We start from the raw sequence: 72,089 nt of genomic DNA, 5'->3' as shown, positions 1-72,089 counted from the left end.
GTAGCAATAATGATAGGAGAAGTACATGAAAACATTGAGGAGCTTACAAATTCTCATAATCAGTAAGTAGTTTAAGGGGGTTCAAGTCTAGGCAGTCTTCTGTTACTTTCTCATCCTCTCCACTGGGACATACTACTGACAAATATCATGCTACATGATAGCTCACGATCTTCTTCACTTAAGGGGAGATGGTTATGGTCAACTGCTGTGTTCACTATCATGTAGCATGAATTCTAGTTGATCTTAATAATACAATCCTGGAGTCAGATATAGGGATAAAAGCTGAAAGAACAGAAAGATAAAAGAACAAGCCACAGCCTCCACCTCTAACCTCACCAATTCCTCAGCCTGAAAGAGGCCTGAGCTCCTGTCTCCTCCCTTCTTATATTCCTCTCTCTTCCCAGCCATATCAGTTTCTGTCTCTACCTCCCTAGTGCTGGGATTAAGGGGGTGAGATCCCATGTGCTGGGATTAAAGGTGTGTGCCACCACTCCCTGGCCTCTATGGCTAACAAGTGGTTTAGCTCCACACTCTGATCTTCAGGCAAGCTTTCATTGTTAGATCACAAACAAAATATCACTACACTATTAGAAGTGTCAAAGACATTAATTGTGTTATACAAAGCACTACAAAGTATTTGTTTAATAACTAGAGACATTTTGTTCTAGGAAAGACTTAACTGTTGGATGAGATAAATGTGAGTATCTAATGACAGTATATTTTCACTTCCATGCTTTCTTCTTTCTTTCTCTGTCTCCTTTTCATTACCCACTGCCTCCCTTCCATTTTTCTAACCTAATTCATTTTCTTTTAGTAAGATTTATTGGTGCTTTTAACAATCTTTGAGATATGTTTAAAATGATATTAATGTAGATAAATAACATTATCCATAGTTTCATTTCTTAAATTCATTAAACTAGAGGTTTTCTGCAACAGTGTGTGTGTGTATGTGTGAACATACATGTAACATATTTATTTTATGGAATAAATTTGCAAGCCACTGAAACTCACCTAAAAGTTACTCCAGTTTAAAAGACACACAGTATCAATAGTTTGTTTGGTTCTAGTCTGAGCTTGGCTCTACAATTCTTTCCACAGCCTTGATATAATTTATTTTGTAATTTCCTCATTCATAGGAAGATCAATTTAATTTCATTTATATTCTGAGTCACTTTGTGCTCTCTCTCTCTCTCTCTCTCTCTCTCTCTCTCTCTCTCTCTCTGAGTGTGTGTATGTGTGTGTGTGTGTGTGTGTGTGTGTGTGTGTGTGTCCACATTCCCTTAAATTGAAGGAACTGAATCTTATCTAAGGATTACCATACATAAAGTGACTATCCAGATGACAACCCAATTTGGAGTTTATGATTGGATGCACTGAAATCCTAGCTTTTAATTAAGGCACCAAGCTTCTCTTCTCACTTCATTGTTTCTCGTTGCAAGCAAGGTTACGATTAGCACTCTGTCGATATCTTTAGACTATCAGTCATAAAGATGAGATGAAACAAATTATATTTAAAAAGAAATCACTTTAAAATGCAATTCTTCATCTCTTTGCCTGTTGCTGATGAGATGTTACCCAAATCTTTCCTACCAGATTGATTCTTCCACGCAGAGGTACAGCGAAGACATGGGGAAAAAAGGCCTACTGACAGGGCCGAGACATTTGATCCATGGGAGCTATGCTTCGCATGGCCTTGTGATTTAGAAAATCAATGGCGAATCAGCTTAGTAGTCACTGATCCATGAGGTAATTGCAACTTCTAATATTTTCGGTGTAAAGCCTCTGAAATGGGTGAAACCAGTGACCACGGGGTAAAGCCTTTTTTAGTTCTGTAATGAAAGTGAGAAATTCATGTCTGCTTATATTTCTGAAGGAAAAAAAATGGTATTTGCCTTAGAGAAATGAAGCTAATATGAAACATACTTTGTCATAGGAAGACAATTCTTATTTTAAAAGAGTCTTTTTTATTTTTTTACAATGTTACCAACTATAGTTGCAAGCAAATCTTGTATGTAAGTTATAAAGTAATTAATTAAAAGGCACTCTAGATTTCAATGTGGAGAACTGGGCACTTAGTGTTGTTATTAAATATGATGGGGAGTTTTCTGACTTGCTTTTGTTGTGCCGTTTGGAGACATCTTAAGTAACTAGATAAGAATTCCTCTTTAGGAAGGAGATGTGGCTTAAGTAAATACTGAACAAATCGAGTATTAACACACGGGGAGAAAGTAAGATTGATGATCTGACAAATTGTTAATTAACAAAAGGAACATTGCCAAGATTTTCTTGTATAATTCAATCCCACATAATTCAAAGGCAAAATTAATTTACTGTTTCTTATTTGACAACAAAGAACGAGCTTTGTATTGATTTTTTTTTTTTTTGACGTGTGCACACATAACATGGTAAAGCTCTATAATCGGAAACACAGTTGTTTAACCTCCGTGGTTTGCATTTAAATTCCAGAAATCCACAGAGAGGAGAGAATTTCTTTGAAATGAAATGAGTTTGCACTTATTTCTCTAGATTTCTAGGCATATACAAACATCAAATACCAATTTCTGCATTAATTAAAGGAAATAACCCTAAAACATTTGGCAGTTTTTTACTTTGAGCTGTTGCCAGTTACTACAGCCCAACATATGCTGAATATTTTACATACAAGTGATTTATTACAGAAGTCACCAGTGATGGCTGATACTATTCCTTTTTTTTAGTTTACTTTCTTATATATCAGCAGTTTTGGATATTTAATGTTATTATGCCTTATAATATGGAGTATATTTACCAATTAAATTTTGAAAGGCATTTTTAAATAATTGTTCCATATAGTCATTTCAAAGTGTAGTTACCAAATAACGTTCCCCTTGCTTCTTTTCTGTAATTACAATGCACATTTTTTTAAAATTTTATTTTGACACTGACAAGAAAGACAAACTTTTGTTCCAAATGAGTGATTATAGATAAAGTCTTATAATAATGCCAAAATGAATCCTATTTTAACTCCTTAATTTACACAAACCTGTGTGCATCTGCCAACCCGGTTTTCAACAATAATCAGTTCTGACGCATTGAATGTGTATCAGCAATGTAGCTTTCTGAAACACTGGCTTTACTGCAGTGATGTAGCTTATAAGATAAAATATCACGGCATATTTCTGATATTTTAAACCTGGTTTTGTGTTAGTAAAGAAAATATTACATTGAAGAAAGGATGCTGATGTTTGCTTAGTGTGGTCCACCAGAAATCAAGCTGAGACATGAATTTAGAAGGTCTTACTTTAGGGAGCATAATTAATAAGTAAATGAAATATAAATAAAGGGGAGTAAAAAGATGTAGTGAAGCAAAGAATCTGATGGATGGACAGGCATGATACTGAACTTTTAATGACACCTGGAGCCAAGTGCAAAGGCAGATGCTCCTGGGATAGAGTCTTCTGCAATTGTGAAGAAGAATGGGAAGTTCAAAGTGAGGCAAGCCAGGAAGAGGTTTGTGATTCAAGAAGAAATTTGGGTCCCCCTAGGATGTTTACTCCAAAGCACTCTTGCTCTCACAGACATACTGAGAAGACTCACATCTCTATGATAAAGAAAAGGCTTAAGGCACAACTCTGTATATAAAGGAAGTACCATGCACTCAGGCAAGGTATAGGTGTGCCATGCCTATGTTGAGTCAGACTGTGAGGATTTTAGTGCTCCTGGAATACAAAAGTACAGAGGCATAATACAAAAGATGGAAAAAGAATCTGACATCATGAATGAATGAGAAGTGTTTGAAACAAACAAACAAACAAACAAACATCTTTATTTACATCCAAATCAATGTATCTTTTTATAATCAGTGTTGATTCCTTAAGCTAAGCATCTATTCAAACATTTATGTTTAGCTATGTATGACTCACATCTAGTGTAATACCTTAAGCTAAAACTAAAAGCAACTACACACATTGAATTTGGTGTTCTTAATGGCATGACTATGTGCACATGAAATGAAGGTAAAAAGTAACCTCTTAAAGTATATCTACACCTCCTTCTGGTAGTTTTTGATGTCTTAAGATAGAAAGAATACTGGACTTCACAATGAGCCTAAGTGCTATACAATATTTAAAATCAGTATGAAATATACAGGTGAAAAACATTAAGTCATATTTTATTTTTCTTCTTTTTTTTCTCCACCATGGTATGTTTATTGATTGTATGAGAGTTTCACATAACACATCCCAATCACATTCGCTTCCAAGTCTCCCAGGTCCACCCCCCCTACCCTTGTGACCTCCCCCCAAAAAAGAAGAAAAAAAGTAAAAATTTCAGTTTGTGTTGCCCATATACTCAATGGAACATGCTCAAGCTCCCAGTGGTGAGCCCCTTAAAGAAAATGAGTCCTTCCCCACACCTATTATGGGTGTCCACCTGGCTTCTGGCAGTAGCACTGGCTATAGGCACCAACATGGTCTCCAGTGGCTGCACAGACCTTGGATAGCCACATGGATCTTGAGCATCAACAGTGCTGGAGCAGCTACGCTGACCACAGACACCAGCAACATCTGGTAGTAGCATGGATCACCAATATCAACGTGGCCTCTGGGATACAGCATGGACCCTGGAGTTCTTTCAAGGAATTCCTAATCCAAGCAATGAACTGTTCTTCATCTGTTATTCAGAACTAGGGCGAGCATACATGTGGGCAGCATGTTCAAGGACAGGGCCTGCAAGAGCTCCAGGCTGTTGCTTACAACCCTGCCAGCCGTACTTAGCAACAACATACCCAAACAGCTATACGTGCAATCACTTATTTCAAGAAGTCATTGAGGGCAGGGATGGGGGTTGAGGTGGGAGAGGGTGGATTCTGTCTCTGCCTCTAGCCCACCGCAATAGCCATGCTAGCCTCCGCCATCTTGATTCCCTCCCTCTGTTTTTACTTTTATATGAAGCATCTCTCTCCGTTGGTTGCAGGATCTTGAAGACAGCCTTCGTTTGTAGTCTAAATCAGTCTCTGCCATGGCTGTGAGCTGACCTCCAAAGGCGCATTTCGAAATGTTGCTTAAACCCAAATGTAACGTGAATAAAGAGTTCCATAAATATGAAATATGGCATTGGAAATATACGTTGAAGTTTAATTTTGAAAGTCATCTTTTTCAAGTCACAGTCAATAAAAGCAGAGTGAAGGATAACAAATTAAAAAAAAAAATATATATATATATATATATATATGTTTCCTTATTGATCATTTCAAATGGGCTCCTTTCTGATTCATCGTGAAAACTAGAACTTAACATATGTTTCAAACAATTCAAAATAAAAAACAGTGTAAAAATTGTCAATACTTTTCAATCCTCTTAGTGTTCACTGATTCTTTTAGCCGTTCACAATTTCTGAGTCTCTATTTGTGATAGTTTTTTTTTTTTCTTTTGTTTGTTTTTCGAGACAGGGTTTCTCTGTGCAGTTTTGGTGCCTGTCCTGGATCTCGCTCTGTAGAACAGGCTGGCCTCGAACTCATAGAGACCCGCCTGCCTCTGCCTCCCGAGTTCTGGGATTAAAGATGTGTGGCACACTGCCTGGCAGATAGTTTTTTTTTATAATCTTCTGAAAAATAAATACCCTTTCCCCTATGGATTCGTGCTAGTTAATTAGAAGCTTGGGGAAGAGTCAGTTATGGTATTAAAGTACAAGCATTCTTGGGTAAAATAATTTAATTTAAAGAAATTTAGGAACTCTGAAAAGGCATTAAATGTTATCAACATAAGTAATTCAAATAATTTAAAATTCATCAGATAAATAAATTTGGAGAGAACAAACAAGTTAAGTTTGGAATAGATTTCTACAAGAAAACACAAACAAATGTCACTCTGACTTTAGTTAATAGTTTATTTTTATCTTTGGATAGTCTGATAAGAAAATTAAAAAATACTTTTTTGTAACTATATTTTAATATTCTAAATATGTTTTCAACCTCTGCCAAAATACATTTCTTTGAACTCCAGAAATAATATTAAATTTAAAAAGGTATTGTTTTATTTAATGTTAATTTATATTACATAAAGTTCACGTCTCTGTTTTGAAGACAAAGATTTTTTTCAAAATTCATATCATTCATATACTTCAAAAATTGTCTAATATTACTGAAACAAATATTACTGAAACAAATTATTAAAGCTGATAAAATTCTATTCATTAAGCTTTTGATTTTGTGTAATCTACCTTCAACAGATACATTTTAATGTGCTCTCCAAACTTGCTTTGAAGTGTCATATTGGGTGAAGATTATACAAAGCTCATTAGTGCTGTTCAGGCAACAAATCACAAAATGTCAATCTATAGCCTTCCTATAATTAGGGTTCTAAGCTAGTTTCCTCAAAGAGAGCAATGAGTATGATTAATTATTAATTTCATTTTACTTTACAATTTGGTAAAGTTTTACTATACTTTGAAGACTTTATGTCTAAAGATTTTATGTCCTTTCTCTTAACAAACTGAAATGATAAAGTAAATTTGTTAATCAGTAATAAGAACTAGCCAAATGTTAAATTTCAACCTGCTAAAATGTAAACAAGAATTATTAACCTGGCAGAAATGAATCACATTATTGGTTTACTGTGATAATGTAAGCAGTTAGAGCTACAGCAAAGAGTAGAGTCTAGTTCTGCTATTTACTATCTAACAAGTAAGAAAATCCCATTTCAAAGCTGAACCTTATTGTGGCACTAACAGCCACAGTGCATGCCAAATCATCCAAACTTGAGAATTTTCTCTGAAGAGTACAGGTTTATTTGTTTTCATAAAATGGGTATGAACAAACACATTCCTGGATCTGTTGGAAATCTGAAGTGTAAGCATGCAAAATATGTTAAGCAGCTTCAATTACAACTTGTTTCATAAAGCTTATAGTGCTTAAGGGAAAGAACAACCTGGATCCACAGCTAACATGAGATCTGCAATACAAAACACGTTAACAAGGAGAGAGCTGACATGAGCCCTAGGGCCGTGCTACTTGCTGGGATAAAAGCTCACAATGCAGCAACTCAGGAGAAAGCTCTGAACGACGCAGAGAATAGACAGAAAAGAAAACGGAGACTTATAGCAATCTTGACGTTTCATGGGAAAAATCACCAGTTTGGCATATTTCTGGATTCATAGCAGTAATTTTTAAGAAGCCACTATTCAAAAGACAACTGCTCTTCCACTTAAACATACAAGAGCTAAATTGGCTTAAAATTGTCCACTAGCGCCGGGCGGTGGTGGTGCACACCTTTAATCCCAGCACTCAGGGAGCAGAGACAGGCGGATCTCTGTGAGTTCGATGCCAACCTGGTCTACAGAATGAGTTCCAGGACAGGGTCCAGAGCTACAGAGAAACCCTGTCTTGAAAAACAAAACAAAACAAACAAACAAACAAACAACAAACAAGCAAACAGACAAAACAACAACAACAAAAATGTCTACTAGCACTGTGATTTCCTGCCCCTAAGATATAACTCACAGGAACTTGGTTTTATTATAAGCACTCCTCAAGTTATAGTGTTTAATAGCTGAGAAATGAATCCCAGCAAATCAGTAGAAGTCAATTATATTTTTGTATGTTTGTATATGTATATGTATATGTTCATGTTTGTGTGTGTATGCCATTTCAAGTTCATGGCAGAGGTCAACCTCTCGTGCTAATCTCCGAAAGGCCAGCTACACCTCTTGAGACAAATTTTTCATTGGCCTGGAGAACACCGATTCTAAACTAGTTGGCCAGATATCCTCCTGTGTCTGCCTCCCCTATGCTGGGGTCACAACTGTTTATTTACCACCATGCTTATCAATCGATATTGAGTTCTGAGGATCAAATCGAGGTCCCCAAATTAAGAAGGCAATCACACTGCAATAACCAGTTCCAGTTCCAGCCCCTTTAGTCAAAGATATTTTATCTTTTATCAGGAACGGGCTTTTTATATTTCTGTCAAATACCTTTTTTAAACATGTGCTTTGAATTTCAAAGTGCAATAATCTGGTAATAAAATATTTTGCATGTCATCTATTCCTTGGTTATGTGATAATTCTATTTACATTTCCAAGAATATAATACTTAGGCTAGTAAATGATGTACAATCAAATATATACATACATGCATATCAATCCACATTGTAATTTTCAAAATAATATTAGAAACATTAAATGGGACTCAAACACAATGTTTATGTGGAGCTGGTGATGTGGAAAATAAATCTAGTAGAAGTAAGGGTGAATATGATCAAAATACATCATATAAAACTTATTAAAAATATTTTTAAAATTCTTTTATACATTTTTCCTAGAGCTGCTCAATGGCATTATTTATCAACTTAAATAATAAAACATAAGTTCATTATAAAATTTAAGAATTGATTTTATAATTAGAGTATTTTAATTATAAATATCTTTATTCATTTTTGTGACCAATTCATTGTTTCAGCAACATTCTATATAATAATGGTAGAAAAAGATATATTAAATTTATTCATTACTTTATTAAAATAAAATATTGAATATTTTATTATATTATTTTATTTTGTAAGTGTGTATGGTTGTGCATACCCATGCCACAGCACGGGTGTGGAGGTCAGATGATAATTTTCAGGAGTCAATTCTCTCCTTCAATGATCTGTGATCCAAGAATTGATGTGTAGTGAACATTGTCCTTGTGTAGTTAACTAAACTGTGGGCAGCATACAAGAATAGTTTCTTATGAGTTCTTGACCAGATGAGAGAATAAATGTTAGTATATGAAATTTTTTTCAATAAAAGATATTTTGAAAAATCAAAACTGGGTTCATTAAAAAGTTGAACGTGGAAGGGACTGAAGAGGAAGGAAGGGGGATGAAGAAAGGAGTTAAGTAAGATAAAGTGAAAAAGAAGACAGAACGGAAGAAAAGAGAGAAAGAAGGAAGCTCAAACTCCAATTAGCATTAGCTCTTCGGGCTTCTTGTGTGTGTTTTAAACTTCCTCAGAAACAAGATTCTAGCTCAAATTCATCAGCCTATCGGGGTCTAAATGTGTTGGGAGCCATGTGAGCTAGTTTTGGATCAGCATATAAGTGCTTGTCCAATGGGTCTGCACAAGGCAAGACCCATGGAGACAGTCTAATACTCAGCAAAAATCAGTAGACCTCCAGACAGTGTAGAATATTTCTGGGACCTCAAGGCCTGCACAATCTCCTCCCTATCATAATGTTGGTAGTTTTTAGTTTCATTTATTTACCCTTTATAGGGAGGCGTAGGTATGTAGGACTCTTTTATAGAACAAGAGAATACTTAGAGTAATACAAGCTAACTGTATGTATGCAGGTTATGGCAAATCACTCTCATTTTTGTAAATATGCTTTTTAAGTTTTGAACAATATTGTTGTTCTTGAGAATGTGTGCATATCGTCTTTTAGCTTTGTAAAGACAGGATGTGCTTGGCTTGATATGTAGCCAAACTAGCAAAACACCCAGTGTTATTTTTTCTTTAAAAGTTGTTTTGATGTAAAACTTGTGAAAAAAAAAACCTTATTTGACATATTTGTTTTTGCTAGAGGTTAACTTTGGAGGATGGCAAAAGCTTGTTTGTTAGTATGGAAAAACATGCTTGTTTTTGAAGTATAAATAAAGACAGCTTGAGCTATTACCAGGGCAAACCACTTGTGTGAAAGTTATCTGGTGGTTGTACAGTTCTTCTTCCACCCATCGGCCTTTCCAATCAATCTCAGGACCTGAACCTGGGATGTGGTGGGACTGAGGCATAAATGTCTTCCTAACAAATATGCATCCTGATGTTTCCCAAATATACAAGTATTATATTTACTAGCCAAGAAAACTTGAGGAACCTCCAAGGCTTCTTGTAAATCAGGTAAAGAGTCAAATGTTCTCAGTTGCTGAATTCACAAGATAAAAGCAAAACAGAACAAACAACTATAAACCACAGAGACATCAAGGCATCATGAGCAAGAGGCAGCTGAATGACATCTAGAAAGACATTTTACATCTAAATGAAGAGGCTTTAAGAACAAAATTTGTGGCTAAATATGATTAAGTAAAAATAAATAAATGAAAATACCTTTTAAATTAGAATGAAGTAATTTGTAGTAGGACAACATTTTGGCTGAGAATCATTTTAAATGTTGTGTGGAACTGAGAAGATCACAAATCAATGGAGACAACACTAAGAGAGAAATAAGGAAAAAAGAGAGAAATAAGGAAAACTGAGATTGAGCACAAGGTCTCTATGTTGCAGCTCCTAGGAGAAGGTCTCAGTGCTGTTCAAAGAGGCAAGATATATGGAGAGCAGAATAGGCATCCAAATAGGAAAGTGGTGTTCATATAAAATATCCTATGAACAGATACATCACTAACACTCTTGAGGAGAAATAGACAATGACATTAACTGATATACATATTTAAAAAATTAGTTTATTTATCACCTCACAAAACCAGAAGAAGACAATTCAGAGATGAAATTTTAAAAACAATATTGGTCATTTAACAGGAGCTAGTGAAAAACCCTTCATGGCAGCCAGAAATACAACAAACTAAAGTCTGGCTTTGAAATGTCAATGACCCCTTTGGTCCTTCTTTGCCATGTTTGGACAAACTGAGAAGCCCTGTCCCTGTTTTTTGCTGTGGAAGGTAAGTTAAGCCATGCACACCTCTGCATCACGGCTCTGTAAAGCCTCTTTGTGGTCTGGACCTCAACATTCTCTTACTGGAGCGCTCAAGCTATTCTTCATAAGGCTTGAAAGCCTCGCCACATCACCCCAGAAGGCCTCAATATTTAGATAATCTTTTCATTCTCCCATTTCCTCTGTTTGGCATCAGCAGTCAGTCAGAGCAGATGAGTTATATTAAAAATTTCCAGGCTATTATCAACACGAAGAACAATACACCAAGCAAAACTGAAACTTCTCTTTTAAACACATCTTTTTGTAAAAATTTAGTTTTATTATTTTTAATTACACTTATGTGTGCATATGCCCGTGTGTGGTTATGTGAATATGAATGCAGGTATCCACAGATTCAGAGTCCAGAGGTATCAGGAGTCTCTCTGAGAGCTGAGGTTATAGGTGGTTGTGAACACACTAATATGGATGCTGGGAACAAGAGAAGCCAGTCTTCTGCAAGACTAGTAAGCCCTGCTGAGCTACCTCTTCAGCCCTTAAAAGACTTCTGAAAGAATGGACGTAGACAAAGTATTTCCTAGGAAAACACTTCACTTGTGATATACTTGATAAAGGAAAACTATTCATAAGCATAAACACATTCAAATCACAGAAACACAGAAAATAACATCCCCCAAGTGATAAATGAGTAGAGATTCAGCTAGATATTTCATAGAAGAGAAAACATGAGAAGCTACAAAACATAAGAACAGAAACTGGATTTCATGAGGAACCACAGAAACACTGTTTAAAAGCTGCATTATGTTGTACAGTTTTACATACAATTTTGCACACAAAAACCAGCTATGAGTTTCAGGTGCTATGTGGATGCACATCTGTACCATTATCTCTAGGAGTACAAATTAGCAAGTCTTCTATCAAATTAAATTTGTACCATTTTTGAAATTTGAATATAATCATAGTTAAGGCCCAGGAATTTAACTCCAGATTCTAGATTATAGTGGTGTGCTTTTATTCATTTTGGAGAATGTCACCTTAAAAAAAAAATCTCCATGTATGTTCTTTCCCAGCTGTTTGTAGTCTTTTCACATATTTTGTCCTGTATGCCCATTGAATGTTAAAATTATGTATTTCTTTGTCTGCTTTCATTTTCAAGTTATATACAGTCATTAGTTTAAAACTCATAGCATTATTAAACGTTGTTTGCCCTATATCTGGCATAAAATATTTGATAAATAAATAGCTTTGTTTGCAAGAAATCAATGTAAATGAGTTAGCTCCCTCTAGTTAGTTAGTGGTCTGGAAGTTGCTTTTACTTCTCATGTAGGATACAATTATTTGATGGAGAGTTGTTAAAACTTATTGAGAAAATATACACAAAGCTGCATCATTCACTGAAACATACCTTGCTCGCACAGGAGCTGTTTCCAAACGGAAGTTTGCTCTAAGCTTGTATGTTTCATTTCATCATGGTAGACAGAAACACTGTTATTTTCTACAGTTTTCATTTTGTTCCCCTGCCAGTCTTTGAAAACCAATATAAATTGCCTTGTGTACCATATATTAGGCAGATATTTATAGCTTCTTATTTTTGAAAAAGAGCATAACGATTCCAAAGAATTATTATTAATACATATTTTACCTGAATTTGTTTGCAATGAATTTTGCATTGTGTCATGAATAATAGTATTAGAAGTAAAGAAATAAATGTCCTAACTATATAATGAACCAAATTTTGTCTATTGGGACATGAGAAGTCCATTCAACAGATACTGGTTTTCTATTTACATATATTTACAGTGCAGTGTACCCACATAGTAAATATTCTCACCAAGTGTTTATGTTATTAACCTGTACCACTGATGAAACATGAAATAGTTACCTGAAGTTAATGTAAGATTTTAATCCCATAAAACCAACTTCAAAACAATTCCAAAATTACATATATATATCTTTATAATTTCTCTTGGTAAACAAGTTTACATTAGTTTTTTCTGCTTTCCAACAACATGAGGTTAAAATTACCATAATCTCTGTTGAATTTATCAGACTTTGAATGACACATTATTCCTCTCAACTGCTTATATATGTGACTCACTTTTCACAATCTGGAAAAAAGAAGATAATGTCAAAACAATCACCCCAAAGAAGAGGTCTAATTAGTTTATATTTGCTTGAATGATGTTATACTTTCAAAGTCTGTTTCAGAAAGTTATCTCATATGTAAAATTAAATTAAATTATAAAATAAAATAAAAAAATAAAAATAAAAATAAAAGAAATAATTTTAAAAAAATTATCAAAATAAATTTTATACTGAGTTTTGCTGTGAGATAATGCTTTTGCACACTGGTTTAATAAAATACTGATTGGCAGTAGCCAGGCAGGAAGTATAGGCAGGGCAAGCAGAGAGGTGAATTCTGGGAAGAGGAAGGCTGAGTCAAGAGAAGCCTTCCCACCATCCAGGGAACAGCATGTAATGGCACACAGGTAAAGCCATGGAACACATGGCAATACATAGGTTAACAGAAATGGGTTGAGTTTAAGTGTAAGAGCTAGTCAGTAAGGAGCCTGAGCTAATGGCTGAGTAGTTATAAATAATATAAACCTCTGTGTATTTACTTGGGTCTGAGCTGCTGCAGACTGGGTGGGACACAGGAAATCTTCAGCTACAGACTTTGCTTGTACTTACTTTTTCTTGGATTTATATCTAGACAATTTTTGGAGATCACCTATTTGTCAATTCTTTGAATAATGTTAATGGGTTGTTAATATAGTCTGTTCCAGAATGTAAAATTATTGGTTCAAAGATGACACTATCAAAAATTTCTGAGCTTTAGAAAAAGATGAACTTAACTGTTTTGTATAGTTCTGTTCATCTGTAGTGTGTTGACTAGTTTTATGCCAACTTGACATAAGCCAAAGTCGTTGGAGAGGAGGAATCCTAGATTGAGAAATACCTCCACAATATCAGATTGTAGGCAGCCCACAGGGCAGTTTCATAAATACTGATTGATGGTGGAGGGCCTAGAACTTTTTGGGTGGGGCCATCCCTCAGCTGGTGGTCTTAGGTTCTATAAGAAAGCAGGCTAAGCCATGATGAGCAAGCCTATAGTCAGAATTCTTCCATGGCCTCTGAATCTATCCAAGCCTCCAGATTGAGTTCCAACCCAGACTTCCCTGAACGATGAATAGTGATTGGAAAGTGTAAGCCATATAAACATTTTCTTCCTGAGGTTTCTTTGTTCATGGTCTTTCAGCACAGCCGTGTAACCCTCACTTGGTCAATGAGTTACAGGTACTTCCAAACATCCAGTATATGGAACTAACTAGAAAAATCAGTACATTTCAGCAGTGAGTTCTAGTGATACAATTTATTAGCTGAATAAATCCACGTTCTGTGTTAACATTCCATAGTAATTCCTTAGAAATTTCTGCAGTCTTTTGTCAAGTTTGGTTCCTTTTCATGTACTTGAATTTATTTATCAGTTGTATGTTCTAAATAGTGTCTTAAACTGTGAAGTGCTCCCACACCAAAAATCCATTGAAATAAGTAAAAAAAAAAGAGAGAAAGAGAGAAGAAAAAAAGTAACACATGGATTCCAAGGATAAGACATTGCTAAGCATAATTATTTTTCTTATTTTATAATCAATATATTCACAAACTTAATTGATAAATTTTATTTACAATCAGGAAAGTATTTGTGATAACAATATTCAACTAAATACTGCTGGTATGATGTACACCTTCCTCTTGATACAGGTACATATAGATGTGTCTTAAATAACATATTTATATCACTTTTTCTCTCAACAGTTCAGCAACATTCCCTGGGCTTCAAAATAGCTTTGTTGGTAAAGTTCTTGCCCTGCAACCATGAAGAATTGATTCCAATTCCCAGAAGCACAAAACTGGTTGTAATGACATATGCCTGTAATCTTAGCACTGGTTATGTGGAGACAGGCAGATCCCTGGTGCTTGCAGGCTAGCTATATTAGCCTTCTTGGTGAGCTCTACTGAGAGATCCTATCTTTAAAATCAAGATAGATGACACTAAGGACTATGCTCCAGCTCCCCTACATTCAAGCATCTGTAGTTGACTGCACAAGTTCAAGCCTTCCAAAATTCTAGGAAAGGCAATGGTAGATGCTCTCCAGGATTAGTTGAGAAGCTGTGTAGCAGCTGATAACTTTGGGGAATAGAGACATCATTTCTCACGATGTGGCCACTGGTAAGAGTTCCATGTACCAATGGTTGATCATGCATTCATGTACAGATGGACAGCTCCAATGAGATTTATGAAGCTATTAAAAAAATGGAAATGGAATTGAGAAAGGGAAGTTGTAGGGTAAGTGAGAATAGATATCATGCTTCACTATATTCCATATGTAATCTAAAGAAGAATGAAAAATCATAATAAATTAGCAGTTGCCAAAGTATATCTGTATTGTAACCCCAAGAATAAATTTTACATGTCTTGGTCTACTGTTTTAGTAATTTGATGTAAAGTTGAGAACAACACTATGGTATTTGTACTACATTTGTCTTTCTGTAGTAGTACTCTTCTTGTTAACTCACTTTCTGGAAGTCCTGAAGATAGGGCATCGAGAACTCTTTAAAATTAAAAATTCTGAGTCTGGGTTACCTCACTCAGGATGATATTTTCTAGTTCTATACATTTGCCTGCAAACCTCATGATGTCATTATTTTTCTCTGCTGAGTAGTATTCCATTGTGTATATGTGCCACATTTTATTTATCCATTCTTTAGTTGAAGGGCATCTAGGTTGTTTCCAGGTTCTGGATATTACAAACAATGCTGATATGAACATAGCTGAGCAAGTGCCCTTGTGGTATGATTGAGCATTCCTTGGGTATATGCCCAAGAGTGGTATAGCTGGGTCTTAGGGGAGATTGATTCCCAGTTTTCTAAGATTTCCAAAGTGGTTGTACAAGCTTGCATTCCCACCAGCAGTGGAGGACAGTTCCCCTAGGTCCACATCTTGTCCAGCATAAGCTGTCTTCAGTGTTTTTGATCTTAGCCATTCTGACAGGTGTAAAGTGGTATCTCAGTGTTGTTTTGATTTGCATTTCCCTGATGATTAGGGATGTTGAACAATTCCTTAAATGTCTTTCAGTCATTTGAGCTTCCTCTGTTGAGAATTCTCTATTTAGTTCTATATCCCATTTCTTAATTGGACTGTTGGGCATATTGATGTCTAATTTCTTGAGTACTTTATATATTCTGGATATCAGTCCTCTGTCAGATGTGGGGTTGGTAAAGACATTTTCCCATTCTGTAGGCTGTCGCTTTGCCTTGTTGAACATATCCTTTGCTCTACAAAGGCTTCTCAGTTTCAGGAGGTCCCATTGATTGATTGTTGGAGGTTACCTAGAAAACAGGACCCCAAGAAAGACACAGGGATCACCCAATGACAGAGAAATGGATGAGATCTACATGAACAACCGGGACATGAGTGGGGGTAATGAAGGGCGAGGGTCAAGAGAAAGAGAGCTTAGGGGAGCGGGAGATCCCAGCTGGATCAAGAACAGAGAGGGAGAACAAGAAATAAGAGACCATAATAAATGAAGACCACATGAGAATAGGAAGAAGCAAAGTGCTAGAGAGGTCCACAAAAATCCACAAAGATACCTCCACAATAGACTACTGGTAATGGTCGAGAGACAGCCTGAACTGACCTACTCTGGTGATAGGATGGCCAAACACCCTAATTGTCGTGCTAGAAACCTCATCCAATGACTGAGGGAACTGGATGCAGAGATCCACGGCCAGGCCCCAGGTGGAGCTCCAGGAGTCCAGTTGGCAAGAAAGAGGAGGGTTTGTATGAGCGAGAATTGTTTTAACCAAGATTGGAAAAAGCACAGGGACAAATAGCCAAACGAATGGAAACACATGAACTATGAACCAATAGCTAAGGAGCCCCCAACTGGATCAGGCCTTCTGGATAAGTGAGGCCAGTTGATTAGCTTGATCTGTTTGGGAGGCATCCAGGCACTGGGACCAAGACCTCTCCTCAGTACGTGAGCTGCCTGTTTGGAGCCTGGGGCTTATACAGGGACACTTGGCTCAGGCTGGGAGGAGGGGACTGGACCTGCCTGGACTGAATCTACCAGGTTGAACTCAATCTTCAGGAGAGTCATTGCCCTAGAGGAGATTGGAATGGGGGGTGGGATGGGGGGGAGGCGGGGGCGGGTAACAGGGGAATCCGTGGCTGATATGTAAAATTAAATTAAATTATAAAATAAAATAAAAAAAAATACTCTACCAATTATGTGCTGCTCAGCTGCAGGCTTGCCTCAGTCCCAGTATTTTTAGAAGTCACGTTCCCCAAGAAATTACTGATTTCAGTATGTACATTAATGACGGTCAGTGGTTGTGACAAAGGACCTCTCAACCTAGGGACTGTGGTTCAAATATGTTTTTATGGTTTTGCCAATGCTTGAACTGCTTTCATAGCAGGAATTCACTTTCCTAGATGAAACATTTTTTTATGCAAGTGTATGCACTTTCCCATACTTATAAAATTGATCTTCTCATATGTTTCCATTAAGGTGATTCAGTGATATTACATTTCTGTATAACAAACTCCACTACCTCCTTGAATTACGCTCTGAATAAGTAGATGTAAAATTGCAGGAAATCTATGGAAATTTTATTCTGAATTTAAAAATACTTACGTACTAAGCATAGTAATTTCCCTGTACTTTTCTTACATGCAAACATGTTTGCCCCATTGTCTCTGATTTCTTTGCAGTCCACAGCCATGAGTGTTCTGACATGGCTCATGAACTATAATGATTAAATCATTTTTGATCATGTGATTTAATATATTATTAGAAAGACTAGTAAATTATGGAAATACTAATTAGTGAGTAATGTAGCAAGACACTAAATGTTTTCTTAAAAAAATCTAAGTGCCATTGAAGAATATCATATAGAGCAAAGGTATGAGATTCTAGAGGAGATAGCACAAACTTACAGTGCTGTTTCTAATAACTGATATTAACTAAGAACAAAATCAGTATTAAGTTCATCTTGTTGTAGTGTAGTATTTTAATAGATCTTTAAACATAACTTTATTTTTCAAAGATATTTCAAACTGGTAGGAGAGGTTTTTGTATTTCAAATCGAGTGTTATTGCCTTTTCTCTTCTCAGTCTTCATGAGTACCAAGAAAACTAAGTGTGCATACATGGTATGTCTTTGTACTCATTCATGTACAAAATGCAAAATGCCTATTTTCATGTCGTTTTTTGATCCCCAGATTATCAAAGATTGTATTAAATTTGCATTTATATTTTTTATTCTAGCTGTCCTTTGTTGCTGCTTTCATGGGTAATTGCTTCATTGTCATTGACTACTGCTCAGAACGCTGTCAGCTGAAGACCGTGAGAACATTTCATAACCAATTTTGTTAAATATTCCACGTGTCCTTGAAAGTTTGTCACCATTACGTTCACTTATTTTGCAGATGGAAGTTTAAATGCTTTCATTAACATATGTATACTTATTAGAAGTAATTGTACCCATTCTAATAAGATTTTCACGTGTAGACTTGATCTTACTTCAAAAAAGATTTTGCATATGTTGTGTCCACAAATTTTAGAATTGATGTTTATACTGTGGAGTCACCATAGTGTGATCAAGTATCTTTCCTTTAAGTAACACTGTCTTGCATTAGTGCAGCTAAACCAACTCCTTTTTCTTAATGTTTGCATCTTGGTGATATTGTTTAAAATGTCTTGACAAAGGTCAGAATTATAACGTAAATTTAACTTATATGTTACAACACCCATGATGAAAATAAAAAATCCCCTTGTTCTATGAAATAAAGAAGATCCACATAAATCAAAAGCACATTGTATTTTTGAATTGTCAGACTCTGTAAAAAGCATGACAGTATTTCCTATCCCAATAATGTATATTGTCAAAATGACTCGATTTAAAATTTTAACAATCTTTCCGTGAAGTCCTTATCAGATTACAGGCTTTACTTAGCCAAAGTCTCCAGAGCTTTCAAGAGAATCATTATGTAAGACAACAAAGCTGGAGAATTAGTACTAACTTATTAGATGAAAGAAAGCTAATGATCAGAGGAGCATGGCAAATGTATAATTTATTTCATCAAATAGAATTAGGTCAATATTATAGAAGTAAGTGTGTTATAATTTGACTAACATCAAATCTTAAAAATGGTCCTGTGAGATAGCTCAGCAGGTAAAGGAGCTCGCTGTCAAGGCTGGTGACCTGAGTTTAATACCTGGACCCCACATGGTGGAAAGAGAAAATTGACTTGCTCAGTGTGTCCTCTGTCTTCCACATATGTGGTCTCACACACACACACACACACACACACACACACACACTCACTCATTCACACAGGCACATACATGCACACACACACACATACACACACACACACAAAGTAAATTCAGTGATTTTAAAACATAAAAACATTGATACAACTTTTTAAAATTTTTTATAAAATTTGTCTTTAGTGATTACATAAAAATATTTAGGGCACTGGTTACATTCTTTAAATTTGCCTTCCATCAGTTTTGCAAGAATTTGGTACATTATTTTGTTTTTACTTTCTTTGACATTCTCCTTAGAAAATAAATTTGCATGGATTTAAGATACAAAATGTGAAATGTATGTTCTAACATGTACTCTAAAACAATATAGTAATGTTTCCTTATCAATGAAACTATTTAATTCACAAATTGGTTGGTAGATAAGGCCAAAATTGTATTTAGATGAATTTAGCATAACAACCATTGATAGTATTTTAGAATACTCTATAACATAGAAATACTAGTACAATTTATCAACCCAGGAATGTGTACTTCTCAGACACCTACAGTTTCCGAGGATGCATGAACTGGGCTTGAATGTAATTTGTTACATAGTAAGAGGTAGTTTTCTCATTGAGATAAGAGTGACCAACTAGGTTTACTTAGAAGAATCAGTAATCTGTACTATTGACTCTATTTGAAGGGAAACATTTACTTTAATATTACTCAATTATTATATGCATTTGTTCTTCCATTCTTACTATTTAAATATTTATTCATCAACAGAATACTTACTGTGAACCTTCTTTTAATTAATACATTGCATTCTGTAAAAGACAAATCAGATATAAACCATGCCTTTTGAAATAATTCCATGCTTACATGTGTAGTTAGTAAGACCATACTTATAATCAACAACAGTTGTATTCACATGTAGGTATATTAGAGTAAATGCCTGTGGCACTTTAATAGTTCTCTATATATGCTTGTGTATATATCTGTGTGTATGGATAAAAGTAGTAGAAAGTATAAATAAGTTAATTGAATTCACATAAAGATGGTATTTAGATGGTTTATATAAAACCATAAATTAGATATTATTTCAAATGATATCCTGGACAATTAATCACATATGCATATGACTAATGAAATATATTAAAATATGAAACATGTTGTGTAACACTATGTGTGTGAAGTTTATTGGTGTAATGAATTGAATTTGATACATAGACTCTAAAGTTGAATGGAATAAGTGGATATTTTCTTATTGTTACATTAAAAATAGTAACTATGTTTAACTTGATGGTCCTTCTTAGTGTGCACAAAGCACAAAATTTCTAGGATTATATGCTTATAATTATTATTTTATCAATCTGTCCCTCTGAGTGAATATTTTAACTTAATTTTGACCAAATTAAATGTCAGAAATAATATATTTCACATGTGACTACCTACTAAAATTGTAATGCTGATTGATTGCTATGATCTCCTATTTAAAGCATGAACAAGAACTATTAAACTCTCATTCCAGAAGGCAAATTTTTATTATTAACAGATGCAGTCGAGCTGGGGAGTCTCATACTGCCGTGAAACATGAGTCTTCCATCAAGACGCATTTATCCATTGCGTGTATATGGGGACTGAGAGGTGGGTCAGTCTGGATGCAGGCAGAGTTTTTCGACTCCTGCTGTCATCAGTTCCCTAAGTGATTCTGCTGCCCTGGTCCCCTGTGGCCTACTTATTGTTATATTTCTTCCTGTGTAAACACTCTTCCATCGGAGCAGATGAGCATTCTCTCCTCCTGCCTCCTTTGCTCTAATAAAATCTCCATTTTTCACAAGCAGAAGGACATTCGTTTTTCCCACCTCATTTTTCAAGCACCAAATGATGGCATTTCAAATTTTAAGTAAACAAAAAATCCAATTTTTCATAGTGACAGCAACTGCACTGATGTATTAACCTGAGACACTAGATGACTTATTCCTGATGGTATTTGAAGAAGCCCCTTGTACTTTTAAAACATGCCTACATGGTTGGTTTGGGCACAGAGCTAGTGCCCCTGATTATTTAAGTCATTAATAGGCCATATTTCATTATCAAGTGTATGTATCGCACTCTAAAAAAACAGGTACTGACTGCTAAAAATCTCCTCATTAGAGGCTCAAAGTGCAGATAATGCCCTATATTTATTTCTCAAACAAATCTCATGAGCTTGTAGATAGCCTAGTTGACTATTGAAATATTAGAAGCTGTCAAAATAATGACAAGTCGGAAACATTTATTGTTTTACAGCTAGAGTGAGCTGCAGTACAAGCTTGTCTAAACAGCCTCCAAGATGGGCACAACCTGTATTTTGTTTCATTTCTTTTTCTTCTAGTCTGGAAACCTTGAGAGAGAGAAATAAGTGTCAGAGCAATTGCCTTTTTACTTCTGTTCCCCTTTAAACACCATAGGTATGTTCTCTGTGAAGAAAGACCCACAGCCATCAGCACAATGCTGCACACCCATAGTCCACATGGCTTGTATGCCTCGGCAGTGATAAATGAAAAGGCCCATGGGAGGCAAGCGCTCACTTAGAAATGAGGTCTCTGTCTTTCAAGAATGATTTGCTGAGAACATACAGTTTAAGAAGACCTAAAGGTGACAACGATTGTCTGATTCCATATCTTCAAGTAGGGTATAGAGATACAGTTCAGTGTATCGATGTTGCATTAAGGAATGGAAGGAGAGAGAGAGAGAGAGAGAGAGAGAGAGAGAGAGAGAGAGAGAGAGAGAGAGAGAGAGAGAGAGAAGAGAGAGAGAAGAATTTCTTCCTGGAGTGCTTCAGTCCAAGAGTCAGCCTGAATTTGAATTCCCCAATTCTGTCCTTGTATCTTCCAACTATCTGAGGTTTGTTGCCTGTGACCCATCTGCGATCTCTCTGTTCTGTGTGTTTGATCTATGTCTTTTTCTGTTGCCAGTCTGTGTTGCCTGGCTGTACCTAACAAAGGGCTTTACTCTGTATTTACTGAACAACACAGAAAGCATAGTATGGGGAAAAGAAAGAGGAATTCTTTTCTACAGAAACCTTTAAAAGAGTTTTACAATGGAAGAAGTTACTTTACTGACTCAGAATACAAGTCAAACAACACAGAAGTTATCAACCTATATCCATGTGTGGTTTGCAAACAGTATTGGTGGGAATTTGTTTTGTTTAAGGTACTTTCAACTAGTTGATTGCTTTTAGAAAATAATTACCACAACATACACAAACATATTTTTTTCTGCATTGGGTCCTGAAGGAGCATATAGTTTAAGGTTAAAGGTACGTGTTTAATTTAAGTTGCAAAAGCTGATTACTTGGGAAATCCAAGGCATATTAAGTTTGGTTGCAGTGTTTCCTTAAAGCAAAGTTAAGAAGCTCTAAGTGACTGAGTATACAGTAGAAGAGCAGATTGAGTAGGCAGTCTTAAAGGACCTCAAAACATATTTTGGCTTGGTTGTGAAGTCTGGCAAATGTTCAGTCTCTGAAGGAAGAGCTACTTTCACAAGAAGATACACCACATTTAATTAATTAAGATTAGAATACATAATGAGACGTTCTAGCAGGGAGTGCAGGGCAGAAGACTCAAAAATCCAAATATTATTTTTATACTGATGTGAAATTGACAATGAATGAGTATATTTAACTTGCAAATTACCGTACTGTAATGTATTTAAACCCTGATAGCTCTTCACTACAAGGATGATGCTGAAGATACTCAATACCCCTAGAAGTTTCCTCAAGCCTCTGCTCAAGTATTCCCAGAGGTGTCGTCATTCTTCTTCAGTCTCAAACTGATCAAATTCTGCTACTAGACAGTACATGCAAAATGATATATACATTTATTACATCAAAATATAAAATAAATACCTAATTATATATGTACACACATATTTATGCACACACATATAACGTGAGAAAATTCCTAGCTTACTCAGTCAATAATTCTTCATGCTGTTTTATGTATTATGTGAGGTCCTATGCAAGATATGGACATATCACAATTTAGTTGTTCATTATCCTATTAACAATTATCAAATAGTTAGGTAGTATTAAAATTTACCTGAAACATAAATAGTTAATACTAACATTTTTTTTGTATGTCATTCAAACAAGTCATATCTTTTTAATATTATTTGAATATTAGGAGTGAAATGTTTAGAACATGTACAAGATGAACTCTGTACTCCAAGAAGTTACTTTATTGTCTTTTATAACACATTTGTATCCACCATCAGAATGTAACAAAATATAATATTTGAAGGGGTTTCTTATGAAAGCTCTCTCTCTCTCTCACTCTCTCTCTTTTTCCTAATAGATTTTCCCTGCACTTAGCTAGCTTCTAATCATAAGTAACAGATCATTTTCTAAAATGGTATTTATTGACTTAAAATTTCTCTAAATGCTATTTTGGTAGCACCTCAATAAATATATATTGCATTTTTATACCATAAAGTCAATGTATCCTTTTTTCATTTTATATCTGGCCCATATGGGTATTATATAAGTCTTATTCTGTTTCAAAGTAAAACACGTTCCAGAGATTTGTTTCTGATTTTTCCTTTAAGAAAATTTTGTCAGCTAACTTATTTTGTAGGACTGCAACACTTTCAAGTTTCTTGAAGCTTACTGTTCAGAATGTGAGTTGTCTTTGAACGTGCTCCATGTTACTTGACTGAAAGTGTACTCAGCTGCTGAACAGAGGGTTTTGTAGATGTAAATCAGTTCTTAATTTGAATTTTTCCTATTCTTGATGACTTCTTTTAATTGTTTCAAAAATTGGTTTTCAATGATCCAGATATAATCATGGATTTCCTTACTACTCCTGTAGTTTAATCAGTTTTTGTTTCATGTTTTGAAGTTTTATTGTTATATGCAGAATATTTCTGCTGAAAAAATATTTTTATCACTTTTTTTTAAATGTTTTCTTGTTGACATAATACCACTGTATTCTTCCTTGCTTTTCTATTTCTGGTTGTTTGTATTATTTTCATCCTTTTAGCTAGTGGATTTATATTTAAGGTGATTCTAGTTAGCAACACATACTTGAATTTTGCCTTTTCATCTGGTATAATATATTCTGTCTTTTTTTTTTCTTTTTCCAGGCTTCATCCATTCTGCAAAGAGCATGACAATTTCTCTTAAAAACAGCTGTGTAACTTCCATACAGCCTAGTGATTGTTCTTTGATATTCATCATGAGAGTTCTACATTTCTGCTCCCATGCAACACTTCACTCATTTTTCAAGACTTTATTAATCATTGTTGCAATAAATCTACCCAAACAATAAGATGTTCCTATTTATTCCTCTACACTTTTTTCCCACTTTATGCTTTATATATATATATATATATATATATATATATATATATATATATATAAAATTTGGGTGTTTTTGATACCGTAATTAATTGTTTTATAGATTACTACATAAAACAATTTGTGAGGTTATTTTACTTCGTGGTTTTTGTGTATTTATATCCATAATTAACATCTTCCGCTTTAACACCCTGATCTTACACTATGTTGTGTATAGTATACAAATTTTATGAGAAGATAATTAAGCTTCTACTGTTTTTCAGGAAATGTTCTCATTTATTTTACTGATTCAGGAAGCAAATTCATAGTATTGTTTCACTTTAAACTACTGGCTATACGATATAATGTAATATGAAAGTTTGTGAATATTCAGTTCATTTGAAGAGCTTTTAGTATATCATGCCAGTGGACCATTGAGTACAATGGGTCAAGTTTATGCATATATTCAAATATCCATTTTTTTTTTGAATAATAACATTTATGTATTCCAGGCATGACTAATCATTTATTTTAATATGTAAATGGAACTTAACATTACAAGAGAAGGTAAGAATAATGAAGGGAAACTGTATAACTATAACCTAATTTAACAAGATCATAGCAAGTATTTTTATTTTATTTTATTTACTTTTGTTGTGTTTTTGCTTTTCCAACATATTTTCATTGATTATTCGGAAATTTATCATGCATGCTGATCAGTCTTGCTTCCCATTTGTCCCAGGTCTACCTTCTCACCTTTGTGCCCTACCCCCCACTTTCCACTCCCCGCCCCTCAAATACATTAAGTTCAATTTGTATTGTGCATATATTCATCGAAGCATGGTCAAACTCTCAGTAGGCATCTCCTTAAAAATAAGTGAGTCCTTTCCCTTCCCCCAACCAGAAGCCAACAACTGCAAAGAGCTGTCCTTCAGCTTCTTTATCACAATTTTTAAGAACTCTCCTCAATGGCTTCTTGTCTGGACTGTTTCTTTCTTTTCTCTTGGGATGGGGGAGGTTATTGCAGAATCCTTGACTGTCTCTCAGTCTCAACTACGAGTCTGGAGTCATCAATACCACTGCAATAGATGTTTCCTTGCCCACAACAGCCAGTGGCAGCGTGGATCACGGGCATCCAAATGGGTTCCCAAAGCTGTACAAAACCATGGACATCAACACTGTCTTAGGCCCTGGACTTATTTTAACAGAAAAATAAGATAACATGCTCAACAGTTGTGGATTCGATTCTCTCAATGGTTTTGGATTCACCTGCCTTTCCACCTGCCAGCATGTTCCTTTAGACTTTCCTGATCTACAAAATTGCTGTAAATGCACACTGTCAGGAGTGTCTAGAACTAGTTTGAAGCAAGCGAGTACAAGGTGAAAATGAGGAAGGCTGCACCTTGGGCTCCTGCAAATGGAAGGGCAGCAACATTAAGTGGACGCATACTTAAATTTGGGTCGTGGACCTAACACTTTCCTATTTTGCCTTCCCTTTCAAGTCATTTTCACCAATTCTTAGATTCACATGTATTGGTAGGATGGAACACTGAGAGAGCGTGTGTACCACTCACGCTAGATTTTCAAACAGTGCCACCTTACACATTATAATATAAACCCAGAAAAACTATTGCTATGGACCAAGCACACTTTTCAGATTTTACAAATGCTCATATACTCTGTGCATTTAGTTTCATTGGAAGCCTGAGTTACTGTGATGGTTGCTGGTCAGAACCTACCAATGGCTTCTCTCTTCCCACTAATCTGTGACAATAATTTTGTTATTTCAAAAATGTTACACTAACAGCAAAATAAAAAGAAAGCTGAGATTGCTTATTTGACCTGGAAAATTTTCTTAAGGCCCATCCATCCAAATTGTTACTTATATGAACTCTTTGTCTATTTTCATTACTGCTAAATAACAAACAGAATAGACATGCTGCAGGTTATTAGCTCTTTATCATTAAAGAATATCTGGATCATTGTTGATGTTATTCTTTTACAGGATATTTATTTCAGCATAAATGGTACTGTCCTAACAGTCAAATGTTATGTGGGAGCAGAAATTTTGATCTTTTATCATAAATGTCAAAGCACAATTGCTAGGTCATATAGGAAACACCAATATTTTTAATCAGAAACTTCCATACCCTTTGCAGGATAACTAGAACTTTCCCATTGACCAGAAATGTGAAATTGATGCTCTTACTCTGAATCCTAACCAGACCTGGTTCTAATATGTATTTGTCTGAAAACCTGTGACATTCACTGTCTGTGAAAAGTCTTTTGTTTCTTTTATCCATCATCTATTTGCATTTTGCTTGGGTTATTTTCCACCTTTCTTTTTGTCCTGATGTGATTTACAGATTATTTCTGTAGTCAATATAAATCTTATATTAAATGTCTTATAGCAAATATTTCTTCTCTGTCTCCTATATATCTCTATTTACATATGTTATGTACTTTATAAATAAATATATATATAATTTTTATTATACACATACAATATATAGTATAATTTTAAAACTTTGATGATTTAAAATTGTTCAGCAGTGGTTAAGGTGTAAGACATAAGCAATGTTCATCTAGACTTGAGTCTCAAAATGTCTCTCACATTTTCCCTAAATGTCTTATTGCTTCTTATCCTCAATCCATTATGTATTTTTATAAAACATTGGGAATTATTTGAACTCTATTTGTTCAAACACTTCTATTTCACCTCACTCTCTTTTCCATTTGAAATCCCTGGTTGTATGTATTTATATGACTCCACCATGTTCCTCTTACATATTAAATTATCTTTCCTCTGAAGCTCACATTTATTTACCCTGCCACACCTTCAAGGTCCTTCTGTCATGTCTAATCTGCCATTAATTATAGTAAATATATGCTTCAACATAAACTCTGTGTCTTTAGCGTGTATAAGTTAAAGGGTATAGTCCTTTCTCTATTTTACTTATGGCTACATAAATGTTCCTAAATATGGAATGTAATTATGATAACTTTATGTCTTCACTTTTTAACTCTAGCTTCTGTACTAATTCTGGCTCCATTAGAATTGATTAATGTTTCTTCTCAAAGGAAGTCATATTTTCTTTTTCTTCATCTGCCTATTAATATGTTATGACTGTGAGCATTCTCAATTTCACTTTGCTGGACCCCATATATCCTTGTAATTCTACAAAAATCATTGAGGTTTTTTTAAGAAAAATAATTGTTAGTAGGGATCTCTTTGAAGTTTTTTGGACTTGCTTTTAAGGTCCAATGGAGTCAGAATATAATTTATTTACTTTTCCATTCCCAAATGCTTCAGATGGACATACACTGAATAACGACTGTGTGCTGCACTTTTCTTGGTAGTGATGAAATGCTAACACATGGCTGAGTAGGAAAAGTCACAAATGCCAATAGCTGCTATTCAGTCATTATGGGTATGCATTTGTCTCTTGCAGCATCTATGGTATCATTCTAACGACCTTAATGATGCTTCTTCATGAAAAACACGAGCTAGCCTCGACTGACACCCATTTGGAAAAACAACAGTAGGAGGATAGTAGACAGGTAGAGGTCTGTACCTGGACCTCAGCTCCTTCAGCATCTCTGAAGCATATGTCACTTTCTGTGTCTGTTGAATAATGATATAAATCCATTTAGCAAATCTTCCAGAGAGATGATGAACTTAGATTTTTTTTCTAAATTTTATTTTTATTATTTTCAATTGTTATTGATGCAGACAGAAAGTTCCATTCATGAGTGAGAAACTGAGATAATGAACATTTAATGTCAGTTGGGTTGGGTGAGAGATGCCCATACATCTGTTAAACACTAACTCTATGTGTTTCTGTTAGCAGAGTTCAGGGTGATGTCTGCATTTTTCTGCCATCTGTAGGTATGTTCCAATCATCTTTGGACTTTGATAATAAAAAATGCTGAAGAAGGATTATGTCCCACCCCGATTTGTTTTTTTGTCTTGAACTGAGGCATAGATCTTTGCTTGCAATAAAATTAGTATGAATGATGCCCCTGAAGTAAAGACTTCACCAACTATTCTGCATCATCAGTTTGATACCTTCCCCCAATTCTCTCTCTCTCTGTATCTATAGATCATCTATCTCCATCTGTCTCTGTCTCTGTCTAGTACTCCCCACCAATCCTTTCTAATTCAGAAACAAAGACTTGGTTTGTTTTTTGTTTGTTTGTTTGTTTTGTTTTAGAAACAAGAGTACAAGAAACTAGAGCTGAGCTCTCCTTTCCTCCCCAAACTGAGCACAGATAGATAGAGGAGTCTGTACTCCCAAATCCTATAAGGGAGGTGTGAAGAAACCAGACAAACCTACAAATACGATGACATTAGTTATGTTATTCAGATAGGCAGCAAAGTCTTCTCAGAGGCAGAAGGTACCATGTATCTTCAAAAACTTACTGTTAACAATTTAAAAACAGGTCATCATCTGGGTGTGGTGGTACAAAGGCAGAGGTGGGCAGATCTCTGATTTTGAGGTCAGCCTGTTATGCAAAATGGGTTCTAGGACAGCCAGAGCTACACAGAGAAACCCTGTCATGTAAAACCAAAACAAACAAACAAACATATAAATAAATAAACTGTCAACAAAAAAGTCATTAAAAATTATTGGTTTCTCTTGCTCAAAATATGATCAGAAATGCAAGGAACCCTGAGAGACCATTACAAATAAAGTAAATGAAACAAACACAGGATAATGAACAACAGAACTAAACTGTTCCAAAAGTTTGCCCCAGAGACACTACGAACATCACAAAATGAAATAAATCCAATATTTAAAACCAAGAAGTAGTGTAATTTTCAGGTTATGTTGTTAAGGGATATGCCAGTTTAAGTGCAAAAATTTTACTAAGGATTTAAGTAAAGATAAATAGTAAGAATGCATTTATTAGATAATAGCTACCAATCAACTATCAGCAAGGACTTACACATCTTTAATATAATTATGATATTGAAAAGGACTTAGAATTAAAATATCTTAATATTAATTAGAATAACAGATGATATTCAGGCTAAAACACTGCATTTTGATTGCATAAAACCTTATCAAGTATATATGTAAAATGGCCACAAGCCACAGAACTCCAAGGTTAAAAGATACTTCATTGAACTACATCTGTTATAACAATTTATCAGCAACTATGTGGCTTATTAAATAGGATTTACTTCACTACACTTCCACAGAGCAGATGTCAAGGTACTAGGAGACCCTCTTTCCCTCCACAAGTTCTCCAAGAGTCCCCCCTTCCCTTGCACAGTGTCTGGACAGTCTTTGGATGTATCTATAGTACTTGTCTCTACCTTTGATTTAAATGGTCTCTTGTTTTCTTTGGTTCATAATCTGCCCTCTTTCATAAAAAGATACTTATTATCATATCTAGGAACCATTTAGATAATTCCAGAATTTTCCTATCTTAAATGTTTATCACATCTGCAAAGACCCTTTTCCCATTGTAGGTGACGTTTACAGGTTTAAGGCTTAGGGCCTGACATTTCTGAAAACTGTTATCTAATCTAGTTCACTTTGGTGTTAATTAATACCAAATAAAGGGAACCAAACTTTATCTACAATGTCTCAGCACACAAACAAACACACACACTCACACACACACACACACACACATATACACACACATACAACACACACACTCACACACACACACATATACACACACATACAACACACACACACATATACATATACACACACACACACACACACACACACACACACACACACACGCACACACCACAACAGTTCCTCTGTATTACTTGACACTGGCTTTCATGCCTGTGGGCATTTTCCAGGTCTTTCCCAATTGTAAAAATTCCTAGGCTTTGTTCTTCTCCACTCATACAATGTAAGTCTGTGACTGAATATTACTAAGATATTTCTCCAGAGAAACTGAAACAGAAATGACAGGAGAACACATTTCCTTTTATCTTCAAGGAAAGCCAAGCTCTTAACTGATTATTTTACAGTAACACCAACGACTCATGTGTAAGTTTACATGGACATTCAGCAATATTTCAGTTCACTTTTAAACATGAAGATGCACACCATTTGTAACAAACTTCCCATTCTGAGGCAGGAAGCTGCTAAAGTTGACGGGTTGTGCATGAGTGGGGACAGAGCTGTATGCAAACTCTACCCTCTTTTCATAACAATTATGTTATAAACTAAAAGCCTTAAAAAGTAGTACAGTACTTTAATTTGAAAAAATGAATTTGTAGCCAATAATGGATTGTCCTTTGAGTAAAACTTGATAAAAGATTATTGTCTGAGGGAAGAAAGGTCAGAAGAAGTCGACAATTCAGAAACCGTAATTAATACGGATTTTTAAGAAAGAGCTTACGACAGAATAGATGTATTCTAATGAAAAGCATAACTAGAAAGCAATTAGGAATCTCATGAATATTAAAAACAACATATGTATACTCGATAAAAATCTCATTTTGTAAGATAGCACAGAACGCAATTTTTGTGACCTAGACAATGACTACAAAACAAGCAATCCAGTAAAGCGTGGCTTGTCTGTAGGATGTTACCAGGTAAGAGATTAGGAGAACAGACATGGTCAAAGAAATAGTCAAAGAGGAAATGTTCCCATAAAGGATGTGGTAATGCTGGAATAGGGGCATCTCCAAAGTGCTTCAAAAGCAGTAGAATTTTGTTTTGTTTTTTAATCCTAATTGTCTTATTGATGAAGAAAGAAATCAAGGGTTTAAAACTGAGATTAACTCAAGTCCAAAGAGGAATCTTTGAAATTAGGTCTAAAGGTTTCTGAATGACTATTTTATTTTTTGAAGTATGTTTTGTCCCTTAACCTTGGCCCAACAAACTCTTGGAAGAAAATAACTCCTAATACCCATGATGTAAATGCTAAAGTACCAATCCCTCTTAACCCACTAGGTTGACCATGTTCTCTATCCAATTAGGTAGACCACGTTCTCTGTCCCATTAGGTAAACCTCATTCTCTGAGAAATGAAACAAACCCATAGTCACTTGAACAGAATGATGGAGTCGCTGGGAGACACCTGAGGCAGAAGAAGCTTCTTTGGTACCCTGTGGAGAGGGTGCTGCCTATCCACAGAAATTAACTCCACTTTCAGTATACTACCACACAGTCCCAGGCAAACCTGAGTGTTCCTTTGGAACTTCCCTCTTGTTCTTGCACATTTTGAGAAAACCCATTTCTCTCTCTCTCTCCAAACACTGCCATCTCTGAGAATCTCCAGCAAAGAAAAGGCACCTAAATGCCCAGTTCCTCATTCTTGGAAGCTGCAGCAGCTCCTTCCCTGAAGTTGCCAGCAGCCCAAGTCCCTGCCTAAAATGTTCAGTTTTTGACCATACTTGGGCACAAACCCAGCTTGTGGCAGACACATTATCACCCCTCACCCACAGGCTATACAATCTTTAGTTTGGGCTAGTGATTTCTCGGGCTTGGTCCCTAGGACTAAAGAATTCACCCAGGAGTTGCTTTGCTCAAGTAAACTTGTTCTTTTACTTTTTCAATTCAGCCTGATCTGGCTTACTGTGAAAGTGGAGAAACTGTTATTGGGCTACAAAAAACCTACTACTAGGTTTCTCCTAAGATCTTTCAAAGCCCTTTAGTTCCTGGGAGGCTCATCATCTCTGGATTGTTCTGAGATTGTTCATGAGAATAGCTGTATATTTACTGACAGGAAATTAATAGGCATTTACAAAATTGGGCATTTTCGTTTGAAGGCTAAGTTTTACATTTCTTCTATTAAAGGGGGAGAGCAGAAACTAGTTAATGATGTTGTTAATCCCACTGATCAAGACTAAGACCACCACACAGTTTAAAGTCAAATTTGAAGCAAGTTTTAGTTAACACTCACCATGTCCATCTCTGGTTTCCCAGAAAAATGGCCCCAAATCACATTTTGCAGAGTCTTAAAAAGGCAAAACCCATAATTCACCACATTTCCCATGAGATCCAATCAGGGGCAAGCATACATCTTGATTTACCTCCTGCCTACATCCAACCAGGGAGAAGAGTACATCCTGACATGTATCCTGCCCACATACCTCCTGTCCACATGTGATCAAGAACATCCAGTGCAGATGAGTCACACAAACTTGTTTAGGTGAATGAAAGCATGTGGTTTGTTATCTCCCATAAATAATAGCTTCCAGCATTATTCAGGAACTATCTGTCCTTGAGCAAAGGGCTTACAGTTCAGAAGCATTTTTGTTTCATGGATCTCTTAGGTGTAGTGGGTAGCCATTCCAGCTTTGACCTGGAAGCTCCAACCCCTACTGAGGCTTCAGTAACGGTCACGCCTACAAGACGGGCCTGAGAGAGGACACTGAAGACCTGGGTTCCAGATGTGCGGGCTCTCTTGGTTCCTGAAGACCCGGGTTCCAGATATGCGGGCTCTCTTGGTGCCTGAAGACCCGGGTTCCAGATGTGCAGGCTCTCTTGGTTCCTGGACCCTGGACGCTGGAGGTAGATCAAGCAGAGTTCTCCAGGGAACACCACCGGACCTCGCCATGCCTTTCCCAGACTCTGTAAACTATCCATTCACTTGTAAGTTACCCCACAAAATAAACCTCCCTTTTAACTACGTGGAGTGGCCTTAATAATTTCACCAACACTTAGGCATAGTAATTAAAACTTAAAATGTTACTCTGGCTCTCACACACTAAAAAAAAAAAAAAAAAAATTGCAGGATGGTTATTAGAATTCCAATTTCAAGGAATGTTCTCTAAAAAAAAAACATAGAGATAAAAGAAAAAAATTCTAAATTTTGTGGATAGGAATATTTTTAAAGTCACCAAGTAATTAACAAGTTTGTGCAATTAATATATGGTGTTAATTAGCAAATACCAACTATTTTTAATGAGTTACTCTGATGAGTAAATATAATAGGATGTTGGTTCATTTATTTTGACAAATTTGTACCAGTCTTGATGAGTTAAGAGTCATTGGGCCAAAGATTGTATATTGCTGAGTTTTTAAAAACTTCATAAGATTAAAAGTCACAAACAGTGCTGTGCCTCTTTTAAACCTCCAAAACTGAGTTTAGTGATCAATGATTTGCTGTTAGAAGAAGATGAAATTAAAAGAGATAGGGGTTCTAATAAGTGCCAGATCACTCATGGGATTATATGGCAGAGTCCAGCCCCAGAGGGTTCAGGTCCCAAAGAAAAGTGTGGCTTCAGCTAAGGAAGGACAGGACACCATCTGAGGGTTAATCAGGATGGCTGTCTGTATACTGAACAGAGGATACACCTTTGATACTCTATAATTGCACAAAAGATTTAATGGGAGGAAGGGGGCTTGTGAGCCGGGATTGAGAACCATGACAAGTTAATAGATACCACAGTCATATGTTAATGTAAGGGCCATAAGTTCCTCTTTCCAAAGATAAGGAGAATGACTCCCTTTGTAGCAAGCAGGCACTTTCTTCAAGCCCCCGAGGAAATGGAGGCTTTTGTTTAAATGCCGGACCTTGGGAAAATGACTTTCTTGTGGGACCAGAGGACCCTCCATGATAGAATTTTGCAGTTTTTGGTATGACTTGGTTTATACAATTAGCTAAAGCTTAACGTGAATAAAGACAAGACTGGAAAAATATTGCTGTGAACCTGAGACCTTAGGAATTTTATATACCTTATTTATTGAGCATATGTTACTTATCTAAAGCAGCTTGGTGTTAACTTGTGTGGGAGTAGGAAGAGTTAACATGTTATATGGTTTCATGGTGTTGGAGACTTTTTTCCAAAGAATTATTTTGTTTAAAGAGGCTGCCATTGTATACATCCTCATCTTCCACTGAAGTCTACACAGAATTTCCCAAAGGAAAATGCATAAGGGAACTGCCATAATACGTAATGAGAATCCTTAAAAATGAAAGTAGAAGGGTGCTGGAGAATTAAGTCCACCAAGCTGAAATGATGAAACTTTGTCAAGCAGCAAAGGTTACCAAGTGCTCCATGCTCCATGCTACTTATATTTCAATAAGGTCTTTATTTAACTAATACTACACTTTTACTTTGAAACTGAAAATGAAGCACCATATTAACAAACATTTTTAATTCTAAAGTAGGGATAGCAAAGAGGTCAGTGAGCAACTCTTCCTGTAGAAAGCAACAAAGATGAACAATTAGTGAAAAGATACTTGGAACAGGTATAAGAACTTAAAATTAATATTATAGGTACAATTTTTTGTCCAAATACTAAATAGTTGATTATGCTGTTGTTTGCTGGCTAAATTCTGAAAACTTTTTATTGTGATTTCATAATTCTTGATATTTTATAAAAGCAGGAATGAATGTGAGAAAGCAGCATAAATCTCCCATTTTATAAATAATAAAACAAAGAAGTTCCAGGAATGGTAAGAGGTATCATTGACAAAAGGCACTTGAAGGCAAACCGGAAGGTATGAGTTTGGTTCCTCAGGCCCATGTGGGAGAAGTTGAGAAGGTACTTCCTTAAGTTGTCCTCTAAAATCCCATGGTTCACCATGGCAGAAAAGCTCCCCACCCTTAAAAAAAGTAAATTTAATAAAAAAAAATTTTAAGTGAGTTCTAGTGCTTCAAAAGCTCACTTTCCCAAGTCAATCCTCAGCTCTATGTAGTACCTCATGCAAAGAATCCGAGTACACAGAAGGCTCAGGCCGGAGGATTTCCATGAGGTCAGGGCTACTCTAGGCAACAGGATACCAAGTGAGCTCAGGTCTCAAAACACCACCCTCTGATATAGAGGCCCTAGGATTCAAGGAAGTGTGTGGGAAGAAGAAGTACAAAGCAGGGCGGTAGAGACACATTTTACTAAATGTGTATCTATATAACTGACATATGGAGAATGTTAGAAATCTCCACTCCTGACCCACTCCTCCCATTCCAGACCCCGACCAAAGAAAGCCTGCCAAGCAGCAGCTCCTCCCCTGGAGCTGTCAAAGACCACCTAGAGGATATTTAAGGCCCTTCCTTGGGAGCAGCCTCATGGTTTCCTCTTTTCCCTGAGATCACCTGGAAATGTTTTACTCAGATTAAAATCTGAACTTTAATCTGGCTTGATTTGGCTTATTGCATCCCTGGAGCTACCCATTACTGGGGGATTTCATGATAGAAAATTAAAAATTTAAAAGAATAGCCATATATGATGGTGCCTGTCTACAATCCAAGCTACTTGGAGGCTTAGAAAGATTAATATGACTAACAAGACACTGAATCAAATAATTAAATGAATAAGTAGCTAAATAATTCAAATGACATATACCTGATTTTCAAGTATGAAAGCAAGATTTTTACATTTGTTACCACTTGCTTTTCAACAATCTTATAAGTGCCAAATATGAATTGCATAGTACATCTTTGAGATTTAATCGCTTTGCATGCTTTCCACAAAATAAATGCTTTTATGTTCGGCTTTTTGAAAAAAAAATCAAAACAAAATCTGTCAGCCCAAAACACACCTGTAGCTAGAGTTTTCCTGCCTGGCCCACAGTCAGGACAAATCTCTCTCACCTGCCAGTCCCACAGCCGCTCAGACCCAACCAAGTAAACACAGAGACTTATATTGCTTACAAACTGTATGGCCGTGGCAGGCTTCTTCCTAACTGTTCTTATAGCTTAAATTAATCCATTTCTATTATCTATACCTTGTCACGTGGCTCGTGGCTTACCGGCATCTTCACATGCTGTTTGTCATCGCGGTGGCTGGCAGTGTCTCTGACTCAGCCTTCCACTTCCCAGCTTTATTCTCCTCCTGGTTCCGCCTATGCTTCCTGCCTGGCCACTGGCCAATCAGTGATTTATTTATTAACCAATTAGCAACACACTTGACATACAGAACATCCCACAGCACTCACCTAGCTCCAGAGGGAAGAGTTTGCCTGGGGCAGGTATTTGAGACCATGGTCCATCCGTGAACAAGGGCCCAGGATTTCTAGAGTGGCATGCAATGTACTGAAATGGTTATATGAATTTTTGTAGTCACAAAAACAAAAGACAACAATAAACCAATCAGCTTACCAAAGATGTTGGTGAGGACTTTGGGTAGTCAAAATGTACCCACTTTTAACTTTCAGGCTAGTGTACGTTAGTGTTCTGTTCATGACTTCCCAAGCTATGCCTTCCAGAGGTTCCCCCTCATAGTCACAAGCATATTAACGAAGATGCAGAAGCTGCTGATAGATAACTCAAACTAATCTTCTGGATTTGTAACATGCAAATTTATAATCAAGAAGTTCTAATCAACCAGTCATTAGAATCTTGGACACAAATATGACCACCCCCCCAAGGAACTTGAATGTAAACACACACACACACACACACACACACACACACACACACAACTAATCCACTTTTTTTTTTGAGCATTACTAAAGTAAATGGTCAAGACAGTAGGGTAGAGAAAGTAATGTATTATGAGCCTCGGCATGAGGAGTCTCACTCAATATGGGGCTAAATATGACTCCTTTTCAAAGGAGTCATTATATAGGCCCAAGAAAGGAATTACATCTTTTCACAGTTGCCACTCAAGTATTTGGCAACAGATTGTATAGGAGTGTTACAGATCTCTTTTAATCTATCCTACTATATCCCCTGTTAATTAGACTGACAAAAGACAGATTAACAAAAAATCAGTTCATTGACATGCCTGACATCTATAGGTGGGAAAAATTCAGAGTGCCTCAAAGGAATGGTTAAACATGGGCTGATACAGCACTTTTTTTTTTTAAAGTATACATTTGTAGAACCAAGAAAAAGTGAAAAAAGATTTTAACTTCTGAGAATAGTTGTCAAATCTTTCCTTCATATATGAGGAATTAATAGAGGGAGTACAGTTTTGCTAATCTGCTTCTCAGCTCATCATCCATCCTCCTTTCGGTCATATTGTAGCAAGGTTGCAAGAAAGAAGCTACTCTAAAAGACACTTGTGTCCTACCCTTTGGGTTTCAGACAACTGAAAAGGCAGATCACAAGAAATTTGCAGTCTTCTGGACAACTCACGCAAGGAGAAGAAAGAGGTTAAACTTGGACCAGCAAGAGGCAGAATTTGTCTTTGAAAAGCTTTGCTAGTTCTCAGATCATCTTTCAGAACAGACTGGAACTCAGGTAATGATGCATCAGTAACAGTCAGGGTTGCACCTTTACCTGGACTGCTTAGCCATACATACTGTACCACTCTATCTCAACCTCATACCACATCTAAAAAGGTAGCTTTGGGCATGGAGTTGTGCCCCTGGATCTCCTTTATATCTTTCCCAATGTGGCCAAAAATGTGACTAAATCTATTTTTCTGTGTTTTGTTCTTAGTTTCTCTTTTAATTGGCCCTCAAAGGGCTGGTAGTCCAGCCTGGCTTATTAGGACTACTAGAACACATGCTCCAACCCTGATAACTGAATAACTCCTTTAAAAGAGGAATTATAATAGTCTGCATGTCTCAGAGGTTTTTACTTTAGTCTGATAAGTTCCATGTGAATGTGTCATCTATTGGATCACAAACATTTTCAGCTGAAAATTACCCTTCTGCTTAAGTAGCATATATGGGTCATATGACTTAGTGTCTGAGAAATAGAAATGAATGGGTGTGCCATGAAACTTAAAAATGGCTCCAGTAGAGCTTGAAGAATCATAGGGGCAAGTATCTATCTCAATAATGTCAGTTTAACATGCTGGAAACACGGTGCATGATTAACATTGTAATCAATTCTAGTCTTCCTTAAAGAACTTTTCTCCATATCCTGTAGATGTAATTCTGAATGGTCTTATTAAATAAGAAACACAGAGCCAAATAAAGAGTTAAAAGCCCAAGAAGTCAGAGCACTAGCGAATAGCCTTTAGCTTACCAGCCTTTACCATCCTTCCCCTGAAAAAGAGACCTACTTCCTGTGTGTCTGTCTTTTTATTAACTTCTGTTCTGCCTTCTCATTGGTTGTAAACCCAACTACATGACCTCCTCATCACTGCCTGTCTATGCAAACCTCCAGGTCCCTATGATTGGTGTTGAGATTAAAGGCATGTGTCTCCATGCTGGCTGTGTCCTTGAACACACAGAGATTCTGCCTGTCATTTGATCGGGATTAAGGGCATGTGCTAACACTGCCAGACTTTTGCTAAATAGGCTTGCTCTGACCCCTAGGCAACTTTATTTATTAGCATACAAATAAAATCACATTTCAGCACAAATAAAATACCACCATAATATCCCATTAGTACACTTATATGTGACACAAAGTTTTATTTTCTATTTTTGTATGTAAGGAAAAATATACTAATGGCTTCTGGAGAATAATAGCAGACAGAACAGTCATTTCTGCTGCTGTGATAAAATACCATGACCAGGGCAACTTATATAACTGAGTTTGTTTGGAATTACTGTTTAAGTGTGAGAGTCCACACTGGCAGGGGGAAACATGGCTCCCCAACAAATCATACCTTCTTCCACACATAAGAAGCACAGAGAGTAAATAGGACGTGAAGAGAGGCTTTGAACTCTCTAAGCCCATCCTCAGTAACATAATTCCTCTAGCAAGGCTGCCCCACCCCCTCAAATAGCACCAACAGCTAGGACAAAGTGGTAAAATACTTGAGAAAACATGGGACACTTCTCAGTTAAACCATCACTAGAGGGTTACATACTCTGTTATTACATTTATTTGAAATGTCAAGTTTAGCTTTATAGAATATTATTTGGTTTGGTTTTAGCTGCAGGGTTAGCTATGTAACACACTTTGTATTCCAGGTTCTCCTACAGTTGCTGTATTACCAGTGGCTGCATTACAAATAGAACCCACGATTCCTGGCTGTGATCCAAGTTCTGAGGGCTTGAAATTCAATGGCAACTCTATTTGTAGAAAATTGGGCAAAATTATGATTATGGAATTTTATAAAAATATTAATATTTATTAGCATAAAATGGGGTGCTTAGGAATATATTATGAAAAGAAGAAGTTGTAAAGTTTAATTTAAATGAGCTTCATAGTAAACCAACTCTATTTGCTGATTACTCTGTCCCTTGGACAAAATCCATGTTTGTGGAATACATTTTGCCGTATTATTCATAACTCGGGAATTCTTTACTGAACTACAGTACTCTTGTAAAATCTTAAATGAGATTTGTGACCCAAGAATTATTGTTTCCATAATCCCCAGTGATGTATCAGAGAGTTCAAATCATCAGTTGTTCTCAACCTGTAGGTCATGACCCCCTTGGGGATCAAACGACCCTTTCACAGGGGTCAAGTATCAGATATCCTGCATATCAGATATTTACAATATAATTCATAACAGTAGAAAATTACAATTATCAAGTAGAAATGAAATAATTTATGGTTTGGGAGTCACCACAACATGAGTAACTGTGTTAAAGGGGTGCAACATTAGGAAGGTTGGCAACTATTGGTCTAAATTACTATGAACAAATTTCCTACTTTTACAAAATACTTAAAGTTGTAATTAATTGAAATAAGCAAAAACAAGTTGTTCTAATGTATGAGTTTTCTAGCTTTCATCAAGTACATATAATAAATCTAATAATTTTCTAATACATATTTTCAAACAAATTTTAGAATAAGTAAGAATGTATAAATTATCTTTTCTTATTACATGTAAAGTCTTATCTCACAGTTTTAAGCTGAGCAAAATTAAACATGTTTGTGTGCATTTAGAATAAAACAATATTTTACACATCCATGCTTCAGTTCAAAAGAAATAATAACTTTCTCTGAGATTACTAAAAACGTATTACAAAACAGATGTAAATTACTAATTACCTTGAAATTGTGATTATGAGTAAACAAATCATTGTACAGTCACAAATATCATCCACATAATTTCAACAAGTTGTCCTACTAAGGAGGCACAGAAATTAAAAACTATGAATAGATAAGTCCTATCTATAACTAAAAGAGATATAGTTTTAAGTAATGACCTCCTCTGGAGATCAGAGTTGGCCATAAGTAACTCTGTAAACTCCTAACAGTGATTTTTATTAGGTTGAATTGGGATTATAGGGGCACATAGATATATTAAAATCATATCAGAAAAAAAACAGGCCCAAGAACTTATGGAATGCAGCAGAGCAAAGAAAGAGTGTAAAGCCTTCACTTGGACCCCATACAGAAGTAGGTACCTAACACTTTTCATGTTGATGACTCCATTGACATTCTCTCTAACCCTGAGGCTTGTATGACAAGGACAGTTTGGTATGAACTCTTGAGTACCTAAGAGACTCCAGCTTGACTCTGTGTTTCATCTTGAAACAGCGTATGAGAATTGCTATCAGTCCATCCTCCTGTTCACCTGTCTAGAATTGCAACCTTTCGGGTTTCCATGCCTCCATCTGGACATGATTATGTCCATCTGCCTCTACAGTTGTACTCAGCTCCGTAGTGTTGTCCTCAAACATGTGACCTCCTCTTGAGATCAGAGTTGGTCATAAGTAACTCTGTAAACTCCTAACAGTGATTTTTATTAGGTTGAATTGGGATTGTAGGGACACATATTAAAATCATATCAGATTGGGCTAACTCAAAACAAAGCAGCTTCCTTGTTAATTGGTTACCTTACCTCTGACAGGGACTCTACTTCTTGAACTATTCTGTAGCCTCAGAGCTCTTTGGAGCCATTTGGAGCCCCCTTCCCCACAATACACACACACACACACACACACACACACACACACACACACACACACACACACACATTATATGATAAGTAATATGTGACCTAACAGTTAACATTTGTAATTAAAGACTGGAATAAAAGAATGCATGTTGGTCTTGGCCAGAAATACAATGAACAGTGAGAATGCATGGAAAAATTAATCTAGCAAATTGCATCTGGAGTATATAGCAAATTGCTGCCATCGAAGTTACCAAATCTTGTAAATGTATGTTTGTTCCCTTAATTCCCATATTATGGAAAGAAACAAATGTGTGTGTCAAGTGCTCTTCTATGTCCTTAATTGACAACTTATTCCCCATAATAAATCATAAACTATTTCAAGCCATCTTAAAAGAGAATATCACCAAAATATTATTGTAGCACATATATTTCAGTCATAAAATTATTTATTTTTGAGACTATATTTGTTCCATATACTACTGTGAAATAGTGACTTGTCCCTAAACCTCTGAATTGTTTACCATGCTGCTAATGTCAGACTTGGTGTCCTACATTGGAAGCTCTTCTCATCCGGGCTATTTTCAGGTAATTAGATTTGTTTTGTAGACTGGAGACTTTTATACATGATGATATTAGTAACACCATAGAACTATGATATTGTTACTTGATTAATAAATGTATAAAACATATTTAACTAGATTTTGCATTTTCCTACAAATACAGAAAGATGAGCCCAATATTAATTTTATAAAGAAAATGCTTGCTATTTTTATAACAACTTGACACAAGCTAATGTCATTTGGGAAGAAGGAACCCCAAATGAGAAAATGTCCAAATGACCTGCCTGTGGGCAAGCTATTGGTGTATTTTCTTATTTGATTATTGATGTGAGAGGATCCAGTTCTCTGGGGCAGTGCTGTTCCTGGACTGTTGATCCTGTGTGTATAAGAAAGCTGGCTGAACAAGCCAGGAGGATTAAGCCAGTACAGCACTTCTCCATAATTTTTGCTTTTGCTCCTGCTTCCAGGTTCCTGCCTTGATTCCTTACTACTCTGGGTTCCCTCAGTAAAAGACTATGGTGTGGATCTATAAGCCCATATAAACCCTATCCCCCCTAAACTGCTTTTGGTCATGGTGTTTTATCACAGCAATAGCAACCCTAACTGTTTGTCAAGTGCCACATGTATATCCTTACCTCCTGCTTAGACAATTTTAAAATTCTTATCATTTGTGGATTTAATTACATTGAAATCTTTTCCTGACAGTGAAAAAGATACACATGTAATACCAACAACTCAAAGTAATTCTGAAGCCTCCCTCAGCATACCTATCACAGAAAGGTGATTAAGTTAATGTCACTGTTCCAGTCAAGTTAGTAGCATTATTCCCAAAGAATTCAGAGATGGTGGTGGATGCATTCTGCCTTGTTTTGATGATTTATATTGAACAACTTAATTTAGTGGAAAGATAAGTCTTGATTTGATTTGGATAAACCATACATTTAGGAGCGTCATGATTAAACATAAAGATTTCTTTTAGGGATTTTTTTTTTATAAACTATCTGGTCATCTTCAAAGTTACTTACAAACAATTTGTTTCACAGAACTCAAACAGAAACATTTATTTTCCATCCACATATTATTAACCTTACATAGTCTCTGTTTCCCGCAGCTCTCTCAGCATTCTTAGAGTAAATGTAGATCAAAGATAAAAGTGACTGAAGGTTATTCAATCACAAATATGCATAGAACTGCAGCAGAGAGGGGTCAGGACCTCCAGGTTGGTCTGTGCATCAGGGCTCATGAATGAGGACAGCGCTGAATACTTTTGACAGTTTTACCCCAGTGTGTTCTTTCCTATCCCAGACCTCAGACACCCTTTCTTGGCTAGAGTGACTGCTTCCAGAAAGTAATTTTGGATTGAATTAGAGCTTTCTGAAAGAGACAAAACATACTTTACAGTAGGCAAATTGAATTTCTCTGGTTCAGTGCCTTGCTGTGCCACAGCACCTTTCAAGGAGATTTTCACATTATTGAGAGCTGGTAGATTTCCTTGTAAAGTAACCACAGGCAGCACATCCACCCTATGCAGCTGATTCTCTGTCTGCCATTCCTCCACGAAGTATTTGTATCTCTCTTTAACATACACACAAAGCTATTTAAATGAAGAATACAAAGAGATGACATCAATTATTGTCACCTTTGCCTGTGGATTCATGAAGAGGTAGGTATCCGTGCAAAGGCTCACCTTTCATACATGGTATTGTAGAAATTCAAGGTGTGTCTGATGGAGTGAAATGAAAGAACATTTACTTGTCTTCCACACAATTTTGAGTGGAGAACTACTAAAACTTCTTTTGACGGATCAGAAATCCTAGGTGATTATCATGCACCTTGACTTCATTTTCCGTGGTGGAGCATTTTTAAATTTGCAAGACCTTTAGTGATACACAAGTATATCACTATATCACATTCTAAATATTTTTCTTCAACTAAGCCAGAAAATAGTGCTTTGTGTTCATCGCAGACAACTATAGAGAATAATTCTGTGGCGGTATGGGAGGAGCTGTTAGAAGCTGTAAGAATCAACAACACATACTCCAACTCTTTTTTTTTTTTTTTTGGTTTTTCGAGACAGGGTTTCTCTGTGTAGCTTTGCGCCTTTCCTGGGACTCACTTGGTAGTCCAGGCTGGCCTCGAACTCACAGAGATCCGCCTGGCTCTGCCTCCCGAGTGCTGAGATTAAAGGCGTGCGCCACCACCGCCCGGCGCATACTCCAACTCTTATAGTTTACTCAGTAATACTTTTATACTTAAAATGCTTCATGATAAGTGGGAAAAATAATTTGATTTAATTAATTAACAAAACCATTGCATTAAACATCTGTTCTTGTTGCAATATTATGTTATTTTTTTCTTCTATGTTACTTTTCCTTTCTTTAATACTTCATCTTTCTGGGAGATTCCACACTCATGTTAGACCAGAAGAAGCATGCTGATGGGTTCCTACTTCTTCTATATTTGGCAAAAAGTTCCCTGAAGTAGTTGAAATCATTTTTTAAAAACAAGATGGACATTTTATCATATATCTCAAGCAAAAATTCATTCTAGGAGAGAAATAGTCAGGGTCATTAGGTACTAAAGAACATTCCTTTTGACATACGGCAGACGATGGCATTTAACAGAAAATATGGACTTCTCTGTGTGAGTCTTCGCTCCCGAGCTTCCTCAGGCTTGGCGCCTCAGGAACAGATGTGATCTCAAGCTCAGCTTGAAGAGAGCAGAGCCATAAATGTAAGTTCCGACTTCCATGAGTGGAGAAACTTCTGCCAGAAGCAGCTTTCTCACCATGAAGACCCCGAACCACTGCCAAATTAGAATCTGCCTAGTGAGAAGTCAGTGGGCATGAAATCTCGAGTGATTTTGTTCTTGTTCACTGAGCAACCGAGAAGCATATGTGACATGCCCATGAAAGGGGCCATGTGGCTGTGCCGTAGGCCCATGGGGGTGTCCTGTTGGCCTCCTTGTTCAGATCAGTCTCCCGGGCTTTGGCTTATTATTTGAAGTCAAATCTAGGGTATTTGGAATACGTGGGATCAAAAACCGTTATGTTGTATTTCTCCATTATGTGCTGTTTCAATAGCTTAGCTTGATTATGTTTTTTTACAGATCAGGACAACAATCAAACCCTTTGGTTTCCATTCCTTTTTTATTTCTTATGCATAAACAGAGTTTTAACACAAAATTTTAAATGTAATATATCAAATGTATCTAGCAATGTAAATTATGTTTCTATAAATAAAAACTGCAAATACAATGAGTGTAGACATGATTTTCTCCACATTCAGTGGAAGAGACAATAAAAGCTTCCACAGGTTGCCTCAAGTTCTAATGCATATTGTTTTCCAGGCATGCTCACCAAAGTGGCACAGAGAGTTCAACAGTGAAAGATTACATGACTGATTATTCATGTTGCAATGGGTGAGCTTGCATTTCAGGTAATACTGCTAAAAAGAAATGCCTGAGTTTTTGTTTTGTTTTGTTCCGCAGCCTGGAGATCTTAGGTCCGGGCCAAGTGAACAGTATAAGTTTTACTGCTTTGAATATTCATCAGTTATTTGGAACACTCCTGCTGAGAATTATCATCATGACAACAACAGCACTATAATAGGGCAGTGCAAAGACACCCCTGAGAATCAATTACAGCAAAGGTCTATGAGAAGCCAGTTTGCTCTCCTTTCTTTTCCCTGGTTACAGGGACAGCTGATGAGATAATGAGACCCAAAACATTTGCTAGGTTTTTAAGAGAAAATAAAATAAAGTTCAGTTGGATCATAAAATTTGCTAAAGAGATATTACAAAGTTGGAGACCTTGGTTTTGGTGTCTCTGAAATCTAGACATGGTCAGTTCAGTGTTCTACCTTATTAAAGTGAAATACATTGTGTTGTGGTTATAGCAAACCCAACATAGTAGTTCTGTGTTCAGTGGGTTTGCATTCACAGGAGGAATCAATAAGTAAAATCATGGGTAATATCCTAGGGAAACTTTATTGGGAGTGGTCTGAGTAGAGCTGGCAGATATTATAAATAATTTTAAAGTGATTTGCAGAACTTGAAGGCACTAATATAAGAAAAAGAAACTACATCTATAGGTGGAGATCTTGTTTTCATATTCTTTAGTGATTAAATACTCAGCAGATTTTTAGGAAAATCAAACACCAAAGAAAACAATGATATTTATACTTGAGATGTTTTTTTTTTTCTACCCAGGAACAATGTATTTAATAACTATAAAACAAGAGGATATGAAGGCATTCTCACTTTTAAAGTATTCATGCAGTAGCCTCCATTACTGTTTTTTGAAGGTGCTTGATCAACCTGTCAGAAACTGCCATATCTCTTATTCACTAAGCAAGATTGAATAATTTGTGCTTATAATCCAAGTGTTTGATTTCTCTTGACTTGGTTATTTTTTCCTTGTTCAAGGATACACATGAGCCTTTCTTTTCTTTTCAGTTGCTGAGAGGACACTCAGCTTTCAAATTTAATTCCCCCTTTTCTTTTAAACTACCCTCTAGTCTCTGCTACTTACAGTTAGTGGCATAAGGCAGAGGTATATTATAATATCAATTTATAAAGCTGTCAAGATACTGACGAAACATACCAGATGTTGTAGATGTGACCACCTCTTCCCAGTTCCACTGTTCTTTTAGCTCTGGGAGGAAAAGAAATACCACACTCCATGGCTCATTTTATGAATCAGACCTGTTTTACATTTACTAGATATTCAATGTTTTAATTAACAAGTTAATAATGCATTGGAAACTTTATCACATGAATTTATTCACTTTGTACTTTAAAAACATTTCTTTGGAAAATTCATTGAATTTCAAGAAACATTTATTTGTAGAGAAACAACTGTGGAATATGATTAAAATATCAAACTATTTTTAAAAAATCTACCTGGTCAGCTTCATACAAGTGTACAGCCATAATATATCAAATAATGCAATTCCCTTTAGCAAAGGGAATTGACACAACATTATTATCATATTAATTGCATCATAAAAATTCTTTGCCATGCTTTTGAGAAATTAAGGAAAAATTACAAAGATTAAAAATAATCACTAATTCCAAAATCCAAATAAAAGTCAAATCAGACTAAGTAATACATTCTCAACAGAGTGATGTGTCAGTCTTTGGAAAATGACCTACAGGTTCATTATACAAAGTGGTGAACAAAATGAATCCACTTTTAGACTTAGAGTTAAGGTTGGATGTGACAGAACAAAAGACATCAGAACTAATTAGATCTTCTGTAGCTTGCTCGATTTGTACAATCCTTAGTGACATCGTTGTTGTAGAAATTGTGCATCACTTATACATTATTGAATTAGACAGTTGGTTTGTGCATGGACGTATTTCAGGTGGGCCTGGATACTAAGTCTTCAAGAGTTGGAACAAGAGAAAGACTAACCTGAGAGATTGGCCCTCATTTTACTCTTCTGTCAACACTGAGGGTTCTGTTTGCCTCTTTAGGACTCATTTGAGCAACATAGAAATAGTCAAAAACGCCAGAATACTCTGATGACTATGAACCATTTCCCCTACAACAGGCCTAGCCTTCAAACAGCAGAAAATTTCTCAAATAATCTGAATGGAGATTTCAGCTACAATGGGACATCTGTGTGACAACTTAAGAGATAAGAGTCCATCCCTTCCATAAAGGACAATTTAGTTGAATATTCTGCGTCTTCATTTTCCTGAAATATATATAATTTTGTTTTTATATGAACTCATACAATAAAGATATGATATATGTATATTACATGTGTGTAAACCAACATTTTAAATTGTACATTAATTTTTACATGCTGCAATTCTTTATGTTTAATGTGGTCTTATATTTATTGTACTGGCATATCTTCCTAAATTTGAATAAGGAATGAATCAGATCTGGGGTGGGTGTAGGCATAGGCATGCATTGTTTTTGTTCTTTGCCCCATGACTTCAATATAAATACAATGCATGTGATTTTTTTAAAATGTAGTTTGGACTAAAACAAGTTCTCAATGTAATTTTAGATTTGTGTTTTCTTCTTTCTAAATCTTGTGGGTTTGTATTTTCCTCTCCTACTTGACTATGCCACAAAACTTTAAAGAATATTTTCAACACATCAGCTATGTATTTTCTGTGATACAGTCTATAGTTAACTGGTAGAGTTTTCTGGCACAGTCCTTGAAATATGTCAGAAGTAATTGTTGTTCATCTTTTACAGAGATGACCTCAGGAATGTTCTTGGACCAGATGACTTAACCCAAGAATCTGAAGCTGATGGATTAGAACATTGTTTACTCATGAGTAGACTGTTCCTTTAAGTTCTATTTTGTGATGTCTACTCTGTGGTTGATACACTGTGCTTGACCCCTACAAATTTTCCTTTATCATATAACCAGATAACCTGAAGTTCAGGACTTCCCCAAACTTTGTTTTAAAGGGGAGCTTCAGTGGAGGACATCAGTTCCCAGAAATAATGTTTAAAAACTGCAATCTTTGGGATTATATGAGTGTAGTGAATATAAATCCATTGTCTGTTATCATTTATAAATTCAGATTCTCATTGTCTTCTAATAAAACAATTATTAAATTTGCATTAATTTTGTCTTTGATTTCATCTCATTAGCATTCTTTTCTAGATTTAATTTAATGGATTCCTTTATCTTTCTGATATTGCTTCTTCACAGAAGTATATTATTATAAATTTTACTCAATGTAATTACAAATTTCCCTAGCTGTATAATTCTTTAATATTTGGTTCCTATTATTGTCATTTGCTAAATAGTATTCCACTACCAGTTGCTTTCTTCCTTGACCCAGGTAGCTAAGTGAGATGTCATCAAATATTTCCCTCTGTTTAATTAATAGTTTACTTTTTCGTTATTGTTACAAATGTCTGAGTCCAGATGCTTTTCATTGGGAAGAGGTTTATTTAATCAGTGTGATGGTTCATCTTGAATTTCAGCTTTGTTATACCTGGACTCAGCAATGTCACAAGCTTCTGGGCATGTTTCTCAGGACATTTGCATGAAGAATTACACGAAGAAAAAAACTCTTCCCCCATGTTGAGTAACACCTTTCAATACATCATGGAAATAAAGAGGCCCATGGATACAATAGGTCCAATGTCACTAAAAAGCCTCCTTGTGGGCTGCTTGTGAGTGCATCTATCCTGTTGTGGCTGCCATAGCTGCTACCATCCTTTACCAATATCCAAACTCCAATATGAATGAAAGACCACTGACTTTCAGGTAATACTCCAGTTCTTCTGCTAGAGGGTAGTAATGGTCATCCAATTACTGATCAAATCAATTCTGTTCCCTTGGAGAACCGTAACTAACATGTGAGGACTTGGCATCAGCGTAAGCTTAAATCTGCTTGTCATAGAAAGTGAGAGGAGAGGACATGGCTGGGACTAATCACATCACTAGACAACAATTTGGAGAAATCAGAAGGGATAAATTGACTCATTTTAAAATAAAAAATCACCTCGGGACAAATACTTATGGATTTTTATGATCATGTTAATGCTTCTGAGAGCATACTGCTATGATCTAATAGACTGACATTTTATTCCTTCTCAATGTCATATTACTAGAAACCAGTCTTCTACTATAAGATCACAAGGAAAGAAACCACACAAAACCTGCTATATGTAATAACTGTCCAGTATAATCACATTGTGAACAAATAATATATTTACACACACACACACACACACACACACACACACACATATATATATATATATTTGTTTCATACTTGAAGTATGTCAAATTCATGATCAGTTTTCCTAGCATTCCACAGATATTTTAAGATAAGAGAATTTTCTTTTTACACTTTATGGAACAGATCTTGTAGAAATCTACTGTCTTAGGGTTTCAACAAAACACCATGACCAAGAGCAACTTTGGAGGAAAAGTTTTATTTGGCTTACACTTCCATATCACTCTTCATCATCAAAAAAAGTCAGGACAGGGCAGGAACCTGGAGGCAGGAGCTGATGCAGAGGTCATCGAGGGGAGCTGCTTACTAGCTTTCTCATCATGGCTTGCTCAGCCTACTTTCTTAAAGAACCCTGGACCACCAGCCCAGGCAAGGCACCATCCACAATGGGCTGGGCCCTCCCACATTGATCACTAATTAAGAATATTCCTGCTGTCTTTTATGGAGACCTTTTCTTAATTGAAGCTCCCTCCACTCTGATTATTGTAGTTTGTGTCAAGTTGACATATAAGTAGTCAGTACATCTACAGATGGGTATTAACTCTGATGTGTTGCTAGGTAGCTTTAACTCATATCCTTCAAACATCCAGAAGTGAGCTTTGCTATGGTCATGCATAATAGAGAGAAGACCCAAGGCTGAATCCAGTTGTTTTCTCTCAGCACTTTACAGTCCTTTCTTTATGACTCAGAATTTAACAATACACAGAACAGTTACAGTGGATGGAAGTGGGAAAAAATTTCTTAGTGAAGTTAGGTTGCAATGCTATATGAAATAAAAAAAAACAAAACTAAACTAAAATTAAGCAAATTTTATGTATATAAAGTAGCTGTATGCCATGTAAGTCCCAGGAAGAGAAACTACAGGTCTATTGAAAGCTTAAGGTTATAAGAGAAAAAAAGAAGTGAGGTAATGGCCTGGCTTTTCATATGGACCTTACTTCCTTGTGTTTGGAGTAACTGTGATAGAAAAAAGGCTAGAAATCCAGAAAGGACACTGAGGCATTAAGAACTGAGCAGAGAAATCAAGGATAGCCAGGCTATCTTTCATGGAAACCTAAACATATATTCCATTTATAGAGTCAAAAATACTTATCAGACAGCACCAATGTGCATACCCTTTGCTAATTCTGTGCAACAGAATCTGACAGCACAGAGAATGATATTGTCATGAGCATGCCATCCAAGAAACATAGAGAAACACATCTGTGTCTTTCATGATGTCATAATTTATTGACCAGAATAGCATACACTGTTTTGATTAGCAGATGATCCTGCTTTCTGTAATATCTGGGTGATGGCTGATGTAAAGGTAGTTTCTTTTATTCTAATCCTGTTTACTAGTAACTCCCATACCACATAGTAAATGTATATGTGTTTCTGCTTATGCGTGGCTTACAGAATGAATACAAATTGAGGAGCTTAAAGAAGAGTATAAGATGTTACGGAAGTGTGTTGATGAACATTGTGAAGGCTACTCTTGGTTGTCAATTTGACTATGTCTGGGATGAACTACAATCCAGAAATGGAGAGCACACTTGTGATCTTGATCTTGAAGCAGGAAAATAACATGCTTTTTATCTGGATCTTGAGGCTGAAAGACACAGACTTTTGTTCCAGATCTTGAGACAGGATGACACATGCCTTTAATCCAGATCTTGAGGTGAGAAGGCATGCCTTTAATCTGAGCCACACCTTCTGATGGAAGCCAGTGGAAGGACAATGGAAGAAGACAGGGTTCATTCTTCAGCTGCTTGCCCTTGCCTTATCAGCACATTTATTCCTTCACTGGCATTGGAGTCTACTTCTTCAGGATTCCAGCATACACAGAAGACTAGCTGAGACACCCAGCCTTGTGGGACTGAGAAACTACTAGATTCTTAGACTGTCCATTCACAGCTAATCATTGTTGGACTGCAGCCTGGAAATCACTCCAATAAATTCACACACACACACACACACACACACACACACACACACACACACATACACACACAGAGACAGAGAGAGACAGAGAGAGAGACAGAGAGACAGAGAGAGAGATGTATATTCATTTCATAAATTCTGTGACTCTACAGAATACTTACTAATACAAGCATGCAAATAGATTCCTTATTGGTTAGGTCACAAACCAATCTTAGAGAAGAGATGTAGTCAACTGCAGAATGAAAGGGGAAGGGATGGTTTGTACAGGAACAATTATATAGGTCAGTTGTAGAAAGAAAGTGGATGGATAAACAGCTGTCCAGTAGGTTTCATCCATACTAGATATTGAGCCAAGCTAAATCCATGGACAGCTGGGAATTATCTGCCTTTGGGTTCTTGACAAACACATCAGCTATCAGATGTTATATTTGTGGGGCTTCCCTAAGTACCCACTACTTTACAGGTTTCAGAAGGAGGAGTTACATCGTTTAATAGGTTTGAGTGTTTAAGTCCTTGGACCAGGTTGTCTGATAGGATTATATATATATATATATATACTCACACATCCATGTGTTCCTGCAATCTCAATTCTAATAAAAGTAAGGGGTGGCGCTCTTTCTACTCCCATAAATAAGTCATTTATCTACTTCTGCAGCATTGGTGGTGCCAGATTGCTGTTTGTGGGATGACTGAAGCCTACAATCACCTCTACTCTCAAAGTCGTATCAAAAGCTGATTGTAAAATGGAGTCTATCATGACAAGGCACAGCCTGCAAAAATAAAAATATAAAAAAGAAAGAGCTTTCCCAAATACAGAGTAACTTAGAGTAGTGCATGGCCTGATCTCCATAGCAATTCACTGTACAAATAGAGTCTTTATATTTATCACATATTTATTTATTTAGCAAGTGGTCATCTAGTTGCTTGAAATTCTGTATCAGATAAATAGCCTTCAAGTGAAAACCATTGTAAATGAGAAATATCATTCTTCTGATGCCTATAATTCTCTGACTTTTGAAAAAGACTTCATTAATAATAACCATCTGTAATGGTAAATTCTGACTTGACATCAATATGTATAGTGCTACCATTCTGAATTAATAACTGAATTAAATCCCCGCCTTTCTGTATTTTGCTGTATGTGAATCAAGAAAGAGATAGTCTGAGGCTTAGAAATGAAATGATAGCATAGCTTTGTTTGAATTTGACTGTAATGGGGTATTAGCTCCTAGATTGCTGCTTTCCTCATATTACAGGAGCTCAGGCAATAGATGCATATACTACAGAAATCCCTAGAGCCATGCGTATTCTTCTGTTATGATAATGCTACCATTAGTTTTGATTGCTTTTGACTATAGTTTCTGGTTACAAAAATTGCCCCAAGCAAGAAGTTTAGTTTTGTTCACATTTCTCCTCTTAATTTGAGAGAGTGTTTTTTATTTCACTTTTATTTGAAATGAGTTCCTGTGCTGTTATTATGGCATTTTATGTGGCTTGTCATTGTAGTAATCAATTTTATATTTTCTTCACGCCAGTTCAACATTCTGCTCTTGACGAACACTTTGTCATATTTACTAGGGTCCTTGTCATACATAGGAAAACACTTCCTCCATTTGTCTCCTAAATTTTCTTTTTCCCTTGTTAGTAATTTTGCTATCTCTGTATCAATGTTCTGGCTGGTTGCAATTACAAGTTTTCCCAGCTGGGAGCTTGTAACATTTTCTCAGTCTCTGCACCACACTGATCTATTCCGATATGAGTTTCTGTTGTCTCACCTCCATGTTCTGCATTTTTGCCACGCTCTGCTGAAAAACAACTATCTAAATTTGAGAGGATAGACATTTCTTTATTGTGTATTTCACCAGATACAAACTTTTTGGCTAAAATCTTACAACTGCTGCCTAATGATTCTGACAAAATATTATCTGTAAAAATGTCAAAGGTAAAAATCATTTAAACTTGAATACTGAATGAAAAACTAATGGTTCCAAACTATATTAACTAGTATTAAAGTAGATTATTGCTTTTTTGCCAGATAATTCAGAGGAGGATATGAGTAATATATAAGCACATATATAAGTGGGCCTGCTTTGCCACCAGAACCAGTGTTCATAATTTTCATCAGTTGCTTCTATTTTCTTATGTCTTACAAAAAAAAATCTGTTGTCAGTGGAAGTGTTATAGAAATACTGTTTCTAAATGTTAAGTCAATTTCAAGTGGCAGCTACTTAAGTCACAATTTTGAGCTAGGATGCTTATAGTGAGAATTATAAAACTGCACTGAAAGCAACGAGAAAGTACCTGTGCCCACAGGGCCAAAGCCAAAACCAAGGCTTGGAAAACCAAGGAGGCAGACCTGAAAGGCATCCACAGCCACAAAAAGAAGATCTGCACATCATCTACCTTCCAGAATCCTAACACCATGAGGTGCCAGAGGCAGCTCAAATCCCCTCTAAGTGTGCCCATGAGAAATAAGGTTGACTACTATGCCATCATCAAGGTTTGTCTGAACACTGTGTCAGCCATGAAGAAGATAGAAGACAACAATATACTTATATTCACAGTGGATGTCAAGGCCAACAAGCACCATGTCAAACAAGCTGTGAAGAAACTCTATGAAACTTATGTGGCTAAAGTCAATACTCTACTAAGACTTGGCAAACAAAAGAATGAGTATGTTCAGCTAACTCCTGATTATGATAGCCTGGACATTGCCAACAAAATTGAGATCATTTAAATGTAGTCAAGCTGGCTAATTCTAGCTACACATTTCTTTTCATCATAGAAATATGAAACTTCGTGATCATGTTTAGGGGGCCCTCAGGCGGTGTGATCAGGACCTGTTTCTAACACATGAGCCGGCTTTTTGGAGCCTAGTGCCTATGGTGGGACACTAGACGCAGCCTTGGTGCAGGGAGGAGGGGCTTGGACCTGCCTCAACTGAATGTACCAGGCTCTGCTGACTCCTCATGGGAGACCTTGCCTTGGAGGAGGTGGGAATGGGGGGTGGGTTGGGGAGGAAGCTGGGGGGCAAGAGGAGGGAGGAGAGGGGAATCTGTGGTTGGTATGTAAAATGAAAAGAAAATTTCTTAATAATAGTTAAAAAAAATATGAAACTTTTTAAGCAGTTTTGTTTATGTGTGTATTTTGCCTTCATGTATGTACATGTTTGTGCCTGGTTCCCAGGAAACCCAGAAGAGGGGTTGCATCTACTAGACATGGAGGTGAAGAAGGTTTCAAGCTTCTGCATGAGTGCTGGGAATGAACCAGGTCCTTCGGAGGAAGAGCAAGTGCTCTTAAGCTCATGGCATGCTAAAGCTACGGGGAAGGGAGCCCTATACTTTTACACAACACAGCATTTTAAATTAAATACACTTAAGTTTCTTAATTGGTATAGCTACTAGGGTCACAGCATCTGGACGGTTGAAAACCACTGCTGTAGAATATCATCACATTTAGACTTGCTGGCAACCATGGGAAGGATAACGTGTAAATTCAAAACGCAAGGTTGTAAAATTGGAAATTAAAATTCTGAAATGTACATTCATTTCTTCTGAGATTGATGATCATGCAATAGTTGGCTATAATTTCATTAGTTGTTAACTTAACACAACCTAGAATCCCCTGAATGAAAGTCTTAATAAGGGATTTGTGTACATTGGGTTGTTCTGTGAGGTGTTGTATTAATAAAGTTAATTGATGTAGGAAAAGATATAGGCTTCTGTGGGAGGTACCTTTCCCTAGACAGAATGTTCCGAACTCTTTAAGAAGGAGGAAAAATGCTTAGCACAAAAAAAGCAAGTAAATGATTATGTACTCACTCTTTTTTTTTCTGCTTTTGACTGGATGGAAATGACTAGTCATTGAAGTACCTGCCTTGATGTCCATATAATGATGATTGCAAAATGGCATGGTTAGACAAAGTAGACTCTTTTCTCCTCTGGGTTGCTTTTGGTCAGGGTATATTATTAAAGCAACAGAAATGAAGCTAGAAAAGAGACCATGATAGCACTGCTTCTCTCTAGGCGCCATCTCTAGAGGTGTTAGCATCACTCACAAACATTACCTCACTCCTGATCAACCTTTCACACATGAATTATTGTGGGAAAAAAAAGTGTGGAACATAGAAAACTGCAATGCACCATGGGGTCAGAGATGGATCAGCAACTAAGGGTATCCACTGCTCTAGCATAGGACTCAAATCCAGTTCCCAGAGTCCATATCTACTGGCTCACAATCACCTATAATTCCAGCTCCAGGGGATTCTGAGGCCTCAGACTTTTAGGAGGATATGCACTCAGTTGCACAAACTCAAACATAGCCACATTAATACATAGAATTAAAAATAAAATAAATCATAAAAATGACAGAAAATGGGCTGTAAAATATTTCTTTTTTCTTAAAGATTTATTATTAATGTAAATGATGTGACATTCTGTGTATGCATTTCCCTATCAATGCCCATAGAGGACATATGCCTTGGATCCCCCTGGAGTTTCAAGCAGTTGGGGGTCCATTGACAACTGTTCTGGGAATCAAATGGCATGCCAATCAAACCCATGCCATGGCAGTATTCAGTTTTAACTACAGAGACATTGCTCTCATTCCTGTTTTTTTCTTATTTAATACCCCATTTTTTTTCTTTGTGCTGGGGAGGAATCTCATTCCCTTCTTCCAATTCTATATCAAATAGAATGCTAATCTAGTTTAATGAATACAAAAAGAATTCTCAAAATAATTTTCTAAAAAAGAAAAACCAACCTACCTTAAGATGAACAGTCTCAAGAATCGTCCAAAATGTAACACACAACATCATCAAAACATAGGAAAATTTTCGCAATGCAACTTATTCCTCCTCCATCTAAGCCTTATGCATTTTCATTTTGCATTTCAATATTTTCCTGTACTTCAATATCCTTTCAAGACTTGTTCTGCAGACCTCACAGAACTTAAGTGCTCTGTATCAGGTGTGTTCTATTTGCTAATTGAGAACTCTGATGAGGAATGCTTAAATAGAAATGAAAGAAATAATGAGAATTTCAGAAAATATCTAAGTACTTTTCTGAGACAGAGTAGAAAGCCCAGATAAGAATGGACAGAATTATAATTCATGTCTCTTTGATGATACAATTTATTTAAAAATAAAACAGACTGAAGTAATCCAATGTCCAGACCAATATATGTGTAGCTAAAGTTTTGTTGAAAGTGAAACCCCAAAATTCCTGTTTACAAAATTAAAGTAAGTTTTTTTTTTTCAAAAAATTTCAGTTTTACAAAACTGTTGAATTCTAAGGAGTACCAGCATGTGCAAGTACAATAAATGTTCCAGTCAAAGTTGAAGACATTATAGGAATATGTTTATGAAAAAGATTTAAAATGTTCCCATGGTTATTTGTAGATGTAACCAACTGTCTTATTAAATAAGAAACACAGAACCAATGCAAAGAAGAAAGCCAAGAGATCAGAGCTAAGAGCCTTAGCTGCCTGCTACAGCTAGCCTCTTCAGCCAAGAGACCTCTCCGAAAGAGACCTAATTCCTGTCTGTTGGTCTTTATATAGACTTTCTGTTCTGTCTTCTCATTGGTTTTAAAACCAACCACATGACTGCCTCGTCACTGCCTGTCTGTATAGACCTCCAGGTCTTCTATGGTTGGTATTGAGATTAAAGGCATGTGTCTCCAATGCTGGCTGTATCCTTGAACAGACAGAGATCTACCTAGCTCTGCCTACCAAGTGCTGGGATCAAAGGCATGTACCACCAACGCCCAGCTTTTGCTATGGCTCTAATAGCTCTGACACCTGGGCAACTTTATTTATTACCATACAATTAAAATCACATTTCAGTACAAATAAAATATCACCATATTTCCCCTTTTCTATTTTAATAAAAAGAAAAAAGGAAAAGGAAAAAGTAGTTCTTATAACTAACATAAGAAAAACTATATACAACAAAGGTATAATAACTATATACAATATATACAAGTAATAAATACCTAAACAATGTCTAGTCCATTTGTGTTTGACAAATTCAGAGAAAATAATTCCATTATCTATCCTATTTTGGTAAGTCCAAAATGTACCTAATTCACTTTCTATCCTAACTAGTCTTCAACTATAACTAACTAATCTTCAACTCCCTCAGAGATCCAAGAAGGAAAATAATATTACCTAATAAAAAATAAAAACAGGAAGTACATGCAAGCAACTTCCAAAAAATTTGTGAGTTGACAGACACAGCCAGCTGCCTGGTCAATCACCTGAGGTTTCTCTGCAGTGTTGGGGAATCATCTTCAGCTTATAGGCTTTACGTATCTGACAGACTCATTTGTGAAGTAGGATGTACACAAGGTCAACAGTTCAACCTCACATTGGGTGAGAGCAGTCCATGTACCAGAAACACTTGAATTCCACTAGTGTCCTGTCATGATTCAGGATTTTAAATTCTGGAAATTGTTGATTTTTTTTTTTAATTCAGCTGTCCATTCTTCTTGGCTGTGTATATGTGGCTTCATCTCAGCATCCTGTTCTTCTTCACATCCCTCTATTAAATGCCAGTCTACTATTGAGAGGCGTGAGCTTAGTTACTCTTCAAAAATAACTGTTTCAGCTGCTGTTCCATTGCACATCAGAAGCCATCAGCCCACTGCCTGTTCAGCTGCCTTCGAAGAAAAGGGCACAGTACCTTTTCCGGATTACGAAGGCCACTTCAGGGATGGTGCCATATTGTCCTGGCCTCAAAATATGCCTTTTTTTTTTTTTTTTTTTTTTTTGGTTTTTCGAGACAGGGTTTCTCTGTGTAGCTTTGTGCCTTTCCTGGAACTCGCTTTGGAGACCAGGCTGGCCTCGAACTCACAGAGATCCGCCTGGCTCTGCCTCCCGAGTGCTGGGATTAAAGGCGCGCGCCACCACTGCCCGGCAAAATATGCCTTTTGATAAAGCCATAACCACACTTGTTTTGGAAAGAATCTGTAGTCTTTTGTTTCATGTCCTGTCTGTCCATTTTGTCCTGTTGATTTGAGGATACTTTGTTGTCCAGTGGCTAACTTTTGCCACAATGAAAGTTAACTCCATATGCAGTTTCTTCAATGCTCATATTTTCTCTGAAGTAGAATGGTACTTCCAGGAGCCGACATGTCTCATAGTCATAACAAAAAAGAAAAATTTTCTAAGTTATTAAAACATTTTAAATGCCATATTCTGTAGATCTCTGAAGGGTTTGAAGATGACCTGTCTATCTAAAATATATCTGCTCAATTTTTAAAACATATCTAATATAACTACAAGTTCTATTGTAATATCTAACTACTAACTTTCATTTCTTTATATCCTAATAGTTGGTAATAATAACATTCAAGGATCAGAAAATTGCATTACATTGTTAAATGAAAGGTATAAGTACAATTAGAAATATACATATATCATTTTCTAACAATATCAATTTCAATATATATAATTTGTGTACACTATAAAGCAATCCAATCCAATATCAAGTATTTAAAACTAGTAATTGTCTTTTTCTTTTCTTTCTTTTTTTTAAAAACAAGAACCTTAAATCTAACCTCCTTTGCTTAGCCTTTTTCCTAACCCTTGACAACAACTTGTAACCAACCCCCCTAAACAATGAAAATTATCCCAGACCCAAAACCCATTCAAAAGACCAAAAAAACCACCTGCCCCCACACCACCTCTTTGGGAATGTGGACGTCGTATTCTTAAAATTGCTTCCTGCTGGGTATGGGGGAAGTTATCTTTACCCTGAAAGAAAAATTTTAGGTTAATTGTCAAATTCTAGGAAAGGTAACTATATCTTTCATTATCCAGTCTGTGTATAATGCCAAAGTTCAGAGTTTATCTCAAGTCCTTATTCAAGTAGTCTTTGAGACTGGATCATCTCAGCTAGCCATCTCAAAATTGCTCTGAGCACTTTGTAGTCCAAAGCTGATCTGTAGATGATGTTTGTCAGCTGAATGATATTATTATTGTCCATGTGGAATTGTTGTTGTTGTGGGGCCTCATCTTCTTCCTGGAGACTTCAGTTGATGTTAGGCCTGGCGGTGAATTCCTGCAGAAAACTGATAAGAGACTCGAACACAAAGACATATATATGCAGCTAATTGAAGCCTTTTTTCTTTCTAGAATTAGTACTCTATATGACCATTCATATCTTAACAAAGTTTAAAATGTATATATATCTATATATTAATCTTGTAAATTTTGATATAAAATTCATACTTTAAGAAAAGTTTAAAGAATCAGAATAGAATCAAAGAGTTGAGATTAGTAATAGAATAGTCCCTTAATTAATTTGGCTTTTCTCCTGTCCCATAGCAGAAGATGGCTCTTTTCTTCTGGCATGATACAGGGAGTTTGCATTTTCCTTTTAACAACATGCTTGAGTTTAAAGAAGGAGAGAGCCATTCTCCAACTCCAAATTCAGCTTTAAATTTTAATTGAACTGGGACTATTAGAAGAACAATAGTGTTAAATTTTTAGAGAAGAGTAGAAACAAACATTTAGGAAGACTTATAAAAATTAAAAATATGGAACGCTTCACGAATTTGCATGTCATCCTTGTGTAGAGGCCACGCTAATCTTTTCTGTATCGTTCCAATTTTAGTATATGTGCTCTAGCTGCAGTTATTTCTCAAAATAAGTGATTTTTAGGCATTCACATAAAATTATTAAATCAATCAGAATTAAGAAACTTTGATTTTACATTTAATTCATTTAGTTATGTAAACTTTCATTCATACTAATAATTTTTAGTAATAATTATAGAAGGTGAGGAACATCATACTGTATCCTAGGAAGGTTTGTATTGATTTGTCTCTCTTTCTGTCTATTCCTCCATATGCCTGTTTATCTAGTGATATGTCTATGGTTTTTCTAATATCAGTCTGCATATATCTGTCTACCTGTCTATCTATCTATCTATCTATCTATCTATCTATCTATCTATCTATCTATCATATTTCTGTCATTTATCTACACATCTATCTGTCTAGCTATCATATTTCTATTGTTTATGTATCTGTCATCTATCTATCTATCTATTTATTATCATCTGTTTGTCTATCTATATATCATATATCCCTTCGTTTTTAAGTAATTGATGTTTACCTATTTGTCCCATTAGACAAGAATCAAACTTTTTAATGCTTTGGTATCCTTTCTTTATTTCTAAAAACAAAAAACAACCTCCCCAAACAATAATAGTTGTAATGTTCCTGTGCACAGTGAAACACCTTATCAAACCTTTGATACCAATCTAGTGCCTGGGCAAATCTCTAAGATATTTTCTAAGATCTATGCCTCCTTTTCTAGTAACAATGCCAGTCTTCTATGTTGTACTATTCAGAACAAGAGTAGCATAAAACAGGATGTTTAATTTGAGACTCACATACACATCTTATGGCTGAATAGCAGAATAATATGAAAAAAAATCACAAGATTGTAGCACTGTCTCTTCCCCCTTTCATTTCAGAGTCTCCTTGTAACATCTCTCAATATGTTCAGGTAAGTGAAGAAATTAAGTGAGGTTTGGTTCACTGAAAGACTATCTACAGTAAATACAGCTGTGCATTTCAATTTAAATTAAAATTGATTGCATGCTTATTGGTTCTTCTAAGTATCGAAACTGGAAAATTAAAAATTCACAAGTAGCAATTTTTATTTGCTTCAGAGAAAAGATTCTTGATTTAGACTCCCAGCAGGCTATCAATAGGTAAATATAATAGTGAAGAAAAAACAAATGCACTTTATTTTGGAGGTTATTGAAATTGCATGGATAACATAGAAAGATTAAATTCTGGGATTCTGAAAAAATGTAAATCCTAAACTAATGGCTGCTTGGTCAAAACATAGTGTTGGGATTTACAAACTTTCCAGTTTTCCTGAGATCACTCCACACTTTATTTACTGTCCCAGTGAAATTCCTCCCCATATCCAAATTATTCAAACTGGGTTGTAAGTTAACAATTTAATTTCATATTAGTATGTTACTCTAGTAATAACATCAAGGTTGTGAGGCTGAGCTATTGATCTTTTTGCCATGGGTGCGCTTTCTAAACTGTCTATCAATATTAAACAACACCGAATTTAGCTTACTTAGATTTAATTCAGACAGGTTCTTGAATAAAGTGTGACACAAGATAATTATGATTACAGTAGATTATACTTTTACTTAATAACAAAGGGGAATATAAATAAATTAAAAATGTCTTCAACAACAATATCTATACCCTTTCTTCCTACCTCTCTTTGAAACTAGGTTTTAGAAGATCTGTTTACTGAAAGGATGTACAAAATGTGAGAGGGAAAAATCATCCTAAGTGTATTGTGCAAATAAGTGGTAGCAAAATATTAGAGACAAAATATTAAAGTACAGCATGAATTTAGCATGATGTAGACCCTGGTCTCAATAGCAGTAACAAAAGAAAAATAACAAAAATGAATATTACCATAAGAATGTGAGCACCACAGTGAATACATAGAAAAGAATTTAGTTGATCTGCATCAAACTGTTTTATTTTGAATTTATAATAATAAAGGTTAATCCCTACTCAAGTGCTTATGACTACTTTAAGCTTATCCCCAAAGAAATGTATAGCAGATACTATATCCATTTTCATAGAGCAGGTGACGTAATTTATACAATCAGTGACTCCATTGCTTACCAAATGTAATGTCATTAGGGTATAGTGGTACAAGAAACTGAGCGGGTGTAGCCATCCTGATATCCAGCAAAATAGACTTCAAACTAAAATCAATCAAAAGAGATCAAGAAGGGCATTACATACTCATCACAGGAAAGATCCACCAAGATGAGGTCTCAATTCTGAACATTTATGCCCCAAACACAAGGACATCCAAATATGTAAAAGAAACATTATTAAAGCTTAAATCACACATAAAACCCCACACATTAACAGTGGGAGACCTCAACACCCCACTTTCACCACTGGACAGATCCCCCAAATCGAAACTTAACAGAGAAATAAAGGACTTAATTGATGTCATGACTCAAATGGACTTAATCGACATCTACAGAACATTCCATCCTAACAAAAAAGAATATACCTTCTTCTCAGCACCCCATGGAACCTTCTTTAAAATCGACCACATACTTGGTCACAAAACAAACCTAAACAGATACAAAACAATTGGAATAACCTCCTATGTTCTATCAGACCACCATGGTCTAAAGTTGGATTTCAACAACAACAAAAACTACAGAAAACCTACAATCTCATGGAAACTGAACAATACCCAACTGAATCACCAATGGGTTAAGGAAGAAATAAAGAAAGAAATTAAAGACTTCCTAGAGATCAACGAAAATGAAGACACCACATATCCAAACCTATGGGACACTATGAAAGCAGTACTAAGAGGGAAATTCATAGCACTAAACGCCCACATAAATAAGCTGGAGAAATCTCACACTAGCGACTTAACAGCACACCTGAAAGTTCTAGAACAGGAAGAAGCAAAGTCTCCCAGGAAAAATAGATGCCAGGAAATTATCAAAGTGAGAGCTGAAATCAATAAAATAGAAACAAAGAGAACAATACAAAAAATTAATGAAACAAAGAGTTGGTTCTTTGAGAAAATCAACAAGATAGACAAGCCCTTATCCAAACTAACCAAAAGACAGAGAGAGAGCATCCAAATCAACAAAATCAGAAATGAAAAGGGGGACATAACAACAGACATTGAGGAAATCCAGAGAATCATCAGGCTATACTTCAAAAACCTCTATTCCACAAAAATGGAAAACCTAAAAGAAATGGATAATTTTCTGGATAGGTACCACATACCTAAATTAAATCAAGACCAGATAAACTATTTAAATAGTCCAATAACCCCTAACGAAATAGAAACAGTCATTAAAAGTCTCCCAACCAAAAAAAGCCCAGGACCAGATGGTTTCAGTGCAGAATTCTACCAGATCTTCAAAGAAGAGTTAATACCAATACTCTCTAAATTGTTCCATACAATAGAAACAGAAGGAACATTACCAAACTCCTTCTATGAGGCTACAATTACCCTGATTCACAAACCAAACAAGGATACAACAAAGAAAGAGAACTACAGACCGATCTCCCTCATGAACCTTGATGCAAAAATAGTCAATAAAATACTGGCAAACAGACTCCAAGAACACATCAAAACAATTATCCACCATGATCAAGTAGGATTCATTCCAGGGATGCAAGGATGGTTCAACATACGAAAGTCTGTCAATGTGATACACCATATAAACAAACTCAAAGAAAAAAACCACATGATCATCTCACTAGATGCAGAAAAGGCATTTGACAAAATCCAACACTCCTTCATGATAAAGGTCTTGGAGCGATCAGGAATACAGGGAACATACCTAAACATAATAAAGGCAATTTACAGCAAGCCAACAGCCAACATCAAATTAAATGGAGAGAAACTCAAAGCAATTCCACTAAAATCAGGAACGAGGCAAGGCTGTCCACTCTCCCCATACTTATTCAATATAGTACTTGAAGTTCTAGCCAGAGCAATAAGACAACATAAGGAGATTAAGGGGATACAAATTGGAAAGGAAGAAGTCAAGCTTTCCCTATTTGCAGATGACATGATAGTATACTTGAGCAACCCCAAAGATTCCACCAAGGAACTGATACAACTTATAAACACCTTCAGCAACATAGCAGGATACAAGATCAACTCAAAAAAATCAGTGGCCCTCCTATATACAATGGACAAAAAAGCGGAGAAGGAAATCAGAGATACATCACCCTTTACTATAGCCACAAATGACATAAAATACCTTGGGGTAACACTAACCAAGCAAGTGAAGGACCTATATGACAAGAACTTTAAGTCCCTGAAAAAAGAAATTGAAGAAGATGTCAGAAAATGGAAAGATCTCCCATGCTCATGGATAGGCAGAACTAACATAGTAAAAATGGCAATCTTACCAAAAGCAATCTACAGATTCAATGCAATCCCCATCAAAATACCAACACAATTCTTCACAGACCTGGAAAGAATAATACTCAACTTCATATGGAAAAACAAAAAATCCAGGATAGCCAAAAGAATCCTGTACAATAAAACAACCTCTGGAGGCATCACGATCCCTGACTTCAAGCTGTACTATAGAGCTACAGTAATAAAAACAGCTTGGTACTGGCATAAAAACCGACATGTGGACCAATGGAATCGAATTGAAGACCCTGACATTAATCCGCACACCTATGAACAAATAATTTTTGACAAAGAAGCCAAAAGTGCACAATGGAAAAAAGAATGCATCTTCAACAAATGGTGCTGGCAAAACTGGATATCAACATGTAGAAGGCTGCAAATAGATCCATATCTATCACCGTGCACAAAACTTAAGTCCAAGTGGATCAAGGACCTCAACATAAATCCAGCTACTCTGAACCTGCTAGAAGAGAAAGTAGGAAGTAGTCTTGAACGCATTGGCATAGGAGACCACTTTCTAAATAGAACACCAGTAGCACAGACACTGAGAGAAACAATCAATCAATGGGACCTCTTGAAACTGAGAAGCTTTTGTAGGGCAAAGGATACGGTCAACAAAGCAAAGCGACAGCCTACAGAATGGGAAAAGATCTTCACCAATCCCACATCTGACAGAGGACTGATATCCAGAATATATAAGGAACTCGAGAAATTAGACATCAAAATGCCCAACAGTCCAATTAAGAAATGGGCTATAGAACTAAACAGAGAATTCTCAACAGAGGAAACTCAAATGGCTGAAAGACATTTAAGGAATTGCTCAACATCCCTAATCATCAGGGAAATGCAAATCAAAACAACTCTGAGATACCACCTTACGCCTGTCAGAATGGCTAAGATCAAAAACACTGAAGACACCTTATGCTGGAGAGGATGTGGAGCTAGGGGAACTCTCCTCCACTGCTGGTGGGAATGCAAGCTTGTACAACCACTTTGAAAATCAATATGGCGATTTCTTAGAAAACTGGGAATCCATCTCCCCCAAGATCCAGCTATACCACTCTTGGGCATATACCCAAGGAATGCTCAACCACACCACAAGAGCACTTGTTCAGCTATGTTCATATCAGCATTGTTTGTAATAGCCAGAACATGGAAACAACCTAGATGCCCTTCAACTGAAGAATGGATAAACAAAATGTGGTACATATACACAATGGAATACTACTCAGCAGAGAAAAACAATGACATCATGAGGTTTGCAGACAAATGGATGGATCTAGAAAAAAATCATCCTGAGTGAGGTATCCCAGACTCAGAAAGACAAACATGGTATGTACTCACTCATAACAGGATACTAGATGTGGAACAAGGATGACTGGACTGCTACTCACATCACCAGGCAGGCTACCTGGAAAACAGGACCCCAAGAAAGACACAGGGATCGCCCAATGACAGAGAAATGGAATGAGATCTACATGAACAGCCTGGACATGAGTGGGGGTAGTGAAGGGCGAGGGTCGAGGGAAAGAGAGCTTGGGTGAGTGGGAGATCCCAGCTGGATCAACAACAGAGAGGGAGAACAAGGAATAGGAGACCAGAGTAAATGAAGACCACATGAGAATAGGAAGAAACAAAGTGCTAGAGAGGCCCACAGAAATCCACAAAGATACCCCCACAACAGACTGCTGGCAATGGTCGAGAGACAGTCCGAACTGACCTACTCTGGTGATGGGATGGCCAAACACCCTAATTGTCGTGCTAGAAGAAACCTCATCTAACTACTGAGGGATCTGGATGCAGAGATCCATGACTGGGCCCCAGGTGGATCTCTGGGAGTCCAATTAGCGAGAATGAGGAGGGTGTATATAAGCGAGAATTGTTGAGACCAAGGTCAGATAAAGCACAGAGACAAATAGCCAAACAAACGAAAACACATGAAATATGAACCAATGGCTGAGGGGTCACCAACTGGATCAGGCCCTCTGAGTGGGTGAGACAGTTGATTGGCCTGATCTGTTTGGGAGGCATCCAGGCAGTGGGACTGGATCTTGTGCTCATTGCATGAGTCGGCTGTTTGAAACCTGGGGCCTATGCAGGGTCCCTTGGCTCGGCCTGGGAGGAGGGGACTGGACCTACCTGGACTGAGTCCACCAGGTTGATCTCAGTCTGTGGGGAAGGCTTTGCCCTGGAGGAGATTGGAAATGGGGGGTGGGCTGGGGGGAAGGTGAGGGGGGCGGGAGGGGGGAGAACAAGGGAATATGTGGCTGATATGTAGAACTGAATTGTATTGCAAAATAAAAATTAAAAAAAAAAACATCTAAGATTCAAACACCATTTTGCTTCTGTAAATAGCATGTTACAGTTAGAGTACTGTTCACCAAAATAATGAACTGTATTCTGTAAATAGGTTTTATTTTATCTTCAATTACTGAATGCATATATATATATATATATATATGCACATATGTATACATAGATACTTTTACAATGAAATATATATATATATATACATATTACTGTAAAAAATTTCAAATTCTACTGTTGAAACATCATTAGGCCTCACACCATCCTCCTGTGTTCTGATTGATATAGTTAAGACTGTGAATAATACATTTTTTTTCTCCAGTTTTTCCAAATTTTTATCTGGTCATGATTATTGTTTCCATGAATTTTTAAACAGATACGTAAGCCTCTTTGAATTTTAAAGTAGATATTATAAAACTTTCAATTTAATATTATCATTTTAACTCAACAGTCTACAAACGCGGTCTTTGTTAAACTATTGGATTAGCTGGACTGAGAAACAGTCTCATAGAAAGATCCAGCTCACAATCATTAGAAACTGAAATGAGAAGCTAAGGATATAACTTCAGACCACATATTTACCCACTTTATACAAAGAGAGTAATTGGATTCCATATAACTACCAATGTGCAGAACTCCTTTTAACCCTACCCCTCTCCCCATATGTTTGGATGATGCTTCATCTTTCCGAGACTGTGTGTGTGTGTGTGTGTGTGTGTGTGTGTGTGTGTGTGTGTGTTTAATAATTATTCCATAGATACTAACAAATCAATATAAAAATGAATAAATACACCTTACCTATTAATTTTATTTGAATTTTGATTTTGAATTTACCTAGTTGGCAAAAATGTGAACATGATGTAGGAGAAATGTTGCACAAGAAAAATCAATGGGAGATTACATTGCCACCAAGTATCAACAATCCAAATAAGAACCACCAATATCCATTAATCAACATGTAACAATCTCACATGTATTCTAACAGCTGACCACAGGTTTAATGAATGCATAAATACTAACAAGGTAATGTTATGTGTTTGAGGGTGATTTCTTTTACTTCTCCCTGGACATGTTTGGTTAAAATAAAAATATCAGACATATTTCTGTGCATTCTGACATATCTATGCTAATGCAGATTAGTAAGGTAAAAATGCATATATCATGTTTCCCAGAATTCCAGTTTCTACTTTATCCTCTTAACTGTGACCATAAATTTTTTAAGATAGGGGATATATCCTTCTCAGATAGAGCTTAGTTTTCTTAAATATTTTTTTTTTAAATTCCTAATATCTCCAAAGTTGGTTTGCTTTTTTCTCAGTTTCCCTTTACATGTGGACTTTATGCCTGACATATTCTAATTTATTGAAAGGATGGGAGAACTGATTGAGTTCTTAGGTGGCTGATCATTTGTAACAGAAAGAAATTTCAGTGAATCTGTTAATCAGATAGCCTGGTCAGAATGGTACTCTTAACCTTTCCTGATACATTGACATCTCTGAATGTGTATTATATGGTATATTCCTGTGACAGGTCAAAAGTACCAAAATTGTTTGCAATACTGAGTCTGAAATAGTCAAACCACCCCTTCTACATAACTGAGAACCGCATACTACTCACCCACCAACTCCATTGTCACCCTCAGCACCACAAGTTCCTTGCATGCTGGCTTCTTCCAACATATGAGTTTTGAGTATTCAATGATTGTTCTCCTTGTCAATAAGGCAATGACCTTATTTCATTAAATGTGTTTTTAAGTCTGTATTACCCATTCCTTCAGATACTCTGAATCTGATATTCTTCTAAACATGTATTAATTTCATGTGGAAGGAAGAGAAAAACAAAGTAAAACCTTATTACTTGAATCTGTAATATTCATCATGCAGTGAATCATATGGGTTTTAGATAAATGTGGGGAAAGAAAACAAACATGTCCAACACCTGAATTTTATTTTTAAATATTAAAGATAATAGAGTACAACCTATTGTTATTGCAGTTCATTGTCTTCCAAAGACAGAAGACATCATATGCTTCAGAAAAAGGACTCATAGACCCCAGAGCTGGAACTGACCAGAATGCCTCTTCTGGGGACTAGCTTTCTTGGAGCCAGATGGCACTAAGCAAGCTTCCAAAGGAAAGAGACAATCAACAGTCTTTCCCAGTTATTATGCCTATGAACTAAATCAATGATCACCATGACACAGTAGCCCAAGGGGTGCATTATGGGTGTGAAAAGCATGCAAGGCATGCATATCTTAGTGGTAAACAATGGTTCTATACTTGCACTTAAGACACACTAAAACCAGGACAAAACCATGCCTGGTGCAAGAAACCCAGCAAATTAGTAGGTGTTAATGAAATCATAATTATGGAGAATATACAGCCAATTTTATTAAACATGCAGAGTCTCATTCTAAAGGTTTGCCCTTATACACTCAGATAAGTGTAGTCTTTACCTCTCATCAAAAAAATTTCTCGTAGCAAATGTATATCACTACAGAAAATCTCAACCAATCAAACCGCAGAAATATGGAGCCCAGTCCCAACGGATTCATCTACAAAACACTCCTACATCTAAGGCTCAGGAAACGTTACAGAAGAGGGGACAGAAAGACTGTAAGAGCCAGAGGATCATGGATATTGCTTTGAGATTTTTGTCTCTTAGTAATATGAGGAGGTCATCAAATCTCACCAACATGACAACCTAAAAATTAGCTGAACAGGTGACACCAATAGACATGCCACCAGTAGACAGAAAAACACACACAAAGTATTACAACCAACTGAGGAATGCTTGGAGCTACAAAAGAGTCTCCCCAGGGAAGAGCACGGTAATTAGTTATCCTAAACTAAATGGATAGCTCTGCAAACATACAAACAAGTAACACTATATGGAGTAAAGAAGTCATATTTAGGAACATATATGTATGTATAAACATGTACACTTATGAATGCAATTCAATCAATTCAAAAAGAGGCCATGAATTTGAAAGAGAGCAAGATAGGTTATAAGGAGGGGGCTTAGATGGGGGAAAGAGAAGGGATAAATGTAATTATATTGTAAAAAATTATTAATAGAGTAACTGGTTACAAAACTTATTCCCTTCTAATAACATTATAGAATAGTGGCCAGATATTTAATTGCAACCCTGAATCTACATTCCTACTGTCACTGTCACTTATCTACTGTCTTTTAAAAAAACTTATCTCTTCAATTAGCAAATATTTGTGGGAATGGGATTTTGAGGCAGTTCAATAGCTAACTGTAACTAGTTCAAAGATTTATTTTCTTCCTGGATTTGTGCCACACAATTACTCATGAAACGAAGAATCAGTTTCACATAATTGACATAAATGTCATTGTGGGTACAATGAGCAATGTAATGATGATTTGGAGAACAGTTATCAAATGTCCTACAAAGCAAGGGAGGAAAATTTACATTTTACAATTACAAATGAAAGAAAAGTACACATTGATGAAAGTCCCAGAGAATGGTTTTAGAGCCCGATGTGATCTGTTTGGCTCTAAGAAGATGGCAGAGTGGAAACAGCGCTGCTAAGTGAGAGCCAGCTGAGACTATCCGGCTCTCACAGATCCATCACCATTCTTTAGTAGGGCACAGAGTCTGAGTAGCGTATACAGTCTGAGATCCAACACAAAGACTTGTTCTAATAGCATCACTCTTGGAAAAACATTGAATGGGGAAGCTTATATGCTGTCTTAACATTCCTTTTAATATTACAACACTTTTATTAATTCTTTAAGATTATGATGCATTGTATCTTTATCACATTCACTTGTCATTTCTCACCCATACCCCATTCTTAAATACATGCTTTGAAGAGAGGATAGCTGCAAATACATATGTAAATTATAGTTCTGAGGCAATAGATACATCTTATATTGAAAAATTTAGAGAATAACTTTATTAAAATGTTAGGATAGAGTTTAGATATGAGCTATAATAGAACAGTTAAAATGATATATTTTTGGTAATTTAGCTAGAATAATATGTCTTTAACAATAAAACTCTTCAATTATTATAGATGTTTAGGAGATTTATTACAATGCATAAAATTGTGCAGGTATATGCAGTCCTTTATCAGTCTCTGTTTCTGAAGAAAAAATAGCGAATTAAATTATACTTTTACAGTTAGTTTTAACTTTCATTATCATAGCATTTATAAAACATCAGTCCTCTGCATACAGAAGATGGTTGTGTGTGTTTGGAGGGATTCCTGACAGTGGGATCAGGATCTAGATATCCTTGGTACACTAATTTTAATAATGTTATTAATAAATCCAAAGTTCACTTAACACATATGAGCTATGGTAGACCTTGCCCTACAGATATTTTTTTTTTAATTGATTGGGTAGACTTATAAAAACAATGATATTAAAGCAGTATAAAATGTTAAAGTTTGTTTTACTTTACAAACTTCTAAACTTCAATATATTGAAAACTGTGAAATGCCAAAGACAAACATTTTTAGTTGAAATATTTTGCCACAAAAATGATTTAAAGGAGTTTATTACATTTCTCTTCTCATGTTTAACTTCTTCTGGTCTTCATAATAGGAAACAATGTCCAAACTTATTCCTGTCTGCATATCTTTCCCTGCTAAGTCATAGGACTTTGAGCTCTGCCTAAGCTTTAGTATCATCTTCTGTGTTCTCAACAGGCAATGGCCAGAACTTTAACACCACTTTTTATTCTCTACCTACATATTTCAGTATATGTATATTCAAACATTTGTTCATGTCTTCTCCCTTTTCTCTTATTGTTAACATAAAAGACTTAAGGAATGTTATTACTTAATCTTACATAAAATTATAATGTATTATATATATGCGATATATATGCATAATATTATATAACTCATACATTATATAACTTGGAATGACAATACTCTCCATAACAGAAGTAAACTATATAACAAAACCCCCAGTACCAGACCTGAAAATCCTACTTTTGATATCTTGTTCAGGATAGTCTTAGAGATTCCCAATACCATATAGGCCATTATTATTGCTTTTTGGTGCCTCCCAGAGCTTGAAGGTAAGCACGCTGAGAACACTGTGCTCAGAAATTTTGAGCTTCATCTGACCTGACAGCTTTCTCCTTGAGGTCTAGTTTCATAGCACCAGATAGTTCAATGTAAGCTATCAAAAGAGGGAAGTAACCAATAGTCCTAAAAAGCTGTGATGTCATGAGCCACAAGGTCAACAAGGTAAAATATACCTAAGGGTGTAATAGTGGCACTCATACTTCATGATGTCCAAGAGCTATCAAATTAGATTTATGGCCAACACAATAGGAAGGAAATCATACCTGATGCTGGAATGCTAACCAATTACCCGTGACTAGTAGTGAGACCATGGATGTCAGAGGAGAACCTGCAATAACTATTTTATAAAAACAGCATTCAGCTTAACTCCACTCCAAATCTGATCCTTATACCTATAGATAAGCACAGTACTTATCGCTCATAAAAAAAAAAAAGCTTCTCTTTGAGGCAGACAAACAATGGCAGAAAAACACATCTAATCAAAATGAAAAGATTAACTGACCACAGGGTACCCCGCCTCAATGTGCACATGTACATTGCAGTTACAGGAGCTATGGCTCAAGGTCAAACACATTCAATACATGACAACAGGGAAATTATATAGCTAGGGCAGTTGTTAAGCAAATGAGGGCTAAGAAAATACTGAATACTCTAAAATAAA

General features: G+C 36.1%; 1 protein-coding gene and 1 non-coding gene across 2 annotated transcripts; one reads left to right on the top strand and one right to left on the bottom strand.

Moving 5' to 3' along the window:
• Positions 1–14,834: 14,834 nt before the first annotated feature.
• LOC131923627 (large ribosomal subunit protein uL23-like) lies at positions 14,835–53,821 on the top strand. The gene is made up of 3 exons (XM_059278750.1): positions 14,835–14,846; positions 17,946–18,023; positions 53,372–53,821. The coding sequence occupies exons 1-3, from the start codon at positions 14,835–14,837 to the stop codon at positions 53,819–53,821; spliced, it is 540 nt and encodes a 179-aa protein (XP_059134733.1).
• A 5,797-nt stretch (positions 53,822–59,618) lies between these two features.
• Positions 59,619–59,721, bottom strand: LOC131923746 (U6 spliceosomal RNA). The gene has a single exon (XR_009382681.1). It is a non-coding gene; the product is annotated as a U6 spliceosomal RNA (small nuclear RNA).
• Between the last annotated feature and the right edge of the window lie 12,368 nt (positions 59,722–72,089).

Source organism: Peromyscus eremicus, chromosome 13 (assembly GCF_949786415.1).
Source record: "Peromyscus eremicus chromosome 13, PerEre_H2_v1, whole genome shotgun sequence".
Taxonomy (NCBI): domain Eukaryota; kingdom Metazoa; phylum Chordata; class Mammalia; order Rodentia; family Cricetidae; genus Peromyscus; species Peromyscus eremicus.
The sequence above is the reverse complement of the archived record's forward strand: the minus strand, read 5'-3'. Positions and strand labels throughout refer to the sequence as shown.

What these genes read in the sequence shown, in the direction of transcription:
- LOC131923627 (XM_059278750.1), top strand. An exon ending in AACGCTGTCAGCTGAAGACC is followed by an intron (nt 18,024 to 53,371) that starts GTGAGAACATTT and finishes CTGCACTGAAAG; the next exon opens with CAACGAGAAAGTACCTGTGC.